The sequence below is a fragment of the Medicago sativa genome, chromosome 6 (assembly GCF_051527215.1).
Source record: "Medicago sativa cultivar Bolivia chromosome 6, Bolivia_mono, whole genome shotgun sequence".
In the NCBI taxonomy this organism is placed as follows: Eukaryota; Viridiplantae; Streptophyta; class Magnoliopsida; order Fabales; family Fabaceae; genus Medicago; species Medicago sativa.
In genome coordinates this window covers 52,465,366-52,526,313 of record NC_140754.1, presented here as the reverse complement: position 1 = coordinate 52,526,313, position 60,948 = coordinate 52,465,366, and the positions used below count along the sequence as shown (strand labels likewise).

Below are 60,948 nucleotides of genomic sequence, written 5' to 3'. Positions count from 1 at the left end.
TGTGATTTTCATGAATTCGTCGTGTTTGGTCGGTGAAACGCCAAAGTATCCTCTACTGCACCCACAAGTGGCCTAGAGGTATACTTAGTTGAGGCATTGGAACTTGTTTACTTGGTTTTGGCTTAAATGTTCAATTATTTCTAATGTTGTGATTTTTAGAGACGAACTTTGTTGAAAATTTTTAAGGGTCGATTGCCTTATGAATCCGTTGTGGATAGTTGATATAATTTATGTGGAGATGATTGATAATGTATATATGTGACAACTATATGTTGATTGAATCATGGATGTTGTTGGTGATTGCATATATGATGGTGAATTGTTGTCGATTGCGTATATACTAAATGTTGGTGATGGTGAGGTGATTTGTTTGTGTGAACATATGCATTGTAGTGGAGTCATATGTTCATGCATTCGTGACTGATGGTGGCGGATTTTATATCCAATTGAGGTGATTACGATGTTTTTTGCATCGAAGGTGACGAGCTTGAGGTGATTTGGTACCACATGCATGTATGTGTCAAGTTTAGGCATATCACATTGCATGAGTCTTGATTGTTGTATTGAATGGTGAAAGTTGTTGATGAGTGTGCTTATTGAATACATTCTTGCAAATGATTGAAGTTGTTATATGAATGTGGATGTGGAGGTTAAATGTTCATGATGATTAATTGAAAATTGAACTGTTTTATCTATATCAAGTTATTTGTATTGATTATGATTGATATAATACTAACCTCCAGTGGTTTTGACCGCCTACCTGTCTGTATGGATTTGCGGTGAGTGCTTGGATAGCTGGAGTTAGCCTCCGCTATCATTTTGGAGTTATAGTTAGGGCTCTGATTAGGTTGAGTCAGTGTCTTTTAGTTGTGTTGGGCTTATTTTATTTATTTGAGATGTACTGATTGTTGAGGTTGGAGAATTTTCTTATGATGATGTATTTGAACATGGCATATGTATTGATTTGATATGGAGATGTATGATTTATATGTCCGCTACAACTGTTGAGATTTATATATATATATATATATGCATGCAAGTTGTTGTTTAGTTGAGACGTAGCGTCTAATTCTTCAATATTTGCTATATTCGCATGTTTTATTGCTTTAGTAGAATTAGGGCGTTACAAGTTGGTATCAGAGCCGTGGTCAGTCCTTGTCCGAACTAGTATGCGTTGATTTTTCCTGTTTGTGCACAAATGGTAATGGATTAAATCGGTACTTGGTTGTTGTGCTATTGTTCTTATCTGTTGGTTGGTTTTGTGTAGAAGTGAGATGGCTTGTGGTAGAGATGATGCGGCAATTGCGCAGGCTTTGGCTTCGATGGCTCAGGTGTTGGCTCAGGCTAACGAGCAGGCGGCAGTTAGTCATCGTGATCCTGGAGAAGCTGAGGAGCGAAGGCTTGATCGTTTCTTGCGAAACAGTCCGCCGACGTTCAAGGGTAGGTATGACCCGGATGGAGCTCAGGCATGGATGCAAGCCATGGAGAGGATCTTTCGTGCTATGGTGACTAGTGAGGATCAGAAGGTCAGATTGGCTACTCATATGCTTGCTGAGGAGGCTGAGTATTGGTGGACCAATGCTAAGGGAAGGCTTGAGGCCGGTGGTGGAGTTGTGACTTGGGCTAGGTTTAAAACTGAGTTTTTGGGGTAATACTTTCCTGAGGATTTGGGGACTAAGAAGGAAGTGGAATACTTGAACTTAAAGCAAGAGAATCGTTCAGTGGCTGAGTATGCTGAAAAGTTTAAGGAGCTTTCAAGGTTTTCCCCATACATCAATGCGGAGGATGCGATGGTTTCCAAGTGTGTGAAGTTTGAAAGCGGTTTGAGGCCCGATATCTATCAGTACATGTGTATTCAGGAGATCCGTGACTTTGACACTTTGGTGCATAAGTGTCGTATGTTTGATGACGCTGGGAGGGCTAAGGCTAATCATTACAAGGCTCAGAATAAGAAGAAAGGAAAGGGTCATGGATTTGGGAAACCGTATAGCAAGGACAAAGGAAAGAAGAAAGAATCTGGTGGAGGCTCTAAGTCGAATGTTGCTGAGGTGAGATGCTACAAGTGTGGAATCTTGGGTCATTACTCTAATGATTGCAAGAAGGGAGAGAGTTGCTACAAGTGTGGGGAAGCAGGTCACAAGGCTTTTGAGTGCAAGAAGGAGATTACTTGCTACAATTGTGGTGAGAAGGGGCATATTTGTACTAAATATACCAAGCCAAAGAAGGCAGTGGGGAAGGTGTTTGCATTGAATGCGGAAGAGGTGGAGTATCCGGATAATCTCATCCAAGGTATGTGTTTTATCAATAGTACTCCTTTGATTGCAATTATTGATACTGGTGCTACTCATTCTTTTATCGCGGTTAGTAGTGTTGAGCGTTTGGGTTTGGTTGTGACTCCGTTGTCGAGAGGGATGATTATTGACACCCCGGCTAGTGGTTCAGTGACTACTTCCTTAGTGTGTGCTAAGTGTCTTGTTAGTTTTGGTAACGTTGATTTTGAGTTGGATCTTGTGTGTCTTCCGTTGAAGCTTATGGACGTGATTTTTGGTATGGATTGGATGTTGACTTTTGGTGTTAACACTAATTGTTTGACCAAGAGTATAACGTTTTCTAAGCCGGTAGCTAAGGAAGGTGGGAAGTTCTTGACCGCGCAGCAAGTGAAGAAGTCCTTGGATGGTGAAGCTAGTGTGTTCATGATGTTTGCTTCCTTGAAGGAAAGTAGTGAGAAAGGAGTTGGTGATTTGCCGATAGTGCAAGAATTTCCAGAAGTTTTTTCGGACGACATTACCGAGTTACCGCCGGATAGAAAAGTGGAGTTTGCAATTGATTTGGTACCAGGAACGAGTCCTATTTCGATTGCGCCGTATCGGATGTCTGCATCAGAGTTGGGTGAGCTGAAGAAGCAGTTGGAAGAGTTGCTTGAGAAGCAGTTTATCAGGCCGAGTGTGTAACAGCCCGATTTTTCGTTAGATTTATTTTATTATTTATTTATGTGTGTTATATGTGCTTTTATGTGATTATTTTCCTCTGTGTGTATTTTTGGTCGGGATTTGTAGAATTCGGTGTTAGAAGGGTATTTTAGTCATTTTGGACTTAGGGGCATTTTGGTCATTTTGACAGTAGGGGTAATTTTGTAATTTTGCTGAGAATTATTTTTAGTGCTTAGTGAGAGTGGTTATTTTACTAAGTGCTAGGGAGTGGTAGTGAATTGTTTTATTACCGGTAAGTGACCGTTAGTATTACATTTTACCGTTAAGTGAGTAGTAACATTTTGGAGTTAGATTAGTAATGGGTTAGGCCCATTAAGACTTTGTGAGTTGAGCCCATTTAGGTGGAACCTATATAAAATCTAGTTTGTAGAGAAAATAGGGTTTTACCAACATTTTCATTTTCATTGGAGAGAAGAGTTAGAGATAGAGAGAAGATAAGGGTTTGAAGAGAAGGATCTAGAGAAGGCTAGAGGGAGGTCAAGCTCCAAGGATTGGAGCTAGGATTGGAGCTAAAGTGAAGCCCTAGTGTTGATTTTGAAGAATTGAGGTAAGGGGGTTACGATTTAATCATAATCCTTTAGTTTAATTCTACCTTAATTCTTTGCATAATTGTGGTTAAGTGCTTAATTTGATTTGGTTGTAGAATTTCGTGCTTAATTTTGTTGACATGATTATGTGCATGATTTGAATGATAATTGTGTTCTTGTTGAATTTGTATGTTAAAATGGGTAGATATGAACATGATGAGTTTTTGTATGAAATTGATGATGAATAATGTTGTGGTTGTTAGATTGATGATGAATTCATGTTCAAAAGTTATGGTTATTGTTTTAACATGTGTTGTTGATGAATTGATGCGTTAGGTATCATGAATTGGTGAATTGGTGATGAGAATTGTTATTGTTGTTGAAAGTTGTGGGAGTTTGGTGATTTGATGAATTTGTTGATTTGATGTGGTAATCTCAAAACTTGTGTATGTTTAAGTGTTTTGAAGTGTTTTAGACCTATAAACATCTTTGGGATCAAGTTTTGGGGTTTGGAATGATCAAAATTGGGATTTTGGGGTGGAAAGGGGTTGTAACCCGAAACTTTTTGAACTGTTCAGGTGTAGGACGCTTAAGCGTGCTCCAAGCGTACACTCCCAGAAGCTACTGGAAGTTGGACGCTTAAGCGTGCAGAGGACGCTTAAGCGTGCAGCTCCCAGTTCAGCCATTTTGATTCTTTGTTTCGTGTACTTGGGGACCAATACGAGACTTCTAAAATGTTTCTTTTAACTTGTTTAACCTCTGTTTATGCACTTAATCCTACTGGAACATGGTTTGAATCGAATTGGACTTGAATTTGTGAAATTCGTTTAACTTTGGAAAAACAGTCCAAACGTCGATTTTTCCGAAAACTCGTTTTTCTCCGAAAATTGAAGTAGGATTAAAGTTGTATAATGTTTATATGATTTTTAAAAATGGTTGTGATTGGTTTCATTAAGTTTGAACTTGTTTTGCTTTGAAAATGGAAATTTTCTTGAAAAGTCATAAAGAGAGACGAACTTTTTTGATTTTGATGAATTCGTTGTATTTGGCCGGTGAAACGCCAAGCTATCCTCTACTGCACTCACATGTGGCCTAGAGGTATGCTTAGTTGAGGCATTGGAACTTGTTAACTTGGTTTTAGTTCAATTGCCCAATTATTTCTAAAGTTGTGATTTTGGGAGACGAACTTGATTGAAAATGATTTTGAGAGCCGATTGCCTTATGAGTCCTTTATGGATAGTTGATATAATTATGTGGAGATGATTGATGATGTATATATGTGACAACTATATGTTAATTGAATGGTGAATGTTGTTGATGATTGTATATATGTTAAGTGGTGGTGAATTGTTGTCGATTGCATATATACTAAATGTTGGTAATGATCATTTGATGAATGAATGGTGGTGAACATGTTTATGTTATATTGTTGTTGAACATGTTAAATGTTGGTTGTTGGTGGTGAATTCATACATGCTAATTTTTTATGGTGATTATTGTTGGTGAATGCATGTATGCAAAATGATGGTGATGATGTGGTGAATTGTTTGTGTGAACATATGCATTGTGTCAAGTCATATGTTCATGCATTCATGACTGATGGTGGCGGATTTTATATCCAATTGAGGCGAATTGTAAGAGGAGATGTACTCTTACATACGATGTTTTTGTTGCATCGAAGGTGACGACCTTGAGGTGATTTGGTACCGCATGCATCTAGAAGTGTCTAGAACATTGCATGAATTTGAATAGTTGATGAGTCGTGTCATAATTGAATATGTGACTTGGTGAAATTGTGCATTGGTGGAATTTGGGGAATGTTGTGATTGCGTTGATTAGTGTATATGTACATTGATGAATCTTGTTGATGGTTGTGAATAATTGAATTATGCTTTAATTGCATGTATTACTTGATTGTGCTTATACACTTGGTGAATCAATTGATGATAACTGTTTTGATAATAATGATGAGGTGAGAATTGTATATGTATATACCTATAATGTGGTGATTCCTTGATAATGATGATTGCTTGCTTATAACTTGTAATGATGGATTGTACTTGTTGAATTAAGCATGCTATATGAGTAATGAGGTGAGTAATATTTTCATTTGATGGATGTTGATAAATGACGAACTCTTGTCGATGACTTGATTAAAGATTAAATATGTCTGTTATGCTATGATAATAATGTGATAGCTTGAAGTGCAATTAATGGGGGATAATAATCATGTGATGCTAGTATTCTAGGAGGGATGGTTATGTATATGTGATATGTATGAATCCTTGAATGCTATGTTTATTATTTGTTGATTATGATTAATGTAATGCTTACCCCCAGTGGTCTGTGGTGGACCGCCTACCTGTTTGTATGAATGGGTAGATGGCGTGCAGGTTTAGTCGCTTGGTGTGTTGCTTGGTGGATGTCTGGATAACGGGAGCTTTCTCTGCTGTCGTGTCTTAGAGTCTAGGATAGGCTCTGATTAAGTTGTAGTGTCTTTTTGTTTTGTTGGACTCTGTTGTTATGTTGTTGATATTTTCCCCCATTTGTCGGGACTTGGAGGATTTTTACATGATGATGTTATTTGACCATGACATGTATTTATATCTGGAGATTTATGTTGTATCCGCTGCGACTGTTGAGAATTTTATATGCATGTCTGTTGGATTTTGTTTAGACGTGACGTCTAATTCTGGAATATTTGCTATATTCGCATGTTTTATTGCTTTAATAGAATTAGGGCGTTACAGAGTGTTTCTCCGTGGGGTGCTCCTGTGTTGTTGGTTAAGAAAAAGGATGGAAGTATGAGGTTGTGTGTGGATTATCAGCAGTTGAACAAGGTAACAATCAAGAATCGGTATCCGCTTCCAAGGATTGATGATTTGATGGATCAGTTGGTTCGTGCGGAAGTGTTCAACAAGATTGATTTGAGATCAGGATATCATCAGATTAGAGTGAAGGCGGAGGATATATCCAAAACTGCGTTCCGAACGAGTTATGGACACTATGAGTATTTTGTGATGTCATTTGGAGTATCTAATGCGCCAGGTGTCTTCATGGAATATATGAATAGAATATTTCATCCTTTTTTGGACCGTTTTGTGGTGGTGTTTATAGATGATATTTTGGTGTATTCGAAGTCGGAAGAAGAGCATGCCGAACATTTGAGGATTGTGTTGGGAGTCTTGAAGGATAAGAAGTTGTTCGCTAAGTTGTCTAAGTGTGAGTTTTGTTCGCTAAGTTGTCATGTGATTTCTAAGGGTGGTATTGTCGTGGATCCGTCGAAGGTTGATGCAGTGTTGTAATGGGAAGCACCGAAGTCTATTTTTGAAGTTAGAAGCTTTCTTGGATTGGTAGGTTATTATCGGAGGTTTATCGAGGGATTCTCTAAGTTGGCGTTGCCATTGACGCAGTTGACTCGGAAATGGCAAGATTATGTTTGGGATGCTAAGTGTGAGAAAAGTTTCCAAGAGTTGAAGAAGAGGTTGACTTCAACTCCAGTGTTGATTTTGCCGAATCCGAAGGAATCGTTTGTTGTGTATTGTGATGCTTCTAAGATGGGTCTTGGTGGTGTGCTTATGCAGAATCGTCAGGTTGTGGCTTATGCTTCGAGGCAGTTGAAAGTGCATGAGAAGAATTATCTGACTCATGACTTGGAAATGGCAGCAGTTGTGTATGTGTTGAAGATTTAGAGGCATTATCTGTGTGGTTCTAAGTTTGAAGTGTTCAGTGACCACAAGAGTTTGAAGTACTTGTTTGACCAGAAGGAGTTGAATATGAGGCATAGAAGATGGCTGGAATATCTTAAGGATTTTGATTTTCAGCTAAGTTATCACCCTGGGAAGGCGAATGTTGTTGTTGATGCTTTGAGTAGGAATTCGTTGCGTATGTCTTCTTTGATGGTTAAAGAGTTGGAGTTGATTGAGCAGTTTCAAGATTTGAGTTGGAGTTGATTTAAGAGACGGATTTTGGAGGAAGGTCACAGAAGTAGTTTGAGTATTCATCCAAGAGCGACTAAGATGTATCAGGATATGAAGAGGTTGTTTTGGTGGCCTGGAATGAAGAAGGAGATTGCAGAGTTTGTTTATGCTTGTTTGGTTTGTCAGAAGTCTAAGATTGAACATCAGAAACCATCGGGTTTGTTGCAACCGTTGTTTGTGCCAGAGTGGAAGTGGGATAGTATCTCTATGGATTTTTTTGGAGCTTTGCCGAAGACTGTTAAGGGTTTTGATTCGATTTGGGTGATTGTGGATCGGTTGACGAAGTCGGCACATTTTGTTCCTATTAAGACCGGTATGTCTGTGGCGAAGTTAGCTGAGATCTACATTAAACAGATTGTTAGATTGCATGGTATTCCTTCTAGTATTGTGTCGGATTGGGATCCGAAGTTTACCTCTAAGTTTTGGGAGAGTTTGCAAGTTGCTTTGGGAACTAAGTTGAGGTTAAGTTCTGCTTATCGACCCCAGACTGATGGTCAGACGGAGAGGACTATTCAGAGTTTGGAAGATTTGTTGAGAGCTTGTGTATTGGAGCAAGATGTCAGTTGGGTCGAATGCTTACCGTTGATTGAGTTTACTTACAACAGCAGTTTTCATTCTAGCATCGGAATGGCACCGTTTGAGGCTTTGTATGGTAGAGGGTGTAGGACTCCTTTGTGTTGATATAAGTCAGGTGAAAGTGCCTTGTTAGGACCAGAAGTGGTGCAAGAGACTACGGAAAAGGTTAAGATGATTCAAGAGAAGATGATAGCGTCTCAGAGTAGGCAGAAGAGTTATCATGATAAGAGGAGGAAGGACATTGAGTTTCAGGTTGGCAATCATGTGTTTTTGAGAGTGAATCCTGTAACTGGTGTTGGTCGTGCTTTGAAGTGTCGGAAGTTGACTCCTCATTTTGTTGGACCGTTTGAGATTGTTGAGAAGGTTGGGGTTGTAGCATATCGGATTGTGTTACCGTTATCTTTGTCGAATCTTCATGATGTGTTTCATGTGTCTCAATTGCGGAAGTATGTGTATGATGTGTCTCATGTGATTCAAGTGGATGATTTGGAAGTAAGAGATAATTTGACCGTTGAGACTTGGCCAGTTAGGATTGAGGATCGTGAGGTGAAGCGTTTGCGTGGCAAGGAGATCATTTTGGTTAAAGTGATTTGGGTTGGACCGACTGGTGAGAGTGCCACTTGGGAATCGGAGAGTAGGATGAGGGTTTCGTATCCAGAGTTGTTTCCGTCAGGTAATTTTCGAGGGCAAAAATTCTTTTTAGTGGGGGAGAGTTGTAACAACCCGATTTTTCGCTAGATTTATTTTATTAATTATTTATGTGTGTTATATGTGCTCTTATGTGATTATTGCCTCTGTGTGTATTTTTGGTCGGGATTTGTAGAATTCGGTGAGTAGTAACATTTTGGTGTTAGAATAGAAATGGGTTAGACCCATTAGGGCTTTGTGAGTTGAGCCCATTTAGGTGGAACCTATATAAGCTCTAGTTGGTAGAGAAAATAGGGTTTTACCAACATTTTCATTTTCAATTGAGAAGAGATAAAGATAGAGATAGAGAGAAGACAAGGGTTTGAAGAGAAGAATCTAGAGAAGGCAAGAGGGAGGTCAAGCTTCAAGGATTGGAGCTAGGATTGGAGCTAAAGTGAAGCCTTAGTGTTGATTTTGAAGAATTAAGGTAAGGGGGTTAGAATTCAAGCATAATCAATAGTTGTAGTTTATCCCTAATTCTTTGCTTAAGTTGTTAATTGGGATTTTGTTGTAGAAATTCATGCTTAATTATGATGATATGATTATATGCATGAATTGAATGATAATTGTGTTGTTGCTGTTGAATTTGTATGTTAAAATGGGTAGATATGAACATGATGAGTTTTTGTATGAACTTGATGATGAATAATGTTGTGGTTGTTAGATTGATGATGAATTCATGTTCAAATGTTGTTGTTGGTGTTTTAACATGTGTTGTTGATGAATTGATGCATTGGGTATCATGAATTGATGAATTGGTGATGAGAATTGTTGTTGTTGTTGAAAGTTGTGGAAGTTTGGTGAAGAGATGAATTTTGTTGTGTTGATGCCTTAATTTCAAAACCTGTGCATGTTTAAGTGTTTTGAAGTATATATGACCTATGAACATCTTTTGGATCAAGTTTGGGCATTTAGAAAATCAAATTTGCGAATTTTGGGGTGAAAAGGGTTGGAACCCGTAACTGGTTTTTGACAGTCTGAGGGGGGACGCTTAAGCGTGCTCACCACGTTTAAGCGAGCAGCTAGCGTGTTGCCAGCGTCCTCCAAGCGTGCACAACCCAGAAGCTACTGGAAGTTGGACGCTTAAGCGTGCAGAGGACGCTTAAGCGTGCAGCTCCCAGTTCAGCCATTTTATTTCTTCGCTTCGTGCACTTGGGGACCAATCAGAGGCTTCTAAAATGTTTCTTTTAACTTGTTAAACTTAATCCTACTGGAACATGGTTTGAGCCGAATTGGACTTGATTTTGTGAATTTTCACTTAACTTTGGAAAAACGGTCCAAACGTTGATTTTTCCGAAAACTTGTTTTTCTCTGGAAATTGAAGTGGGATTAAGGTTGTATAATGTCTATGCGATTTCTAAAAATGGTTGTGATCGGTTTCATCAAGTTTTAATTTGTTTTGCTTTGAAAATGAGAATTTTTATGAAAAGTGGTAAAGAGAGACGAACTTTGTGATTTTCATGAATTCGTCGTGTTTGGCCGGTGAAACGCCAAAGTATCCTCTATTGCACCCACAAGTGGCCTAGAGGTATACTTAGTTGAGGCATTGGAACTTGTTTACTTGGTTTTGGCTTAAATGCTCAATTATTTCTAATGTTGTGATTTTGAGAGACGAACTTTGTTGAAAATGTTTTTAAGGGCCGGTTGCCTTATGAATCCCTTGTGGATAGTTGATATAATTTATGTGGAGATGATTGATGATGTATATATGTGACAACTATATGTTGATTGAATCATGGATGTTGTTGGTGATTGCATATATGATGGTGAATTGTTGTCGATTGCATATATACTAAATGTTGGTGATGGTGAGGTGATTTGTTTGTGTGAATATATGCATTGTAGTCGAGTCATATGTTCATGCATTCATGACTGATGGTGGCGGATTTTATATCCAATTGAGGTGATTACGATGTTTTTGTTGCATCGAAGATGACGACCTTGAGGTGATTTGGTACCACATGCATCTATGTGTCAAGTTTAGGCATATCACATTGCATGAGTCCTGATTGTTGTATTGAATGGTGAAAGTTGTTGATGAGTGTGCTTATTGAATACATTCTTGCAAATGATTGAAGTTGTTATATGAATGTGGATGTGGAGGTTAAATGTTCATGATGATTAATTGAAAATTGAACTGTTTTATCTATATCAAGTTATTTATATTGATTATGATTGATGTAATACTAACCTCCAGTGGTTTTGACCGCCTACCTGTCTGTATGGATGGGTAGACGCTGTGCAGGAGTAGTCCGCTTGCGGTGATGCTTGGATAGCTGGAGTTAGCCTCCGCTATCATTTTGGAGTTATAGTTAGGGCTCTGATTAGGTTGAGTCAGTGTCTTTTAGTTGTGTTGGACTTATTTTATTTATTTGAGATGTACTGATTGTCGAGGTTGGGGAATTTTCTTATGATGATGTATTTGACCATGGCATATGTATTGATTTGATATGGAGATGTATGATTTATATGTCCGCTGCGACTGTTGTGATTTATATATATATGCATGCAAGTTGTTGTTTAGTTGAGACGTAGCGTCTAATTCTTGAATATTTGCTATATTCGCATGTTTTATTGCTTTAATAGAATTAGGGCGTTACATGGTGCATAGCCATAATTGTATGAAACTTGGGTTTTGGTAAAAAGGTAGAATAGACGAACTTAGGATTTTCTCAAATGAACTTTGGTGAAACTTTGAACTAAGACTTGATAATTTGTAAGTGGCCTATGTTCATGATTATATGATCAATTAGGATTGAATTGAAGGTTTTCATACTTGGAATAAGTTGTCTTGTTTTGAAAATGTCAAAACGGTCGTTTTTGTGACAGTGAGACGAACTTTGTGAATTTTAGGATTTGTCGTATTTGGCCAGTGAAATTCACATGTATACAGAACTGCACTCTTATGTGATTTACATGTGTACATAGTTGAGGCAATTGAGCTTATTTACTTGGTTTTTGAGATTTAATCGGAAGAGTGTGAGTTTTACCGAAATGATACGAACTTGGTGTGATTTTGTGACTTCTTGGAGTTGGCCTAGGATACTCATATGCCAAAGCTACTATGAACATATGTGAGTAGTGCATGTGTTTTGTTGAGGCAATGGAATGTATTTGCTTAGTCTTGGTTAAATTCTTTATATGTTGACTTTCTTTGTAAGTGTTGTCTTTTGATGATAATTTGACAGTGATGATGTTGTTGATGTTGTTTACGTGAATATGCTAAATGTCGATTGTTGATGGTGAATTTACACATTCTTAATGTTGATATTTGGATGTGTTGATTGCATGTATTGAATTTGGTTGTTGAATTCTTATATGCAATTTGATGATAATTGTGGTGCTTGCATGTATGAAAGGTGTTTGATTTTGGTGATGATTATTTGATGAATGATTGGTGATAAACATGTTAATGTTTTGATGTTGTTTATGATGATGATGAATTATGTTGTTGAATTATTACATGCAAATGATGATGATATTGATGGTGAATGCACATATGCAAAATGAAGGTGAAAATGTCGGTGGTTTGTTATTGAATATGTGAATAGTGTGTCATATGTTCATGCATCATAAGTCTTAGGATGTTTACATCCAGTGGAGGTGTTTTAGGATATTTATATCCAGTGGAGATGATTTGAATACTTTGTATTCAATGGTGATATGATGTTATGTTGGCATCATGAGGTGGCGATCTTTGTTGGTGATGGTACTACATGCATATGGGTAACGTGTCTAGGTGCATTGCATAATTTGTCATGAGTCATAATTGCTTATGTCCTTGGTGGATGTTGTGAATGGTGAATTATGTGATTTACTTGAATACGTGCATACATCTTTATGTGCATTGGTGAAATTGGTGAATTGTGTACTTAATGATGTTTTGTTATACTTGTACACATGGTGATTTTTAATTGACGATGTTTACTTTGGTGATAATAATGAAGTGTGATTTATATGAATGTGATTTAATGATCTTTTTGGTGACGATGACCTTCTTGCTTATACTTTCAAAATGATGATCAATTGTATTTCTTGAGTTAATTATGCTAAATAAGGAGTGAGGTGAGTAGTTCTTATATTGATTGATGTTGAACTGGGGATAATATATATGTGATGGTAGTATTCTAGGAATGTTTAGTATGTGTATGTGTTATGCACGAATCCTTGAATGTTTATGCTTGATTATATGCTTAATTATGATGATGTGAAGCTAACCCCCAGTGGTCGTTCGGTTGACCGCCTACCTATTTGTATGAATGGGTAGACGACATGCAGGATTAGCTTTGTTGCTTGCTTGGTGAGTGCTTGAGGATAGCGGGAGCTTCCTCCGTTATCTTTTTTTAGAGTCTTAGTTTAATGCTCTGATTTAGGATGTCAGTCTTTTATTTTATTTTTGGTGTTGACTATGTTGTTGAGACTTTACTCATATGTTGAGACTGGAGATTTATTTGATGATGTATATTTGATGTTTATGACATGACTATTTGGAGATGTATGCTATTTATCCGCTGCAACGTTTTTGAGAAATTTTAGTATGCATGTTTTGAGAACTATTGAAGAAGTCCATTTATTGAATATTTGTATTATTCACGTGTTTTATCTCTTCAATAGAAGTAGGGTGTTACAATTTACGTTCAATAATACGAATAGAAAATATAGGTTCAAAAACACCAAAAAATTATGCCAGAAATTTGCAACAACTTTTTCGGCTCTAAAAAGTTGTCTAAAAGATTTAAGAATTATGAACTTTTATATATAAGATTATTTAAGAGAGAATTAGTAAAAAAGAAATATTTCACATTTATTTCTTATAATAGTTTTTCTACTACAATTAAAATATGCTAAATTTCACAGTTGGTGTCAACCAATCAAAACTCTATTTGTTTGTAATTATAAGACCGTTTACAAATTTTTTTTATATGCTAAATATAAGACGATATACAAATTTTAGATTCATCTATTAATTTTCTTTTTTGAATGTACCCCTTATTAATATTATCGATCGTATTGGACTATGAAAAATAATATTAGATGCATCTATACACAAAGGATAATTTAGTAATAGTCATACATTTTCTCAAAAAAATTTATTACTCCAAGAATTTTTTTTAATATTCGGAATGTTTGTTAGATGCTCCTATATTAAGGGGCAGAGAAAATATATCATTTTAAAGATTTTATATTTTATATTTATTTTTGAATTTAGAGTGGTGGCGTGCCCCCAAATATTGTAGTAAGAAACGAACAACACTCTTCCACACATATATTTAAAACAACGTAGCGTTTCCAGCTTTCACGCACTCACTATTCATCTTTCTTTTCGTCAGAGGGGTTTTGTGCATCAACAATTTCATCAATGGCCTCGAATGCTAGAAGCTCGGCTTCTAGACTTCAAGTTTGTTTCTCTTTCCATCAATCTCATACTTTATTTGGTTTTACTCAATTTATTTTAGGGTTTTCATTTCATTGTTCGCATCTATATGACAACCTTTGTAGCACTGACACCGACACTTCTCATCAAATGTGTGTCTAATGTTTGGCCTGTATCTCAACATCGACATATAAGATTACTTTCAATTATGTTATTTTCTCAAATAATTATCGACATTGACGCATCTTCTTGTTTGATATCTCTATCGTCAATTCTTCATACATGGCAACAATTTTTTAGAATTTAACCTAGATAATCGTGCATTATTATTTTGTTCTTAATTGGATAGAAAAATGATGTAATAAACAATTCTCTGTTTTATTATTTCAAATAGGCATAGAAATTGGGAGGGAGAGGGATGAGTTTCAGATTCGCTGTCCCTAGATCTCATATACTTATCTGTTAATCTATTCAATCTATGACGAGGATGAGAAATTGAACCTCATCTCTGTATATAATGGGTTTGAGTATCCCTGCCTCTTCCCCATCTATTTAGTGATATAATTTTTTTAATAAAAAAAAAGTTTTTCAAACCCCAAACTCGAACCCACCCCAAACCTAGAATTTTCCCCAAACCTACTACCAGAAATTAATTTCCATCATTTATCTATTAATCTATTTCATTTGGGGTGGAAAAACACGAAACCATAATGTGTATTTGTCAATTGCAAGCCACGGGAAATATTCACAATGATTAAAAGTTAAAAAATATCCCAGAAGTAAGGACGACATTTAGAGGCCTTCATGTTGCATATCAATAATTTCTAAAGTAGGAACATGATTGAGTATGATACATATATCCCTGTTACCCATACCGTATCTATATTTTGAAATCGGAGAAAATTCAAACTCATACTCAACCCTAGTCAAAACAGAAAAACCCTTCAAATCAAGATGCATTCGGGCAGGTACTAGTTTTTATTATAAAATAAATAATTATTTATTTCCTCTTCATTTATATGAATATAAAGATATAGTAATTGATAAAAGAATACAAATGGGTAACATAGGGTAAGATTTTTCCCCTAATTTTTTTTATAAACCATAAGATTAAACTTTTAACAATTAAGTGATAACTTTTTTTAAGAAAAATAAAATAAATTAATACTATCCAGTCCACCAATAAACTAATGCTTAATGGCTTAAAAAGTGATGACTATTTCTTTTAACTCTATATTCGACAAAATACCGACTGATATAAAGAACCAATCTCACCGTCCTTCGGAAAATGCTACTTCTCAAGAAAAATAGCTTCAAGAATTTTTCAAGACACAGTTGGCAAATTTTAATTGGATGATTAATTTGTTCACTTCCTATTTTTCAGCCACACCTCCTTGAATTGTGGCAAATAGTGCATTGTGATTGGCTATTCTTTATTCTTGAAGAATTCTTGATCTTATTTTTCTAGAGATATAGCATTGCTCCCGTCCTTCTCTAAGGGCTGAATTGAAATTGGGGTAATGCCCAATTATAAAAGTCGTTGAAAGATTCAAACATGAGAGGGGAGCAAAACCCAAAAAAAGTGGTGACTAGTCTCAAACTACTCTCTTTTTGATACAACCTCCAACTTTGTTCTTTTTTCTATCCTTTTGTTTTTCTTTCACTTTCTTTAGTTTTTTTGTAAGAAGTTAAATTAACTCATCCAAATGAGCACAGAAGAGAATCGAATCTGAGACCTTGAGGAGTAGCACATTATCGGATCCCGAGTCAATACCAACCGGAAAACAACCAAATGGCACTTGGAATAAAAGAACCCGGATAGGTCTTTCATTTTGTTCTTTCTAAAAAATAAAATAAAATAAAATAAAGTAGTTGTCTATATTTTGTTTATGTTTTTCTTAGTGTTCTTTATTTTTTCATGGAAAAATTCATGTTTTAATGACATTTTTCGTTTCCTTAAATGGTGTGTTATTTGATTTCTGAAAAAACAAGGTGGTTGGTAACACGAGAATGGATGCTGCTTTGGATGCAATGAGACCATTTGGATTTAAGGAAAAACTTGTTAGAGAAACTATTAAGGAGCTTCTTGATGTTGGTCTTCTTTTCTTGGAAAAAACGTTTTGATTTTTCTAATGTTTTGTTTTACTCTTGAAAAAAGTTTTGATTTTTCATTGTTTTTGCAGGTTTATGAAGGAAATCAAGGATGGCCCTTTATTGAAGAGGGCTTTTACAAGTTGCTAATTGACACTATTCTTTCCAAACAAAAAACTTGTGTTGAAGACAAGGTCAACATTTATCCCTCAAAAAAAGAGGTCAGCATTTTATAATTGTGTTTATTTGTTGACAGTTATATTATTCTGTTTCAATGTGATCCCTACAGTAATAATAGTTACTCTTCTATTTAGTTCTTTAAACAATTCTCAATACATCTAATTAGTCACTCAATTATTATCATAATAGATGAGAGTGTGATAGTTTAGGTACCAACTTTATCGGTAGAGAATAGTTTAGTGGCTTTTTATATGTTTATACTCTCTCTGTCCCTAATCTTTAGTTCTTTTAGTATTGACTCTTCAATTAAGAAGCAATCAATATAAACAAACATGTATTAATTTAACTACGAGATATACTCAAATAATCAAGCTCTTTCCACAGTGAACCTTAGGGTTAATGACCGAAAATAAACTTGTACTAATACTCTTATTGTGTAATCCAACCTAGTGTGAATCACATGAGACACGACACTTACGTCTTACTTATACTTTCTTATTGAATAGATTAAACTAATCTCTTCACATTCTATCATACATAGGTTCTATGATGATGTTCTATGATGATATGTTCATCTCTACCCGAACATATTACATATTATATTATCAACAACCATTGTTAATGATTTGCCATATTATATTATCAACCCTTTAGATTTGCCATGTCTTTTATAGTTCAATAAAAGATTGCAAGAAACGGCCTCAAACGGCATTTCTGGTGGACATGAAAATTTTGTAAAAATGTTGTGTTGAGGTTGTAGGCTTAAGCGAACCTGTAAGCGAACCCTGAGCGAACTCTAAGCAAACAGCTCTGGTGGTTCTTCCATTCCTTCGCTTAAGCGAACGTACGTTCGTTTAAGCGAACATTCATCAGTCCAGAAGTGCAGAAATCGTATTTTTGACATAAAAACCTCAATTTCAAGTGTCCTAATGTATCCTAATCATCCAAAACATCATAAAAACAAACTATATCATATGTATGGCAACAATTAACAATATTTGATCATAAATGATACAAAGGGGTTCTATAATCCCTAATTTCTTAATTAACATAACATGACTTTCTCACATGGTAAATCACACAAAACCAAGGTAGGAAAGCTAACTAAGAACTCACCTTGCACGAAAAGAAGTGAAACTCAAGTCTTCCTATGCTCTACACCAAAATCCTAGTTAGAAGAATCAAGTTGGAGGAAGTTTGCTTCAAGTTTCCTATGTTGCTTCCATCAAAAGCTAATCAATCCTTACATATTTGCTTGCTTGAAGAAGAAATCACAAAGTGAAGATGGATTGGAGAGGGAATGAGGACCGATTTTCTAGTGAGGGAAGAGAGCAAATGTTTTAACAAAAACCTAGAGAGAGAAAGTTTGGGAACAAATGAATATTTTGGGACCTAAGACCCTTAAATACTCCTCTCGCTCCAATTCCAAAATTGCCCTTACTCTTAAACGTACACATTTAATCGTTAACAGGTATTACTTCGCAACATAGAAGAGCGGGATATTACACTCTACCCCCCCTAAAAAAATTTCATCCTCGAAATATTGAATATACCTAAAAACAAATGCGGATACTGGTTCAACATCTCCGATTCAAGTTCCCACGTAGCTTCACCATCCGGCGAACCTTTCCATACTACCTTCACTATGGGAATCTCTTTGCTTCTGAGAGACTTGACATCACGATCTACTATCCTTTCTGGTTCCGGCTGAAAAGTCAAGTCCGATTTCAACTCTATGGAGTCCAGTTCAACTGGCTGGAAAGGATCCGAAATATACTTCTTCAATTGAGATACATGAAACACATCGTGTAAACCTGACATAGCTGGAGGTAAAGCTAACTGATAAGCCACTGGTCCGATACGCCTGAGTATCAAAAACGGTCCCACATACCTTAGACACAGTTTCTTAGTTCTGAAGACACCTCTCAAACCCAATTTAGGAGTAACCTTTAGGAATACATGATCACCTTCGCTAAACTCCAAAGGTCTCCGCCACTTGTCTGCATAACTCTTCTGACGACTCTAAGCTGTTCTCATCTTTTCCTGAATTGATTTAATTTTCAGAGTTGTTTCTTGAATGATTTCCGGTCCAAGAATGCTCTTATCTCCAACTTCGGCCCAACATAAGGGAGTTCTACACTTCCTACCATAAAATGCTTCATAAGGTGCCATTCCGATACTCGAGTGATAGCTATTGTTGTAGGAAAATTCTATCAAAGGCAAATGATTATTCCAACTTCCACCATCTTCTAGAATACAAGTACGCAACATATCTTATAAGGTTTGAATAGTCCTCTCTAACTAACCATCGGTCTGTGGATGATGTGACGTGCTCAGCTTCAAACGAGTCCCTAAAGCTCTTAGAAAAGCCTTCCAAAAGTGTGAAGTGAAAATTGGATCTCTATCCGACACGATGCTCATCGGAACACCGTGTAGCTTGACGATCTCCTAGATGAACAATTCTGCATATTGCGATGTTTTGTAGGTAGATTTAACCAGTAAGAAATGAGCTGACTTGGTTAATCTATCCACAATCACCCAAATTGAGTCATGTCCCTTCTGAGTACGGGGTAAGCCTCCCACAAAATCCATAGATATCTGCTCCCACTTCCACTGAGGAATCTCTAACGGTCGAAGCAAACCCGCTGGTCTTTGATGTTCAATCTTGATTTGTTAGAATACAATGCACCTCGCCATAAACTCTGCAATATTTGTCTTCATACCAGGCCACCAATAATCTTTCTTTGGATCTTGATACATCTTGGTAGCACCAGGGTGAATCGAGAAACTACTCTTGTGAGCTTCTTCTAAGATCAACCTTTTAAGTTCTGAATCATCTGGAACACAAATCCTTCCTTCGAACAAAATCGCTCCATCCGAAGCCAAAGAAAATTCTGGATGACCAATTCTCTTCCGCAATTCATCATCTGCTTCCTGTGCTTGTACAATTCTTGACAGTAAATCACAGGAGACTTCTAGTTTGTGTAACCAATTACCATCGTCATCCTTTGACGCTTCAAGGTTAAGATCTCGGACCTTCTCATACAACTTACAAGTATGCATCATGACTTCAGCTTGAGCTAAAGTCTTCTAACTCAAAGCTTCTGCTACAACATTGGCCTTTCCTGGATGATATTTTAAATAAAAATCAAAATCCTTTAGATACTCCATCCAACTTCTTTGCCTCATATTCAGATCCCTCTGATCGAACAAGTATTTCAAACTCTGGTGATCACTGAATAGTTCAAATTGCGCTCCATACAAGTGATGCCTCCATATCTTCAGAACAAAAACTATGGCCGCCAATTTTAGATCATGAGTGGGATAGTTTTCCTCATGCGTCTTGAGCTGTCTGGATGCATAAGCTATCACATTGTTTTCTTGCATAAGTACTCCACCGAGTCCTTTAGACGATGCATCACAAAACACAATGTATTTCTTCTTCGGGTCTGGAATAGTTAAAACCGGTGCTTGAGTTAACTTCTTCTTTAGAGTCATGAAACTCTTCTCACAGTCTTCATCCCACACAAATGGTACATCTTTTCTTGTGAGTAGGGTTAAAGGTAAAGTGATCTGGGAAAACTTCATAATAAATCGGCGGTAGTAACCAGCTAATCCCAAAAAGCTTCGAACCTCTGAAACATTCTTCGGTCTAGTCCAATTCTGGACGGCCTCTACTTTCGACTGGTCGACTGCCACACCTCCCTGAGAAATAACATGACCCAGAAACTTGACTTCTGACAGCCAAAACTCACACTTACTGAATTTTGCATACAATTACTTCTCCCAAAGAATATCCAATATTATCCTCAAATGTTGAGCATGTTCCTGCGGGTTCTTGGAATAAACCAAAATGTCATCAATGAAGATAAATTGATCCAGATACGGCTGAAAAATCTGGTTCATATAGTCCATGAAAACTGCTGGAGCATTAGTCACACCGAAAGGCATAACTTAAAATTCGTAGTGTCCGTAACGCATTCTGAAAGCCGTCTTGGACACATCTGAAGATTTGATACGAATCTGATGATAACCCGATCTAAGATCAATTTTTGAAAACACAACCGCTCCCTTAAGTTGATCCAGTAGGTCATCAATTCTCGGAAAAGGATACTTGTTCTTAATAGTCACCTTATTAAGCTGGCGATAATCAATACACAATCTCATACTGCCATCTTTCTTCTTAACCAACAATACCGGTGCACCCCAAAGAGACACACTGTGCCTAATAAAATGCTTCTGAATAAGTTCTTCCAGTTGAGATTTCAATTCTTTGAGTTCTAAAGGTGACATTCTGTAAGGTGCTACAAACATTGGTTCCGCTCCCGGAATCAAATCAATTGAAAACTCAATTTCCCTTTCTGGAGGTAAACTCGTGATATAGGCCGGAAAAACATCTAGATACTCACTAACAGTTGGAATATCATTAGGACTTACATCTGACTCTGAAGTCACAGTGAGCATTATGTAGAAACCCTTATCTTGAGCAAAAATAAACTGAACCATCTGATAAGTATGCTTAAGTAATTCTAATAAAGCCACTCCTTCAACCGTATTACTAGTAGGCATGTAAATACTCTTCTCTGCACACCCTGTATACACATGATTTGCTGAAAGCCAGTCCATGCCTAATATCACATCAAGTTGTTTCGTGGGTAAACATACTAAGTCTATATAATATGTCTTGCTAGATACGGTGATAGGGCAGTTCTCACAAACATAATTCGCTACAATTCCTCCTTCGATTGCCGTAGTCACCAACATAGGGGGATTTAGTAATGAGACAGTTAATTGAAGAGCTTCAACACATTGGAAAGAAATGAAAGAACATGTTGCACCACAATCAAACAAAACTCTAATAGGATTCTGACCGAGAAAACACATACCGCCAATCAAATCCTCATTAGCTTGAGCTTTCTTCCCATCCAGTGAATACACTCTGCCCTTGCTCATGGTGGTATTTACGCCTTTGTCTTTGTTCCCTCTGTTTGGACAATTTGCCATGTAGTGTCCTGTCTGACCACAAGCATAACAAGAGTCGATACCTATCTTGCATTCCCTAGTATGAGCCCTTCCACATTTCATTACCTGCATACTCGTTGTGAGTAGAGTAATGAGACAACTCTTCGAACTTCCTAGTGAACTCCATCACTGACATATTTCCCTGTTTTAGTTGAAGGACTTCTCTAACATCACTTGCTTGAAATTATTCCAGTTCATCTCCATGTCACTGGTTCTCATACGGCGTTGAGCAGTCTCCCATCAGTCAACCGCTGCACCACGGAATTGATTGGTTGCAAAGATTACTTTTTCTTCCTCAATACAATCAGCTATACGAAAAATCTTCTCCATGTGTTTAATCCACCTCTTAGCCTCTTATGGTTCACCACGACCATTGAATTTCGGGGGATGATTCTGATTGTACTCTCAGAAAGCTGGATTCCCAACAACTGGAGGTAGTGGATACTGTTGATGAACTCCTTGTTGCATAGCTGCTGCCCACTTTTGTTGAGACTGAGCATTTTGCTGGATCTGTTGTTGCATCAACTGCATCATTTGTTGATTCTGCTGCATCATCTGTGCCCACATATTAGCATCAGGGTTGACATTCTCCTCAACATTCTGATTACCTCTTGGCCGGCCTCGTCCTCTTCGATCTCCGGACATTTTACTCTAACTGTCATATTCAAGTCAAAGTGATCAATTTCAATTAAATATAACAATAAGAATAAACATCCTAGACTCAAAGAGAACAACTACTTGGATTTTAATCTTAATGACCCAAGGCACGATCTGAAACGACCTGCTCTGATACCAAATTGTAACGTCCAAATTGAAAGTGACTAGAATATTCAATAAATGCGTTAAAACGAATATTGGATAACTCAATTATACAATACAGAAACGACATCAGTCGAGAGTTTAGATACATAGCCAACATGAGTCTTATGTTACATTATTTCTCAAGGATAGTCGAACGAAACTTAACTACAAAGTTCATTACAACACATCTCATAATATAACATAGGCATCAACTAGAAAGACACAAAGTTGGATCCACGAAAGCACGATCAATCCAAAGCTTTCTCTTTACCTTTGCCACGAGAGACCTGTGAACCTGAACAAAAAAGGAGAGGGATGAGACATAATGTCTCAGTGAATTCTACCTAATCCTAAGCTATAGGTAACCTTGGGGAAAAACCTACGGTTACCACGTGTCTACATTACAACTTGACGGTTGATTATACGTGTGTGGACATGCTTGCCTAGACGGTAGTGCATACTAGAACCGTCATTGCTACATCATATTGCCAAAGGTTTAACTATCAACTTACGTGTCAAGGCAATCAAGGGAACCTAAGATCGCTATACTGAGATACACTAATGCATCAAGGCCAAAACTTATCATATTCATGACACGTCTCTAAATCGGACGAATAGGAAAACCCTAAGATCGTCGTCGATAATCTTCATAACTAACTCAAGTCTAACATCATAACTTACATAGTCATATTCATTAAGTTGGGGGTTAACATTGAACAATAACATTATCTGAGTTCATTTTTACGGAGAGCCCCGGGGTGGAGTAATCCCGAGCACAATCCCTATCTAACCGATGGAAACCTATCTAAGGTAACATTGAAACTCACTCACTGTCGTACGGGCCCCTCATGCGAAGCTTATCCCGTTTCACCTAATGGAAACCCCTTGAGATCCAACCCACTGTGAATCACAAGAGACACGACACCTACGTCTTACTTATACTTTCTTAGTGAATAGATTAAACTAATCGCTTCACATTCTATCATACATAAGTTTTATGATGATGTTCTATTCTTGACAAGCTATGCCGATGCTTTATGTTCCTTCCCTTGCTTAATTCATCTCTATCCGGACATACTACATATTAGGGTTAATATGTGTTTACCCCCCTGTAATATAGGTCATTTCCGGTTTTCCCCCCTGTAAAATATTTTTTTTTGAATTTCATCCTTGAAATTTGAAAATATTTTGGTTTTAGACCTTCATTGAATATTTCACCCCCTGTAATTTGAGCAAATTTAGGTTTACCCCTCTTGTAATTTGAAAAAAATTTGGTTTACCCCCCCTGTTCATTTGAGCAAATTTCGGTTTACCCCCTGCCATATCTTTGATTTTGTACTGTCAAAACTCATGAAGGTCCAAAACCAAAAATCTTCAAATTACGAGGACGAAATCCAAAAAAAATATTTTACAGGGGGTAAAACCGGAAATGGCCTATATTACAGGGGGGTAAACACATATTAACCCCTACATATTATATCACTCTTGCGTATCATTTATCAACAACCATTGTTAATGATTTGCCATGCCTTTCCCTTGTTTAGAATTGTACTTTAGTCACTTGGAATTGAGGGGATTATAATTCAATAAAAGATTGCAAGAAACGGCCTCAAACGACATTTCTGGTCCACATGAAAATTTTGTAAAAATGCGGTGCTGAGGCTATAGGCTTAAGCGAACCTGTAAGCAAACCCTGAGCGAACTCTAGGCGAACAACTCTGGTGCTTCTGCCATTCCTTCGCTTAAGCGAACGTACATTCGCTTAAGCGAACATTCATCAGTCCAGAAGTGCAGAAATCGTATTTTTGACATAAAAACCTCAATTTCAAGTGTCCTAATGTATCCTAATCATCCAGAACATCATAAAAACAAACTATATCATATGCATGTCAACAATTAACAATATTTGATCATAAATGATACAAAGGGGTTCTATAATCCCTAATTTCTTAATTAACATAACATGACTTTCTCACATGGTAAATCACACAAAACCAAGGTAGGAAAGCTAACTAAGAACTCACCTTGCACAAAAAGAAGTGAAACTCAAGTGTTCCTAAGCTCTACACCAAAACTCTATTTAGAAGAATCAAGTTGGAGGAAGTTTGCTTCAAGTTTTCTATGTTGCTTCCATCAAAAGCTAATCAATCCTTACATATTTGCTTGCTTGAAGAAGAAATCACAAAGTGAAGATGGATTGGAGAGGGAATGAGGACCGATTTTCTAGTGAGGGAAGAGAGCAAATGTTTTAACAAAAACCTAGAGAGAGAAAGTTTGGGAACAAATGAATATTTTGGGACCTAAGACCCTTAAATACTCCTCTCGCTCCAATTCCAAAATTGCCCTTACTCTTAAACGTACACATTTAATCGTTAACAGGTATTACTTTGCAACATAGAAGCGCGGGATATTACAATAATTTAGGGACCAACTTAGTGCAAGTTTGGATTGGTGATGGGATTGTCAAAATCATGGTAAGCCACCACGATTTTTTCAAAAACTACACTTTCTAATTTCAATTTCATCCCCATGATTTTGACAATTAGTTTATACATTGATCTTCTTATAAAGATTTGGTTAGTGACTTCATTATGCTTGCTCCTTTGTAATGTGTGGCCATGTTTTGGTCACTATCGTCAAGAAACTATGAATAAAATTAAATATTATGGGTTTTTTGAGATTCTTGGGTTTAGGCAACACCGCAACAAACTACTAAAAATTACTAGCATTAAACAATCAGAATGGAAACTTTGTTTAAAGCTTTCACATGAACAATGCACTACTAGACACCTCCGTTTAAGGCAGTGGCATTTTTTTGGTTACTTCTTCTTGATCGCATCCCCACGCGTATAAATTTTGAGATACGTAATGTGTTGGGTCTGGAAAATGTTACTACCTGTGTGTTGTGTGGCTGTCGTGCTGAGACATCGAACCATTTATTCCTCCACCGTGAGGTGGTTTCGATGGTGTGGTCAAAGATCAAAAGATGGCTTGAGCTGAATTTTCTTACTCCTCCCAATCTTTTTATTCATTTGGGATGCTGCGGTGTCGACGAGAAATCAAAGAAATTCAAGAAAGGGCTCCAGTTGATTTGGGATGCGGGGTGATTTGGAGAGAACGTAGCGATAGGATCTTTAACTGAAAAACTTCTGATGTGGACGACATGGTGGAAGCTATTAAAGTTGTGTCGTGGCATTGGAGTATGAGTTGTTTGATGATTGCTTCATGTCTTTTTTATGAGTGGTGTTGGACTTCAAGAGATTGCGTTTTACGGTAAGATCTAGGCTTCGAGGGTGTTGTGTTTTGGGGTTGGAGAGGGGGCAGCAACAGTGTTTGGAGTACGTGGTATGTGATGTGTCTGCTGATATTGTTTTTATTTTGAGTGATGCTACACAGTACGAAAAACTAGAAACGAAATTCGACGAATCTAATAGTAACACTAACAATACAAGGATGTAGTGGTAAATAGACAAATAATTGAAATATAAAAACGTAATTATCATTCAAGTGCAGTTCAATTCTTCGCTCTCGCGTGCTTGCTTCTCGTAACATGCAGCATTAGTCTTTTTATTTTCTGTGACTGCATGGGTGTTGTGCTGTGGTCTTTTCAGTTGTTGTTTTGTTGGCCTAGATGCTGTTTTTCTATGTTGTTTTGCTGCCTCATTCCCAGCCTGCTATAATCGGCTGTTGTATTGATATTGGCCTACGTTTGTACGGCTTGTACAGGGTGTGCGGTTAATATATTGTGCCGTTTCAAAAAAAAAAAATGACACCTAGGTCATGTCATTTATCATTGATATTTTATGGTTATATTCAATCACTTTCATTTTTCAACTTTTTAGTGGTGCCTACACCCCACGCTAGTGTCATATTGTTGTTTGCATCTATGCCGGTGTTTCATATTTAGATATTGAGTCAACATAGAGTGTTACAAATATTAGATATTGAGCAACATAGATTGTTATGCAGATGGTACGTTTTATAATTTGAACTAATGACAAGAAAAATGATAATTCTTTGTAGGATGATAGAAGAAGGGATGGTGTTGGTGAGACATCATCAGCTGCTATACCCACAGCTGCTATACAAGAAAGCAATGGTGAAACATTTGAGAGTAATGTTGAATCCACAAAACCAAGTGGCAAAAGTGAATATAGACCTTGCTATGGATGGATTAGTGATGATGACAACGTGGACCTTATTCATTTTCCGGTTCCACAATTACCTAGACATATAGAGAAGATGATTGGAAAGAGTGTAGCTCCCAAAAGACCAAGGCGCAGGGACGAAAAACCAGACGATATGTGAATGATATGCACCCTCCGTCCTAAAATAAGGGAGTCATTTGTTAATTTCACATAAAATAATATATATATATATATATATATATATATATATATATATATATATGATTTTGCTAGAAGACACCTTTCATGAAGGTGTCTTTTAGCAAAGTTATAACTAAAAAGTTGAAATCACACCTTGAGGTGTGGCTTGCTAAAAGACACCTTCATGGGTGGCTTCAAAAGTTGTTACTTACAAATCCACAATTCAAGCAAGCATCCGTGGATGCGATAATTAAAAATATTTTGATTCCCTCTATAACCTATCAATAATGTTGTTGCTTGAGACTGGCACAATATTTGAACATTGCATTGATTTTTATTGTTCTAAGTGTTTTTTAAAAATTATTTTTAGTTTGTGTATTTATAATTCAATCTATTTCCTTTTTTACCGACGAATTAGTATAGTTTGTTGATTTTTTGTTTATACGAGATAAGAATCTGACCGATCAACATTTTTTCATTTTGAGAGCAATTAGACGAAAGTGGGCTCATGGACTATTTTAAAGAACAAACAATTACTCAAATACACACAAGCATACACTATATATGTCTTTGTATAAAGACAAGAAAATTAAAAGTAAATTAAACATTGAGATGCAATTATAAAACTTCACACGGACAACTCTTTATTGAAGATCCAAGAGAATTTGTGATTGATCTTGTTTGTTCTCCCATCAAGACGCTCTTCCAGTTTTCTTAATCTAGGTGCAAGTCCACACACAAACTCTTGTGCATGTTGTCCTTCGCTTGTCAAACCCTCAATCTTCTCCAATCTCCATCGTCTAATCAAGAACTCTAAGATATCAACGTAATCATTGATCGTGTACGCGCCAATACGTTGTGCCACTGCAGAAAAATGATCGAAGAGGCGTGGGTCTTGTCCATCATGCATCAAGTGAGCGGGCATTGTAATCTTGCGATGCATCATTTTGGCTATGGCCACCATAGCCTCGGTGGGATCAACTTCTAGAAGCATTTCCACAATCCTCACATATGCATTCTCGTGACGCTTCTCATCAGCGGCAATTGTCCCGCATATGCGTGCAAGTGAGAGGTCACCTCTCTCTTTAGCCAACCTACCTAGGTTGCCGTGTGACACAAATGTGGCTCGCTCTTGAAAGGATGTGTACACAAAACCCATGTATGGGTTGTTTTCGGTACCCACATCCTACACCATGAACAATCAATTAATTTATGAAAAATGTTATTTGGACATATGCATACACCTCGAAAGAAAAAGAAATAGAAATAAGATGTGATAGATAGAATATGTTGTTGATGTAATTAAAAAAGAAATAGAGAGAAAAATAAAGTGTTGAACGACTATTAAAAAATAGTGGTGTCTTTTTTTTGCGGTGGTCGGGATTTGAATCCCGGACCTTTGCATATATTATGCATTGTCTCTACCAACTGAGTTAAGCTCACAAAGATAAAATAGAGGTGTCTAATGATATATGCATAATTTTGAATTTATTTTTTCACATAAAATTTTATTAATCAAAAATAGATGTAATAAATCGTATTTGTGTATGGTATCATACCTGCACTCGTAACACGTATGTGGGCTTCATAATTTTTAAATTATAACACACTATAAAATATTATGTCATTTGTTATTCTCGTTAGTTTGGCAAATGTATGGGCAGCTAAAGAATATAACATATTTAGAAAATAAGAGAAGTTTTGTACATTCACTTTCTTAGTGTGTTTAAATAAACGAGTGAAATGATTAGTTTCACTTTTTAAAAATAACCATATTGTGTGCATGTATATGTATAGATGACAGTGACGGATATATATAAATTACCATGCCAGCTCCAATCAAATATTGGATAGTCTTCTCAATCATGCACATATCAACTCGACCGGAGAGATATAGATAAGTTTTGAGTAAATCTCCATGTCTATTTTCTTCAGCGGTCCAAGAGCGTGACCATATAGCCCATGGTGTGAGACTTGAACCAGTCTCGTCGCCAACTCCATCCAACTTGTTTATCCATGTTTGGTACGTAGGCAATGCTTCCTCGGTGATCATGCCACCGACCAAAACCACAAGATAATCATCTGGAAGCTCAGCCGTTCGATCTCTCAGGGCCTGCACTTGATGGATGAACTCATCGGAAGGTAGTGATGAGTCTGGCAACAAATTATGTGGCTGCCAGCATTCCTCCACAGGTTTGACCAATGGCAACACACTTTGTGAAACCCATTTCTCTAGTGATTTGAACACTTCTTTCTTTTCAGGAGACATTGAGTGTGTCTTTTGGGGTTTTAGGAATGTTTTGGATGGGGCCTTTAGATAACATTGTAGTGGAGTCCATGCATGGGTGCATATTGTTGCCATCGTCATTGTTAATTTGATATATTCTCTTGCTGCTTAGCTTAGATAAACAACTTTATAAAACGTAGAAAACCAAGCCAGATACATATAGTAACAAAAATATGTGTAAATACTTTACAAAGATTGTTGCTAAGACTTCTATTAAAGCGAGGTTGTTGGGTGTAGGTATGGCAATGGGGCGGGGTGGGGACGGGTTTTCCCTCCCCCATCCCCATCCCCTACTCCCATATACTTACCCGTTACCCTACCCATACCCAACGGGGATGAGAAATTGAATCTCATCCCCGTCCCAAATGGGGTTGGGTATTCCATCCCCATCCCCGCAGTGAATCAATTGTTTTTATTGAAAAAAGAGTTTTTTTTTAAGCTTCAATGGTAATATTGTAATGCATTATCCAATAATTTGCGCTTATTTTAACATTTTCTTACCGAATAATTCGGTTGCTTCTTTAACCATCAATGAAAGTTCTTATATCATGGTAGTTATCAAACCAAATAACATGACATATCATTATCAACCCCCTCAACAAAAACAAAAACATGACCTTTCTACATTCGGGTAGGGTTTGGGTATGGGTTCGAGGTGGGTACAAATATCCCCGTTACCTGTCACATACCCGTATTATGAAATCGGGGAAAACCCAAACCCAGTCAAATCGGGGTTGGTTTGGGTGGGTACCCATGGACACGGATTTTATTGCCATGCCTAGTTGGGTGTGCATCTACCTTCGTAAAATAATATGTCAGTATTAAATTTCATGTTTCTTTTTCGTACAAAATTTCATATTTTTAAAGTTCTGAGACATAGGGAAAATTAACTAGTACAATGCCAGTATTAAATTTCATGTTTTTTTTGGTCCAAAATTTCATATTTTTAAAGTTGTGAGATATAGGGAAAATTAACTAGTACAATATCTTGTTTAAAAATATATCATTATGTTTTTTTTTTCTAAATAGACTCTATTTTAATTTTTTTTTTTAACAAATCTATTTTAAAATAATTGTCACGTTATAAAAAAATTGTTTCAAAAGAGTGTCGATTTCAATTTTTTTTTTGTCGATTTCAATTTCTAATATAGTTTTAATTGATTTTGCTTAATTGGGTCATCTAATTAATATTATTTGTATCACTTCTAACTCATTGATTTTTCTTGTTTAATTGATTTTAAAGAAAAATGATCGTAAATTCCAAGGTTCAACCAAGTTGAAAAAAGCGATGAGGATGATATCAACAGAGACATCTGATAATTCTTCGTCTTTTAATTCAGTTACTACTGACTGGAAACATTGGGTGGTGTTGCATGGGAGTGAGAAGGTGGTGAGGGAGGATGTGAGGAATATAGGTGATATTATAGGTGTCCCGTTGTCTGAGACTCAGAATATGTTTGGAGTGTTGGCTAGGAAGGAGAAGGGGAAGAAGAAGAGCGTGGTTGAGGGGATTGGTGGGTCTGTGGGTTCGGTGGAGGGTGTGTAGGTGGTGAGAAGGGAGTGGTGTGAGGGGTTAGGGTGTGGAAGATGAAGTTATTATCTTGGAATGTTAGGGGTTTGGGTAGTATGGATAAGCGTAAGGAAGTTCGTTCTTTGGTGAAGGAGAAGCGATCGTCTATTTTATGTATCCAAGAGACTAAATTGCAAAGGTGTGATGATGGTGTGTGTATGTCGGTGTGGGATGGACAGCAGGTTGCATTTTCCTTCCGTCCCTCCATTGGGGCATCTGAAGGTTTGTTGACTTTATGGGATCCGACGGAAATTGAAGTATGGTCTTCTGGTAGTTTTGATCATGTGCTTACCATTCATGGTCGGTTTATTGTTTCTAATGAGGAGTTTTATCTGTTTAATGTGTATGCCCCCTGCGAAGGGTGTGCGAGACAAGTGTTATGGGATTCTTTGTCGGTGCGTATTCAGTTCCTACGGGCAAAGAAGGTGTGTATATGTGGTGATTTTAATGCGGTTAGATGTAGGGAGGAAAGATGTGCAGTGACATCTGCTGGTGGGGTGATGGTTTTTGAGTCGTTTAATCAGTTTATAGAGGAAAATGTGTTGATTGATTTACCGTTGTGTGGACGTATGTTTACTTGGTACAAAGGTGATGGAAAGTCTATGAGTCGCCTTGATCGATTTTTATTGTCGAAGGACTGGTGCTTAGTGTGGCCTAATTGTTTACAAATTGCTCAGTTAAGAGGATTATCAGATCATTGCCCGTTGCTTCTTTCGGTGGATGAAGAAAATTGGGGTCCTCGACCTTCCCGCTTCTTGAAATGTTGGTCAGATGCTCCTGGTTATAAACAATTTGTGAGTAACACGTGGAAGTCATTGCATGTTGAAGGTTGGGAAGGTTTTGTTCTCAAAGAAAAATTCAAATTAATCAAATCGGCGTTGAAATCTTAGCATGCAGAGCTTTTTCAAAATTTGAATGCAAAAATTAATACTTTGAAAGTTAGGCAATCGGTGTTAGATGGTAAAGGAGAAGTTGAGGTTTTGTCTGAGGATGACTGTGATGAGCTTCATGAAGTTTCATCAAATATTCACTCCTTGTCTCGGTTAAATAATAGTATTTGTTGGCAACAATCGAGAAATCATTGGCTCCGTGAAGGTGACGCGAACACTAAATATTTTCATTTGATCTTGTATACGCGGCGTCGTCGCAATGCATTCTGTTCTATCTTGGTTGATGGTGTGCGGATTGATGGGGTTCATCCTATTAGACGGGCGGTTTTCACTCACTTTGCCACTCATTTTAGATCGCAAGCTGATGGGAGACCGAGTGTGTCTAATCTTCGGTTTCGCATGTTGCCCGTGGCGGAGGGTGCGAGCCTTACCATGCCTTTTTCAGTGGAGGAAGTTAAGGCAGCTATTTGGGATTGTGATAGTTTTAAAAGTCCAGGTCCAGATGGGGTCAACTTCGGGTTTATTAAAGACTTTTGGTTAGATTTGAAAGATGATGTTATGAGGTTTGTATCAGAGTTTCATCGCAATGGCAAATTGGCTAAAGGTATAAACTCTACTTTCATTGTTCTAATTCCGAAGGTGGACAACCCACAGAGACTTAATGATTTTCGTCCAATCTCTTTGGTGGGAAGTATGTATAAAATTATAGCAAAACTCTTAGCAAATAGATTGAGGAAAGTGATTAGTAGTGTGGTATCTGAGATTCAGTCTGCTTTTGTTCAAAATCGTCAAATTCTTGATGGCATTCTTATAGCTAATGAGGTTGTTGATGAGGCTCGGAAACTTAAGAAGGAGCTTCTGATGTTTAAAGTGGACTTTGAAAAAGCCTACGATTCCGTTGATTGGGGCTATTTAGATGAGGTCATGAAGGGTATGTCTTTTCCGGTTTTGTGGAGGAAGTGGATTAGAGAATGCGTGGGCACTGCAACCGCTTCAGTTCTTGTTAATGGGTGCCCGACTGATGAGTTTAAGCTACACAGAGGCCTCCGACAGGGGGATCCCCTATCCCTTTTTTTTTTCTTATTTCGGCTGAAGGGTTAAATATTTTAATGAAGACTATGGTTGATAGTAATTTATTCACAGGTTATACGGTTGGTCCGGTAAATAATGTGATGGTTTCACATCTCCAATTTGCTGATGATACGCTGTTAATAGGGAACAAAAGCTGGGCAAATGTGCAGGCTCTTCGAGCGGCTCTTATTATTTTTGAATCCTTGTCGGGTTTGAAGGTAAATTTTCACAAAAGCTTGTTGGTGGGTGTTAATATTCCTGATTCTTGGATGTCTGAAGCAGCGGCGGTTTTGAGTTGTAAGGTGGGAAAAATTCCTTTTATGTACTTAGGCTTGCCTATTGGTGGTAATCCGCGGAGACTAGCGTTTTGGGATCCTATTGTGAATCGCATTAAATCTAGACTGTCGTGTTGGAATAGCAGGTTTCTATCTTTGTAAATACTTTTGGTGGCCGCTTCATTCTTCAAAGCTCCATCAGGTACAATCTCTTCCATTGAATCTTTATTGAATAAAATTTTTTTTTTTTTTGGGGGGGGGGGGGGGGGGGGGGGGAGTGAGGATTGTCGCAAAATTACTTGGATAGGTTGGAACACCTTGTGTTCTAAAAAGGAGCATGGAGGTTTGGGGGTTCGGAAACTGAAGGAGTTTAATATGGCTTTATTAGGTAAATGGTGTTGGAGGATGTTAGTTGATAGAGAAGGGTTGTGGTACCATGTTCTAGTCGCCCGTTATGGCGAAGTAGGTGGGAGGTTGGAGGTGGGGGGCAGGAGTATTTCTTCTTGGTGGCGTGATATAGGTAGGATTCATGATGGAGATGGTGAGACTGGTGTTGGGTGGTTCGGCCATAGTGTTATGCGGAGGGTGGGTGATGGGGCTGAAACTTTGTTTTGGTTACATAGGTGGATTGGTGATACTCCGCTTTGTGTTTGGTTTCGCCGTTTGTTTGACTTGGCTGAGAACAAAACCATTTCGGTGGCAAACTTGTTTTCATCGGGTCTGGCGCAGGAGGGGGGGGGGGGGTTGGAGTTGGCGGCGTACATTGTGGGCATGGGAGGAGGATTTGTTAGAGGAGTGTAGGGCGTTACTATTTGATGTTGTGTTGTTTCCAAATGTTTCGGATAAATGGGTTTGGCTTCCAGACATTCCTAATGGATATTCGGTGCGAGGTGCCTATGACTTGTTACTTAATTGTGATAATTCTCATATGGACACGTCTCTGGATTTTGTGTGGCATAAACAGGTTCCGCTGAAGGTTTCGGTATTTGCTTGGAGACTCATTAAAGACCGCTTACCAACAAAAGCTAACCTGGCGATGCGTGGTGCTATTGTAACATAAGACATTGTGTGTGTGTGTGTCAGGATGCGGGCAAGTGGAGACAGCAGAACACCTTTTTCTTTCCTGCTCAGTGAGCGCATCTTTATGGCAGCAGGTACGTGAGTGGATTGGATTCGATGTGGTGGATTCTAATAATATTTCCGATCATTTGGTGCAGTTTATGCATATGGCAGGTGGCGGTAGATCTATACGCTCGTTCATGCAACTTATTTGGTTATTGTCTACGTGGGTTGTGTGGAATGATCGTAACAACCGTCTGTTTAATAACATTGTAACACCTGCTCCCCGTCTGTTAGACAAGGTCAAATTGTTATCTTTAGGGTGGCTGAAGGCTAAAAATGCTTTGTTTGTGTATGGCACCCAGATGTGGTGGTCTAGCCCTTTGGCTTGTCTGGGCATAGGCTAATGTTTTGGTTTTTATTTTCTGTTTTTGTACGGACTCTGTATCTTTGTAGTGGTTACTAGGCACACCTTGTGCTTGGAAACTGCTTTTTGGTTGGTTATATAATATCATTTTAGCTTCTCCAAAAAAAAAAAAAAACTCATTATTTTCTATTTTGCATTTATGATTATAAAAATGAATAGTGCTAAACAAAGCGACGTGTTTTAACGCGAATGGATCACGAACATAAACATACCAATTAGAAATCAGAGAATGGCATAAATCACGGAAGGTTAATAACATAATGGAAGTCAATAAATAAAGGGGCAAGTCAAATGTGGGTAAAGATCCTCTCCATTTATAAAAAAAAAAATAAATGGAAGATACAATTTGGAAAGAGATAAAGATATAAAATAGGTAGTGGATCCTACCATTAATTGGGTCCCACCATTATTAATTACTTTTTACTTTTGTGTGTGTCTATATTGCTCCAAATGGTAGAAATGAAGAGGAAGATAAATGGAGAGGATCTTAACTAGTCAAATGTACGGTCGGGATAAATTCGCGATAACAGTTCTCGCGATAAACAACATTACACTATAAAAATATATCAATGATTAATAAAGATAATTTAGTAAAATTATCATTTTCTTCTTTCATTTATTTTTTTATTCGTGTAAAATAGTATAATGTGACTATTATTATGGGACAGAGAGAGTATATAATGTTGCTGTCGTTATATTATTATTATTATTATTATTATTATTATTATTATTATTATTATTATTATTATTATTATTATTATTATTATTATTATTATTATTATTTTATTATATTTGAACAAGTATTATTATTTATTATTATTATTAGTTTGTTACTTTTATTTTTGTGACCGGGGTTTGAACCTGGACCTTGCATATATTATGCATTGTTTCTACCAACTGACTTAAACTCACGAGGACATTATTAGTTTACTAGACTTTTGACCCGTGCGACGCACGGGTCTTGTCGACTATAATAGAGACCAATGAATAATCTTTAACCCGTAAGATCATGGGTCGATCAATAAATGCAAATTATATTATTAGAGATACAATATTACAATCAAATTTGTCTTACTATGTCCTTCATTGACACTTGAATCTTATCAAATTTTACATTTTAGTTTTGAAAAACTAATCAATTAAAGACTATTATTTTATTTTATTACAATATATTATTTGGGGCATTATCTTCTCATTTTTTTAAAAATTATATAGAAAAAAGGTAAAAAGAATACAATATTATATTGTTGCACATGTCAATTTTATTTATTACTTTTATAGTTAAACATAAAAAATTGACTTGTAATAATTGTTTTAAATTTCTACTAACATGAAAAACAAAGTCACTTCAATTAATAGAATTTCTAAATTACACGTACAACTCTAAAAAGAATAATTACACTTTGATATTTATTAAAAGTAATAATATATTTTTCCAACCAAATACATATCATATCTGCATGAGTAGTGCTAGCAACACTCTCTTTTCAACACTCTCGCCAACACTCCTTTTTTATTGGCTTAAATCATGTTGGGTCTCATATTTTGGAAATCGGTACCACTTAAAGTGCTGGGTCATACATTTGTTTCATCCAATAAGAGAATGAGTGTTGAAGAGAGTGTTCAAAAGAGAGTGTCCTTAGCATTCCCTATCTGCATATCATAGAATTTAATAATAGAAAAAGATCTTATACAATGTATTAATTATTTTGAAGATGTGTGCTTGGTTGAAGAGTTGTGTATTTTCCAAGGGGTATAGCAATAGATGTAATTTAATGCAGTTTATAGTTCCTAAATTTTTTTTTTGAATTTTAAATGAAAGAAGTGTTGGAAGGAAATACATAATTAGGGTTAGCACTTAGCAATTAATGCGGATCATTTGAAGGAAATTTTTTAGGCTTAGTTGTTGCACACCTAATAAGATTAAAGAGTAAGAGGTTATTAGGTTAAGTTGATGCAGACCTAATAAAATTAATAATTTTGGGGTTTTAGGAATGTTTTGGATGGGGCCTTTAGATAACATTGTAGTGGAGTCCACGCATGGGTGCCTATTGTTGCCACTTGCCATCGTCATGGTTATGGTTAATTTGATATATTCTCTTGCTGCTTAGCTTAGATAAACAACTTTATAAAACGTAGAAAACCAAGCCAGATACATAGTAACAAAAATATGTGTAAATACTTTACAAAGATTGTTGCTAAGAATTCTATTAAAGTGAGGTTGTTGGGTGCATCTATGAAGCTCGGATACGAGATACGATACGGATACGATACTGTATCGATACGCTGATACGGAAAAATTTCAAAAATCAAGATACGATACGGCTGAGATACGTTAATAAAAAAATTATATAATTAAATGTTCAATATAATTATAACCATTTTTTTAATATGCAAATATATTAACAAACAAAAGAAACCAGTCATAGGCTCATAGCACGTCAACATAAATTAAATAATATTGACGATTAAGAGAGTGATGGTTAGTCAATTACATACACAATATATCCCAACAAGAGCACCATTAGTGCTATACTATATCCAGAAGGAACGTTGTTAGTGCTATACTATATCGATCCAAAAAAGAAGCACTATATCCAAAAAGAACACATCAGTACACAAGAGTTAAGTTATTTTAGTTAACATTAATTGGAAGTATCGGATAATTATTTTTTTTTAAAAAAAATTTAATCTTCGGATACTTTCCTGATACGTATCGGGAAGTATCGGGCAGGTATCGGTGCAGGATACGCAGGGGATACGATACGTCATCCATTTTAAAGTATCGAGGCTTCGCAGGTGTGCATCTACCTTCGTAAAATAATGCTAGTATTAAATTTCATGTTTTTTTCTGGTACAAAATTTCATATTTTTAAAGTTGTCAGACATAGGGAAAATTAACTAGTACAATAGGTTTTTTTTTTTTTTAAGGCTAGTACAATAGGTTTAAAAGTCTGTCTAATAAATATCATTGTGTTTTTTCTTTAAAAAAAATATCATTGTATTTTTTTTTTCAAACAGACTCTATTTTAAAATAATTGTCACATGGTAAAAAATTGTTTTACAAAGAGTGTCGATTTCAATTTCTAATATAGTTTTAATTAATTTTCGTTAATTTGGTCATCTAACTAATATTATTTGTATCACTTTTAACTTATTATTTTCTACTTTGCATTTATGATCATAAAAATATATCAATGATTAACCAAGTTGCTTGGGCTCCAGTGACAATGAGCTCCTTCCAAGGACGTACCTGGGGAATACCGGGTTCGATTCCCAAGGGAAACAAAGCTTGACTAGTGCGCATGCCTCTACGCACGAGCCGGATTAGTCGCCCACCTTTGGTGGGTCGGTAACCGGTGCGAAAGCTATAAAAAAAATGTCAATGATTAGTAAAGAAAATTTAGTAAAATTATCATTTTCTTTCTTTCATTTAATTTTTTTTATCCGTGTACACTACAAGAAAATGCGCTGGATGCTACCAAATTTTTTATACGGATTGTATCTGTAGCTAACTACAGGTTTTTTGGCTGCCAATAACTACGGATTGTATCATCTTATCTTTTGTTTTAAATAATATAATAAATATTTTTTTTTTGAAGAAAGAAACAAATATTTATTTATTTTCTTTTTTCTTTAAAAGATTATAATAATTTTTTATATACAATTTTCACGATCTCGTGTTTCTTCCACCATCTCTTCCTCCGTTCAACCTCTTCTTCCTCCGTTCAACCTCTTCTCCCTCCATCTCCGATCGAACGTATCCTCCTCTGTCTCTAGCTCCGGTGGATCTCTACCTCCTCCGTCTTCGATTGAACGCATCATCATCTATCTCCGATCAATCCCACCATCCATCCTTCTCCGGTGGATCTCTGATTAATTGCATCCTTCTCTGGTGGATCTCCGATCGATCTTCACCGGTGGATCTCCTATCGATCAGATCCTCTTCCTATCCTTCCCAGTCACCGAACAATCCCATCCTCCGTCGTCTTCGATCGCATCCTCCGCCGTCTTCAATCGCATCCTCCTGAGCCTTCAATTGCAATTCAATCAACGATATGTAGTTTTCTTTTCTCTTATCTTATGCTTTAATTTCTGATTTCAACTTTGGTTTTCTCATTTTATTTCTGCTTTGTAAAATCTAGCATAACTAGGTTATTGCATTTATGTAACTTTTTTCAAATTCATATTCTAGAGTAATCATGGCCTTTAATCTTTTTGTTAATTATGTTTTTGTTCATCGTTTTGATCTATAGGAAGTTGAATTGGTATATTCAACAATGAAGTTTCTATTAGATAATTATTATTCAGCAATGGAGTAATTAAATATTCTTGTTATTTGGTCTCTGGCTATAACATGCAGTAACTCTGTTAATGGTGAGAAAAATATCTTGCTGCTATGTAACATTCTTGTGCATTTTCCAATGATATCATTGTTTGAAGTAGATCTAATGTCAATTTCATTTGAAGGGATTCAATAGAGTTTTGTGCATTTTCCAACGATATCATTGTTTGAAGTAGTTCTAATGTCTATTTCATTTGAAGGGATTCAATAGAGTTGGAAACAATGTGTAAGTTAAACGAACGTACACATTGATTGTTGTTGTAAGCATAAGTAGCTAGTTTATTTGCATTGGTACCATTGTTTTCCTGGTGTAAGTTATTGCTTTTAATTGCTCTGCCATTTTCTGATCATAGGCAGTAGCATAACTCTTTGGTTGCATACATGGGGACTTGACTTACGGAGGCCGAATGTGATACAACTACAGGGAATATGTGCGCTTCAGATGATTGTGTCGTCTCCACATGTCTGAGCACAACAATGGAGAGGAACTCTATCGAGGAGAGAAGATTCCGGCCTCTGCACAATAGAACTGTTGGAATCGCAAACGAGATTGGTAATATTTGTCTCTCTTTCTCGTGTAGGTACAATTATGGTTAAATTTGAATATAGGTACCTTTGCTAATGAAACGAAGTAGTAAGCTATGGGTCATGATCCAATTGAATGTGAAAATGGGGTTTTGGTACAAAGCTTTAGTAATTTTTTGGTATATGATTTCATTTGTTAATCAGTACTTTTTTACAGGCATATCATTGGTAATTAATACCCTCACTTCATAAATTTGAACTAGAAACCCAATAAGATTTGATCAGTTTAGAAATCAGTCTGATTATAAGCGATTTTATAGAGAAATTCTGCAGATGTTGTATTCTTGTTTACATGTCTTATAGTAAATTGAGATGTTGTAACTAGTAAATTGCTCTGTATTTTTGTATTGTTGAGATCTGGCAATAGCCAAAGTTACATAATCTGTTTAGATATGCTCATTAAAGTTGAGATCTGGCATTTTTTAAAGTAGTAGTTGGGAGTGGTTTTCATTGTGTTATATATGCTCATATATTTTGCTTCTTTTTTTCTTTTTCCTAGCAATTATGTATGTATTATATTATCTTTGTCCTGTTTCATTTGGATTTCAATTTCTCATTTGAATTATATCCCACTTGCAGGAGGATATTAATTCCGCAAATTGTGACCAGTGATATTATACCTTGGGTGATCATGAAGATTCCTACTCCAATCGAGAAGTGGAATATTATCCGGTTGATATGAAACTAAAAGGAGTGCTATTCATTTTCACTGATCTATGCTAATGGTGAGAACTCACTTGTTCTAGTAATGGTTCTAGTTGATTATGTTGAATCTCAACGGCTTAGTAACTGAGATATTTGCTAGTTGCAACAGGACAAGTCGATCCTTATTTAATTTTGAGCATTTGGTATATTTGAGTTTACATCAAGTTGATTACAAAAATCTAGACATAGGCTGAATTTTCATTCCTACTGTTACATATTCCTCATCTGTAGATGTTACTGGTGCTAATAATGGTATCTTTTACAGATTGAAGAGTTTAAAAAATTTACGGCTGATCATGATTTATACAAAATATATGCTCCTAAATTGCTCCGTCTATATTTGTTTTTATAAGCTTATAGGTTTTGAAGATGAGTTAATTGAGAGAGTTTATGAAAAATTAAAAAGTAGAAACTAAGTTTAATCTCTAGTAGAAGGAACTTTTTTACACAACTCTAGATGACTTTTTTTCTTTTATGTTCTTTAGTCTGTAATTTTGGTAGATGTAAGCAATTTGGTGTTGCTAGTTAATCTCAATTAAAAATACCCCTATTTTCCCGATCTACACAAGATAGACTTTGTTTTGTAAGTGTCGTTGGCTTACGTTTTTTTAGCTTTTTTTGCATTGGATACTAAATGTTTGTCATCACTACTCAACATTGAGATATGATCATAAACTAGTCCTTCACGTATCTTGATTGAGAATCTCTGATTGTTATTCTTTGCATTTTCAGCGCGAGTTTTATCTTGAAGGAGGAACCATGGTCTTGGCAGATGGAGGTGTTGTCTGCATTGATGAGTTTGATAAGATGAGACCAGAAGATAGGTGTGTGTAAGATGAGACCAGAAGATAGGTGTGTAAACCATTTGTTGTTACTCTTTGGTAATTTATCACTGTTTGTTTTTATTGAACTTATGAAAATAAGCTGAAAAAAGCTTATGAGAGCTGTCAATATTTTTACTTGGTGGAGATAATTGAAAGTTAATATTTTCCCTATCTTTCGGAAGGAAGCTTACAATTACATCCTTGTTGGCTATAATTCTAATGTAAGTCTAGGCAGAAGCCTCAACAACAGGCTCAACAACGGATGAGGGTCTTGACGGATGTAACTCTCTTTGATTTATATTGAGTAATGAAATGTCATATGATTGTCACTTCGCTGAATATTATTTGCTGATTTATAGGCCTAAAAAACAAGCGACTATGGCTCTGAACCCATGCTACGTAACTGTGGAATTTCATTAACCTCTTTTTTTTTTCTTTTTCTAACGAGGGATTGTGTTTAGCCTCTCTTGATGTTGAATTACTTGTACGAGACCTAATTTGTTATCAATACAATTTTGCATTTCTTGTGGTGTTCAACTTAAGTTTCGTAGTAATTTATTGGTAGTGATTTAAATGTTTTTTTTTTAAAAGGTCCTAATTGCTAGGATCCAATAAAGAATTTTTTTTTTTTAAACTTCTGCTGTAGATTTGCTATGGATTCGCTACGACAAGTCATAGTTATGTTGCTGTAGATTTGTTGCGAAAGGGCTATGATAAGTCATGGTTATTTAGTTGCGGAAATTTCATTTTGAATGCTTTTTTGCTGCGGACTGACTATGTTTTTGCTAGTATTTGAGTTTACCTAGCTGCGGATTTACTAAGAACTAATTCCCTAGCAAATTTGTCTCTCATTCCATGCTACGGCCGAGTCAATAGGTATTCCCTAGCATATCTCTAGCTAAACTCGTTTGCTAGGGATTAGCTGCGAATTAGCTGCGAAATTGGGCATAGCAAATCACATATTTTCTTGTAGTGGTAAAATAGTCTAATGTGACGGTGCAAAAGCTATAAAAAAAAATGTCAATGATTAGTAAAGAAAATTTAGTAAAATTATCATTTTCTTTCTTTCATTTAATTTTTTTTATCCGTGTAAAATAGTCTAATGTGACTATTATTATGAGATAAAGGCAGTATATGATATTGTTGTGTTACATCATCATCATCATTAGTAGCTCCCCACATGATCTTTTTCAAGCATTGTAGCTACGTACTCGATTTGATTACTGTAATGGTAGCCCCTGCATGTTTGTTTTTACCGAATCAAGTTCTATATTGATTACAATCTCATAATTTCAACCAAACATTTTTAATTTATTCAGAAAATATGTACGCATAGCTGTTAGAATATTGATTGTAAAAAAAAAAAAAAAAATCTAGTTATGATATATTGATTACAATCTCATAATTTCAACCAAACATTTTTAATTTATTCAGAAAATATGTACGCATAGCTGTTAGAATATTGATTGTAAAAAAAAAAAAAAATCTAGTTATGATATATTGATTACAATCTCATAATTTCAACCAAACATTTTTAATTTATTCAGAAAATATGTACGCATAGCTGTTAGAATATTGATTGTAAAAAAAAAAAAAAGCTGGTAGAATATTGAATTTGGACTTCAACTATCTACAGCGCCGCACAGTTCCATCACTATAGAGAATTCCACATCCATGATTTATGTTGGTCCTTTCCAGCACTTCACACGATGCATCTGGTTGAACTAAGTGTTAACAAGTTCACTGGAATATCAAAGCACCAATCACTTATTATATGGGGAGTGTGTTTGGATGAGGGAATGTTTTGAGGGAATGTAATGTTATGAGGGAATTCAAATATTTTGAGGTGAATTCCATTGTTTGGATGAAGGAATGTAATGTAATGTTGATGATATGTAATGTTATGAACGAATTCAAATACTTTGAGGTAAATTGCCTAGAATTTTAAATTCTTTAAAATTTCCAAATTACCTCATCCAAACACACTCTAAAGGGATTTAGAGTTAAATGCTTAGGGTTTGAGTTGTGACAAAAGAAAAAGTACTTACATAAAGATTAACATATTAATATTTGTCATTAAAAAAACCATACTTATTGCATAATAGGTGTTGTAATGTGTTTTAAAATCAGCATGTTCGATCTAACTCATCCGCAAGGCGTATGAGTGTAACTCCAAGGCAGCTTAAACAGGAGGGTGGTGTTCCGTGTTGCTTTTGACTGTGAGACGATTGGGATAACCGCAAGGTGGTTTCACGCAGATCTGATATGTAAAAATCGCTTTATTTGGTATACTTAAAGAGATCAACTTGAGATCAAAAGAGGGTTGAGTGCTTTTAGATGAGATTTGTAATATCCCGCTCATCAGCTAATGGGAATTTCATCTGTTAAATGTATCAGAGGACTAAGATTTATGGAAAGTGATTATGACAACGAAAGTTAAGCACGACGGAAGATATTTATAAGTAATATTAGTCAAGCAGGGGTTTATGTGTCAGTGTCAGGTAAACACGACTAAGGCGAAGGGTAAAGTGGTAAAACGTCGCAAGTGACTATATAAGGCCACAAGGGCCATTTTTCCTCATTTCCCACTTCACTTTCTCTCTCTAGGTTTTGGGCAAAACATTTCTCTCCTCCTTCTCTCTAGACTTGCGCCCTCCCTCTCCCTTTAGATCATCCAAACTTCTTCCAAATCATGATCAAGCATGGATTAAGGCAGCTTAGCAAGCAAGAAACACATAAAGGAAAGGATTAAAGCATGGTTTGGTGAAAAGGGTGAAGATCAAGAATGGATCAAAGCTAGGGTTGATGCTTGGAAATTGCAAGGAACATGTTAGGTGAGTTCCATAGATAGATTACCTACCTTTGGGTTTGTATAATCTTGTGAAGAAAACATGAATTATGTTAGTTTATAAAACTAGGGTTTTGGTACCCCTTTGTATCATTTATGATCAAATATTGTTAATTGATGCCATGCACATGATATAAGTTGTTTTTATGATGTTATGGATGATTAGGATGAATTAGAACACTTGAATTGAGGTTTTTATGCAAAATCACGTTTTCTGCAGAATTCTGGACTGCTACAGTTCGCCTGGCGGAATTTAGCTCGCCATGGCGAGCTGGGGATCAGTGCTCTCTGGAGTAGCTCGCCATTTATTTCGCCATGATTTCGCCTGGCGAAAAATTTCGCCTGGCGGAGAAATATTTGGCCTGGCGAAATTGACTGCACAGCATGTGTTGTCAATTCGTTTCGTGGCCAACAAGGGCTATCTGAGGCTTGATCTTGCAGTATCCTTTTAAACTATGAAACCCCTCAATTCAAAGTGTTTAAAGTACAATTTCAAGCAAGCTTTTAAACAAGGGAAAGGCATGGTAAATCATTAACAATGATTGTTGATAGATGATATGCAAGAGCTATGTTATGCAATATGTTCGGGTAGCGATCAACTAAGGAAGGGAATGAAAATAGAGCCTTGACATAGCTTGTCAAGAACTAGAATAGTTAGTAAAGAATAGAATGCTAGGCATGAGTAGTATGCTTGAATAGATACGAAGTGATATAGAGTATTCCCTTCGTATAAAAACCTAGAATGCCAAACAATTATGGCACGACGTGAATTGATTAGACATCTTTTCACATAGCAAGTTAAGCAAGCATATAGTTTACCTCTAGTTGGATCGTATAGGCATCCGAGGTAAAAGAGATAGCTAGCATAGATTTAATACTCATGCATATATAGACCAAGACTTCAAAGTTAAGGTGCCATGTCTCTTGTGTCCACACTAGGTTGGCTCAAGGGGTTTCCATTAGGTGAAACGGGGTTAGCCGTAAGGAACCCGCATGTCACTTAGTAAGAAAGATGTAGTGGTCGTGTCTCTTGTGTCCACACTAGGTTGGTGCAAGGGGTTTCCATTAGGTGAAACGGGGTTAGCCGTAAGGATCCCGCACGTCACTGCAGGAGTGCCGTTGGTTATACCTTAGATAGGTTTCCATCGGATAGATAGGGATTGCGCTCGGGGTTACTCCACTCGGGGCTTTCCGTAAAATGAACTCAGATAAGGTTTGATTGTTAAACGCTAACTTCATGAATGAATCTGACTATGCATATTATTAGATATATTTATGTTATGTCATAGAGCCTTGACGTAGATCGTCAAGAATTAGTAGAGCCTTGACGTAGATCGTCAAGAATAGTAGAACATAGACGTAGATCGTCAAAACTAGCATGATAGCAAGATAAAATATGTTGTTAGATACAACATAGTTATGCATAGAGCAAGAATAGAGAAAGATACACCGATGACGATCTTAGGTCTCCCCTAATCGTCCGGTTTAGAATCGTGTCATGATTATAGTATGTTTAGGCCTCGATACGTAGAGCGTATTCTTGGCATTGCGGTTTTAGATTCCCCTCGACCGCCATGACACGTATAGGAAGTGAAGCCTATAACAAGTGAGATAAAACTATGACGGCCCTAGTATGCACGACCGTCTAAGTATGCAAGTCCCCACACGTATAATCAACCGGCAGGTTGTATTTTTGACACGTAGTGACCGTAGGTTTCCCCTGAGGTTGCCTATAGCCTAGGATTTATGGGAACTCACTGAGACCTTATGTCTCATCCCAATCCTTATTTGTTTCAGATAAACAGGTTGGTTTAGCAAGCTAGTAGCCGAATGGATGTGACGACAAGTGTTCGTTCGTACCGCTGCAGGACGATATGGATATTCAAGGAAGCATCTACTATACTTTAGAAAAGTTGAGTTGTATTATTATGTACAAACGCATTTGGTTGTATATATATATTCATTCATAGTTTAGTTGTTGTATATTTTAATGTATCCAGTACTAAACTAACGCACATGCTAGACTTTCTAGACACGTCTAGTATGGGTGTTACATTTGGTATCAGAGCAGGTCGATTCAGATCGTGCCTTGGGTCATTAAATTACAACAAAGGTAGTGGGACCATTGGGTTCCGGGTAAATGTTCTAGTTGTTGTTGTTAGTTGAGCCTGATCAACTCAATTTATCATTCGACGATTAGAATGGATGCCTGAGAGCTGAATAGGACCCTGGATGAACGAAGTAGGTGATGAAGATGCACTGGAAAGTGTGAACTCAGAAGTAAGAACTCGAAATGAGTACTAGTAAGAAGTTGATCGTGCCAGTAGGTGGTCGGTGAACTAAGCAAGTAGAAGTATGAATCCTCCGGGAATGTAAGGCAATGATAAGAAGGGACGCTTAGACAGCGTTGGGTAAGTTGTTGATGATACTTCGTATACCCATAAGTGAAGGATATGAAAATATCTTAGCAGGACCTGCAGCTTCAGTAAGGGTCGTAGTTAGAACGGAATTGTATTCCGAAAAGTAAGCGCAAGGCTACAAGATAGAGAGCAGACGACGTATGTTGGCAGAATTAGTAGACCCTCAGGATTAGCGATATGTTATTGAAGTTATGGACTTGAATGTTCAAAGTGAACAAGGTTCTAGTGTTCGGGAAGCTACGTTAAGCGATAACGCAGAGAAGTATGCTACTCGTAGTAGAAAAGGATTCAGTGAAAGTTTTATGTTGTCTTATGAAGCATTAATTTCTAAAGTGCCGAGAATTGTATCGAATTAGGTTGATGCTTGCCATGCATATGTAGTAGAATATTTTAGATGTTGGGAATGACTGATGTGCATTGATTTATTGAGAAATAAAAAAAAATTTATGCAAGGTATGTTTTGAAAAATTGAGCTGAAGAAACTCGTCAATAGCGAACCTGGAGCGAAATTTTCAGTTTTTCCGAAAACTTTCAATTCGTCTCTAAGGAATGTAGTGACTATTGGAGAGTTGTCTTCACCATCTTTTATGCAATGAGAAATTGTTTTTTTTGATATCGAGTGACGAATGCATATCACCCCCTAAAGTTTTCAAAAGGGAAAAAGGCATGGGCAACCATCAACGAAAATCGATTCGGTTTAACGTGACCTTGGAAGTTAATGTGACAAGAGATAAGAATGAGTTTAGACCAAGGGTTTAGAGGCACCAGTATCTAGAATGGAAGTCACAGATGTGAAATCATAAAGTAAGGAGTTAATGTGACGCAGAGTCATACGAAATCACAAGGATGTTGGATTTCGCAGAGTTAAGAGTACCCAACGAATCTATGTTTTGCTTGATGAACTTGCGAAGGCTCGTTAGGATGCTAAGTTGTAAAGTTTACATGATTTTAGAAAGACATACGCATATGGGTGATTGAAGTTGACATTTTTGAAATTCAAAATGAAATTTTGTAGGTACCGGTCTGTTACGACTCGCGTAGTTTGGGCTAAACTCACTAGAACTAAGACTTGATGGCACGAATGTGTTGTCAACTCGTTCTGTGAATTTAGAGTAACAACTGGGACCTAGATTCAGTATATGTTTTTATATAGTTGAGAATCATCAACGTCAATGACCCGTGTGCTAATTTACGAAATTTTCTTAGAAAGAAAAATAAACGAGCACGCATAGGAAGGATTGAGCAAAACATAGTATGCGAGATGCGAAGCTACAATGTTAGATGCATAAGGAAGTATGTCCGAATGCAAGATTAGTCTACCATGGGAGGTTGTAAGAGCATTTCATGGAATAGTAGTTATGTAATAGCAAAGATGTGCTCCTTGAATTAAGTTGCTCAGGAATAAGAGTAAGTATGACATTGATATGTCCAGAGGTAAGTTTCCTTGAGATTCAATCTTACCAGCAAAGAGTAGAACGAGGTTGCAGAGTAGCATGCAACATAGAAGTATCGAGCAGAGTTCAAGCAGATATTAATGTAGGGATAGAAGAAGAATAAATTTCACTCGTCTCAACGGATCAGAGTATTGGTTGAAGCCAACCGGTGAGAATCAGAGTAGCGCAACGGAAGTTAATTAATAAAGTTGCGAACAGTAGCCATGGAACATGGAATTTTGTAGTAAGAAACTTCGTGAAGAAGTTCAGGATAGCAATGCAGCTTTAGTGAGAAGTATTATGTGGAAAGCGAGGAGTTCTCGTTATGTAAGTAAGTATAGATGCTTACGCAGCCAGTAATGATTAAAGTAAAAGTTTAAAGAAAGCATCTTCACTCAGGTAAGATGAGAAAGACTAGAGTTACCACAGATGAAGGAATCGGGTTGCCTATTTGGTAATGCCGGATGGATAGAAGAGCTATTGGTTAGTCAGAAAGAGTATGTGCTATGTTAATGGAGTACGATTTATGAGTTATGCCTGACGAAGTACATACCCTTTTATATTATACTTGTTAAATGATAACAATACCTTCCAGAATGGTGTCAAGCCACGATTTTCTAACTTTTAAATATAAGATTGGTATTGAGGAACTTGGGAATGATGTTTATTTTAAAAAACATGAAATTTCACATTGTTAAAACTGATGAGATACGTCGTAAGCGGGTAAGCTCACTTAAGACGTACAGACTTCAGGACCAACTTGTTAGGGACAAGTGTGAAGGAGAGTCGTAAAACCTTTTTCAGATATAGAGACTCGTCCTGTGGTTCTGCAGTACTAGTATAGACTCAGTTTTAAAATGATATTTTTCTAGTCATGTATATATTCGTTCCAAGAACCTATGTACCAAAGTTTAGAAACTCTTAGAAACAAAAGCTAGAATGAGTATCGTTATTAAGTAACAAGCAATGGCGCTAGAAAGTATGCCAATACTAGAAGATAAAGTTTTATGAATGATAATGCCCATGTGATACTCATGTTGTACGGGACGCACAGATTTGTGCTTAGAGTGTCCAATGCAAGTGCAAATGGACTTACTAGAAAATTCCAAGAGTTTGTGAACCGCCAGACAGGTTAATAGATTGTCAGATGAATCAGTGTAGTTGATTTCATTTCTTCATGCCAAGCTAGACAAGTTACCCATGAAGAATTGCAGTACAGGGAGATTATGAAAGATAGAAAGATTTCTTAAGACTCCGGAAAGAGATGATAGATTTGCCGAATCGTCAAGGTGAGTAACAAAGTAAGAGGCAAAAGTCGCAAAGTGCGGCAAGAAAGATTATCTATGTGTGATAAGATGTATGCATGATAAGATGTGTTAGATACACGTAAGCACTGCAGGGCAAACCTGGATATCAGTAGAACTCCAGTTTAAAGGCAAATCCTGAGTGATTCAGATAGAGAAAAGTTACCTAGACGCAGGGTTCATGCTAAGCAGAGAAGGAATAGATCCGAGACAAACAATTCTCCTATAACAAAAGTTAGATTTAATCACTATGTTCTCGGATAGTTCTGTGATTTGAGGAAGATAGTAACATGGAAGAGACCATGTTCAATTTTATCCAGGATAAGAAAGAGGAAGAATTACATGCCTTGTTGAGAAAAGTATTCTTCAACCTTCCTAGAGTGGTTTTGATCAGATATTGTATAGCTAAAACCAAAGGAGGCAGATTTTAGTTGCGATGGGTGTAGATGATTTCTAAATTTCGAGGACGGAATTTTTTAAGGGGGGTAGAGTGTAATATCCCGCTCATCAGCTAATGGGAATTTCATCTGTTAAATGTATCAAAGGACTAAGATTTATGGAAAGTGATTATGACAACGAAAGTTAAGCACGACGGAAGATATTTATAAGTAATATTAGTCAAGCAGGGGTTTATGTGTCAGTGTCAGGTAAACACGACTAAGGCGAAGGGTAAAGTGGTAAAACGTCGCAAGTGACTATATAAGGCCACAAGGGCCATTTTTCCTCATTTCCCACTTCACTTTCTCTCTCTAGGTTTTGGGCAAAACATTTCTCTCCTCCTTCTCTCTAGACTTGCGCCCTCCCTCTCCCTTTAGATCATCCAAACTTCTTCCAAATCATGATCAAGCATGGATTAAGGCAGCTTAGCAAGCAAGAAACACATAAAGGAAAGGATTAAAGCATGGTTTGGTGAAAAGGGTGAAGATCAAGAATGGATCAAAGCTAGGGTTGATGCTTGGAAATTGCAAGGAACATGTTAGGTGAGTTCCATAGATAGATTACCTACCTTTGGGTTTGTATAATCTTGTGAAGAAAACATGAATTATGTTAGTTTATAAAACTAGGGTTTTGGTACCCCTTTGTATCATTTATGATCAAATATTGTTAATTGATGTCATGCACATGATATAAGTTGTTTTTATGATGTTATGGATGATTAGGATGAATTAGAACACTTGAATTGAGGTTTTTATGCAAAATCACGTTTTCTGCAGAATTCTGGACTGCTACAGTTCGCCTGGCGGAATTTAGCTCGCCATGGCGAGCTGGGGATCAGTGCTCTCTGGAGTAGCTCGCCATTTATCTCGCCATGATTTTTCCTGGCGAAAAATTGCGCCTGGCGGAGAAATATTTGGCCTGGCGAAATTGACTGCACAGCATGTGTTGTCAATTCGTTTCGTGGCCAGCAATGGCTATCTGAGGCTTGATCTTGCAGTATCCTTTTAAACTATGAAACCCCTCAATTCAAAGTGTTTAAAGTACAATTTCAAGCAAGCTTTTAAACAAGGGAAAGGCATGGTAAATCATTAACAATGATTGTTGATAGATGATATGCACGAGCTATGTTATGCAATATGTTCGGGTAGCGATCAACTAAGGAAGGGAATGAAAATAGAGCCTTAACATAGCTTGTCAAGAACTAGAATAGTTAGTTAAGAATAGAATGCTAGGCATGAGTAGTATGCTTGAATAGATACGAAGTGATATAGAGTATTCCCTTCGTATAGAACCTAGAATGCCAAACAATTATGGCACGACGTGAATTGATTAGACATCTTTTCACATAGCAAGTTAAGCAAGCATATAGTTTACCTCTAGTTGGATCGTATAGGCATTCGAGGTAAAAGAGATAGCTAGCATAGATTTAATACTCATGCATATATAGACCAAGAATTCAAAGTTAAGGTGCCATGTCTCTTGTGTCCACACTAGGTTGGCTCAAGGGGTTTCCATTAGGTGAAACGGGGTTAGCCGTAAGGAACCCGCATGTCACTTAGTAAGAAAGATGTAGTGGTCGTGTCTCTTGTGTCCACACTAGGTTGGTGCAAGGGGTTTCCATTAGGTGAAACGGGGTTAGCCGTAAGGATCCCGCACATCACTGCAGGAGTGCCGTTGGTTATACCTTAGATAGGTTTCCATCGGATAGATAGGGATTGCGCTAGGGGTTACTCCACTCGGGGCTTTCCGTAAAATGAACTCAGATAAGGTTTGATTGTTAAATGCTAACTTCATGAATGAATCTGACTATGCATATTATTAGATATATTTATGTTATGTCATAGAGCCTTGACGTAGATCGTCAAGAATTAGTAGAGCCTTGACGTAGATCGTCAAGAATAGTAGAACATAGACGTAGATCGTCAAAACTAGCATGATAGCAAGATAAAATATGTTGTTAGATACAACATAGTTATGCATAGAGCAAGAATAGAGAAAGATACACCGATGACGATCTTAGGTCTCCCTTAATCGTCCGGTTTAGAATCGTGTCATGATTATAGTATGTTTAGGCCTCGATACGTAGAGCGTATTCTTGGCATTGCGGTTCTAGATTCCCCTCGACCGCCATGACACGTATAGGAAGTGAAGCCTATAACAAGTGAGATAAGACTATGACGGCCCTAGTATGCACGACCGTCTAAGTATGCAAGTCCCCACACGTATAATCAACCGGCAGGTTGTATTTTTGACACGTGGTGACCGTAGGTTTCCCCTGAGGTTGCCTATAGCCTAGGATTTAGGGGAACTCACTGAGACCTTATGTCTCATCCCAATCCTTATTTGTTTCAGATAAACAGGTTGGATTAGCAAGCTAGTAGCCGAATGGATGTGGCGACAAGTGTTCGTTCGTACCGCTGCAGGACGATATGGATATTCAAGGAAGCATCTACTATACTTTAGAAAAGTTGAGTTGTATTATTATGCACGAACGCATTTGGTTGTATATATAGATTCATTCATAGTTTAGTTGTTGTATATTTTAATGTATCCAGTATTAAACTAACGCACATGCTAGACTTTCTAGATACGTCTAGTATGGGTGTTACAAGATTCTAGGACTAAGAAACACATTCGAAACATTGAGTAATAAGGTTTCATTGGAGCAAGGATTTAAGGTTTATCTCTTGTTTCAGTCCTCTATTTTAAAAATCTGTTTTTTTTTCAATTTTTTTTTTTAAAGGAGAAACTATATCCGATTGAATTGTGTAGGCATATTGAATTCATGTTTTAAAGCTAACATGTCATATTAAATTGAGCAATAGTTCAAAATAATAATGTTTTTTTTAAAATAAAGGGTAAAAATGGAATAAAATAGTTATAGCTCATTTCGTTCAATTTTTTACTGTTTGTATGGGGCTGGTCGTTTCGGTTCTTTTGTCTCATGGGTGTTTTGTATGTGCAGCATGTGTTTAGTGCATTTGCTGTTTTTGTACTGTTTGTCCGCGAGCTTGTTAGTGCATCTTGCACGAGCATGTCATCAATAATTTTGCAGTTTCAAAAAAAAAAAATAATAAATCATTCCGTTCCGTAAATTTTTAAAACAATGAAGTGAAAAATCAGTTTCGCTCCATCGTAAAATATTCAAACAATGGAATGAAATATATGTTTCATCATTCTCCATTTCACTCCATTTCCTGACATCAACCCAAACTGAGTCTTAATTAGATTTTTTACAAGCACATCTATCTATATATAAAAGTTAACCAGTAAGCTAATGTTAGCCCTAATTTTAACCTAAAAACATATGCTAACTTTACTGTATTACCCCTGACCTATTTAATTAATTAATAGATAAACTTCAAAATCCTATTGTTGCTCATGAAGCTGATAACAAAACAACACAACACACGCGTTCACAACACACGTGTTTTCTCTTTCCCAAAACAAACACGCGTTTCTTCTTCTTCCTCTTTATCATCATCACCACTGCCAACCCTCTCCCTCTCTCTCTTTCCTTTGTTTCTTTTTTTTCATTATCTTTTCACAGACTTGGCCCTTCACAGCTGCAGAGGTCAATATGTTTCACACCATCTATCCTCTTAGTTTCAATTCCAGTGCTTATGAAACAATAAGCTAATTAGCCGTAATTTTAACCTAAAAACGTATGCTAACTTTACTGTATTACCCCTGACCTATTTAATTAATCTATCTATATATTAAAGTTAACCAGTAAGCTAATGTTAGCCCTAATTTTAACCTAAAAACGTATGCTAACTTTACTGTATTACCCCTGACCTATTTAATTAATTAATAGATAAACTTCAAAATCCTATTGTTGCTCATGAAGCTGATAACAAAACAACACAACACACGCGTTCACAACACACACGTTTTCTCTTTCCCAAAACAAACGCGCGTTTCTTCTTCTTCCTCTTTATCATCATCACCACCGCCAACCCTCTCCCTCTCTCTCTTTCCTTTGTTTCTTTTTTTTCATTATTTTTCACAGACTTGGCCCTTCACAGTTGCAAAGGTCAATATGTTTCACACCATCTATCCTCCTAGTTTCAATTCCAGTGCTTATGAAATTTTTAACCGTGTGTAAATCTTTCTATATTACAGATGTTGTACAATAGGAATATGCACGATCCGATCCAGCCTATACTCAACTTTTGAGACTTAAGTGGCGCACTTATCATGTGGAGTACCATCCTGAAGAGGTATTATAGGACATGTTTATATTTATTTCTGTTTTGTTTCACTTAATCCCTGTCATATTTTGGTTTGATATTTTCTTGCACGATTTTTACACGTAAATAACAATTTGTACAAGAGTCGGAATACTTTTTGACAGCATTTCGGTATAGTTATTTGACTTTAAATTGTTATTCCTGGCTTTACTTATCAGAATAGTGGTTTTCGGTGTTATCTTGCTGCCATATACATATACAAAGAAGTAATTTTCGATTATAATGGGATGGATACGCTCGAGCAAATGCATTGAAATTACAAAGAACTTATTTCCTCATTGATTTGGCTTATATCCTTAACACTAATATTTAACTCTCTCTCTGATTCAAAAAAAAAAAAAAACTCAATTTTCACTCTGAACTTTGTTCGTCCTCTCTCTCTCTCTCTCTCTCTCTCTCTCTCTCTCTCTATTATCTTCTTCTTTACCGTTCTAATCACTTTCCCTCAAAATCTCCTCCACCATTTATTTCATCTTATTTGTTCTCTCTTTAAGTTTTATGAATTTTGTTTTTTTCCTTAATTTATGGATAGTGCTACTGCTTGGTTTTAGTTCAAACATTGAAGATGATGGAGAATGATGCTTTGATGAGAAGGTGATACTTATGACATGTTTATTTCTCCTTCAGCTATTTCACATTTTCCTCTTTCCTTTTTGTTGTTTTGATTTAGTTTTTTTTATAGCTTTTATCTCATTATGTTGTGTATTTTTTGTTGGGGATTTTATTTTCAGAATTTGAGGCAGAGAAAGTGAACATGCAAAATGAGTAAGAGTATCTTTATGGTAATGGGTTTTAAGTTTTGAATTGAAAAATTGTGCATTTTGTTTGCTTCTTTAATTCATCTTCTTGATTGTTCCATCTATCTTGATTTTTATTCTTTCCATTCTGAAATGAATTTTCTAAAAAATCCTTATTGTTGGCAGAAAACTCGCTGTGATAGCTTAGACACTGGTGATTTACTGCTTTGGCTCAATGTCTTCTTCAAAATCTGACAGCCCTTTCATGTTTAGTGACTTCATCTATGGTGAGAGGTAACTTCTTGAGACATCACTGTTAGCGCTGGATCTTTAAGCTAGGGTTTCGATTTCAAAAATCATTGCAAAATTTACACGAGACTCTGTGAGGATCGAGTTCTGAGTTCTTATTTAGTTAAAATTTCAATCTCTTTTGACACGTAGATTTGGAATTGCAACATGATATTGGGACTGAAAGTTTTACTTTGTGTGACTTTTGTTGTGTGAAGTTAATTTCATCATTTTTCTACTGGTGATTTGGTTTTTTTAGTTTAATATAGGATGTTTGACAGGTCACACATTAACGAAGATGAATGACAAGGTTTGTCCAAAAACTGCTTGACAAACGAAATAGTGAACGCTAATAATTTGTTCTATATTCCGCTATTAGTTTATTCAACTTTGGTGTTAATACTCCGTGTTTCTTGACAAACGAAGTGTGATAACAATTAAAGTATGGGGTCTCTTTTTAATATTAATATTCGGTGTATCGCACTCTTCCATATACATAACATGTATCTTGAACGTGTTTAATTGCAAGTCATTCAACATCTTTTTTGTTGATTTTTTTAGGATTATGACTCATCATTTTTCGTCGTTCAACATCTTGAAATTTAGTTTTCTTTGTTCAGGTACAATCTTTGGTTCCTGCATTTGTAAATTCTACTAATAATTGCAAGTGGGAGGTTTGAAATGATGGTATGTCTTATTTTATTTTTTATTCATCATGTCTATGTTTCTCTGTTAAATGCAAAGGCTTGGCCCTTCAAAGCCACATTATCATTTAAACAACATAGGCAACAACTACATTCATTTTTTGTAGCGGCACACGGTGACGGTTTTGGTGGTGGTGATTTCCTGTAATCAAATATCGAAGCCTCCGAATCAGAATCAGCGCCGATCTTCTCCTTTTATATTGGCGAACGTTTTCCATGGTTCTCTTTTTATATTGTCCCTCATAGTTTATATAGTTTTTTTGGTTGCGATTGAGTGTACATCGGCAGAAATCAAGACTTTGTGTCTTTTGACAATTCTATTACATATCTGTTCATCTAAAATAGACACTTTATTAATTATCTATTTCTGTCGGTTGAATGGTTTTGCGGTAGCTAAATTCAACACTATGAAGCTTGAATGAAGACTGATTATTATGCAGCTTGAAAAAAAGCTACAATTAGAAGATATATTTAAGGCTTTGTGATCCTATTGGTTAAGTTATGTGGTTCACATATTCAATTTTACAACAAACGGGAAGGAGTTTGGCGCTCAAAATATGATATTACAAAATATGTGGTAGGCCATTAACACTATTGTTTTATTTTCAATCTTATGAAGTCCTAATATGCTCATTTTTTGTCAAAATTGTTTCTCCAGTCCTATGCTCCTGCAGAAGAGGCAGTTCTTTCATTCACACAGAGTTCATGTAATTAACTGTCTTAGATCTCATTGATTTTTTATTCACCTAAAGTACTTCCTAACATGCTTGGTGTATGGACTGTTTTATGTACAAGTTAATTTCTATAAGTGAATTGAAGATTCTTTTGATTTGATAACCATAGAGATCCCTTGCCTTTTCGGTTCAACAATTATCTGGCATCTCCATAAATGGATTTAATACTAAACTTTTAATCCTCATTTTGTAATTACCATTAGCTTTTAGAAATTTTATTTTATTTTATCTCTAACAAACAAGAGTGCATGAGGTCAATATTAACTGAAGTGCTACTGGTTTTCATGTCTTCAGAATTAACTAGATAATATATGGATTAAATCCATATAATTTGCATATTGTCTTAGCTTTAGCACTTGATATGGATTAGTAAGATAATGTATTTGATTTGTTTCTGAGTCCATTGCTCATTTTGTTGTGGGTTGATGAAGCCCATGACATTGGAACAAGTGTTATCAGACCGTGATAGCGAAGACAAAGTTTATGATGGAGTTGCTAACCTGGAAGATAGAAGGGTAAGATTAAAATATATTTCAAATTCTGTTTTTCTTCTTTGGCTTATTTCAAAATAATGCATTTATATTTTTGATTGTTACTTCTAGGCATGTTTTGTAGAATGAACATGGACATGTGGGTATGACATACTTTGTAAACAACCTTGAATAGTAGATAGGTATTTTAGCCCCTCTTTAATCGTAGTGGTAGGCACAAATTGGTCGAATTTTGTAATAAATAATGTTTGTTCTCTGTTTGCGTTTTTCATGCCTTTTTTACTTTTACATCAGGGCTGCTGATCTAACTAACACAACATGATCACATATAGTATAGCTATCTGGCTCTTGATTACAATGTTGAAATTATGCTGTTTCTTTTAAATTCTTAAAAGACCCTGTTCATTTTGATCTTTTTCTGTTCTAGATTTGTAGAAATTATCATTTTAAAAGTTGAATCACGACATCTACAAATAGAAAGAGGTAATTTGGATTTTCAGTAGGAATTGGCGAAAGTTTTCTAGGGTTCTCTTTTTATATTGTCCCTCATAGTTTCTATAGTTTTTTTGGTTGTGATTGAGTGTACGTCGGCAGAAATCACGACTATGTTTCTTTTGACAATTCTATGACATATCTGTTCATCTAAATTACACGTTATTCATTATCTATTTTTGCAGGTTGAATGGTTTTGCGGTAGTCAAATTTAACATTGTGAAGCTTGAATGAAGACTGATTATTAAGGCTTTGTGATCCTATTGGTTAAGGTATGTGGTTCACAAATTCAATTTGGTTTTAGGATTTTCTGTTCAAACTTTTTGTTTCCAATTTATGCCTCTGATATTTACCAAGAAAACAAGCATTTCTTCATGAATTTGATTTAGGTGATTTAAAATGTCAGCTGAATTTGATTAGCATAACATATGTTATAAAAATTTGATTGGAATACGAATTGTTGTTTTATTTCATTCTTGAGAAATGTAGTGTTCCTACTTCATATGTGCTACTGATTCGATTTGCAGGTATGATTGGCTATTCATAATTTGCAGGTTTGATTGGTAGAGGAGTATCCCACATAAAAGATTGCCATCTCATACCTATGATGAATGTTCAAAATGACCAACTTTTGAACCTTTATGTTTGTTGTATTTGATGAACATTTTATTTGGCTTCTTTTTCAATATTTTTTTTTTGCTCATTTGTGTTGCTTTAGGAGGTTCTTTCATCCTTTTATCTTTAGTTGAATTTTTGGATTTTCTACTTTAGTATTTTTATCGTCTTATAGATTTTTTTTGTTCTCCATCTTATATTAGCATAAGACATTCTTAGGCAATTTAAAGAAATTGTCTTGAAATCACTTGATTTGAATGGGAATTTTCTCTCAATTGGAAAACATTGAAATCATATATGACTGTATTAGGAAGTTAAAAGTTATAATTGTCTCTATGAATTGGAGAGCCGACCTGCAATACATGGTCCTCAAAGTGTTACTTTCTTTGTTAAATTTATTGTATATTGTGGTTGTTTGTGCAAAATTTAACCTGCCAATTTTGTAATTAACTTGAGTTCATGCTTTCAAGGAGTTAAGAGTAGTCCCTAATACGTTACTTTGAGAATAAATGATCTTTTTGTTATGTTACTGATTTTACTTTATGCTTTGTTGTAACAGATTCAAATGGACTTAGGATAATATTAAAAGAAAAAGTCAACAGGGTAGCTGATCAAGTGAACACATCTGTTCCATTGATGTCTAAAGTGATATTTTTTAGTCAAGAGCAATCTCTTAAACATGTTTGAATGTATCTGCCAACGTCTTTGTTTTCACGAGTGCGGTTATACGCTGCAATTTCAAGAGTTACTCCAAGAGAAAAGTTGAAGATTAGGATAACTAATGTGGTCTATGGACAAATATTTTGCAATTTATGATAACCAATGTTGTCTATAACTCATTCCCAAAAAATATGAATGTTTATTGCACTATGTTGAATGATAATACAATTTTGGGTTAATTATGTTTCTAGTCCCTGTAAAATAGCGACCTTGTAAGTTTAGTCCTTACTTAATTTTAATAGCATTTTTAGTACCTAATTTTGTTTTTTTGCCCTGAGTATTAGTCCCTACTCAATTCCAATTTGTTTAATTTATGCTTAAACTCTTAAATTTTTGAACAATTTTTTGCAGATATGTCTAGAACATTACTAAAAGTTCCTCCGCAAAAAATTATCGCAAAATTTGATTTCTACATCCAGATTTTATTACTTTTTATCTTTAACTTTTGTCGTTTTAAAAAATTCATATTTAATTCATTTCATGTCTGAAAATTCTAAATTTTAGTAAACGAACCTTTCATAGTGTTCTAATCTTGGCTCAAAAAAATCGTTCAAAAATTTAAGAGTTTAAGGATAATTAATCAAACTTTGTTTTAGCAGGGACTAAAATTATAAGTAATTTTTTTTTATAGGGACTAAAAATATTAATGCTATTAAAATTAAGTAAGGACTAAACTTATAAGGTCGCTATTTTATAGGGACTAGAAACATAATTAACCCTACAATTTTTTCCACATGACTTATCTAACATCAATGGGTATATATAATTTATTGGTGTCTATTGCAGTCCAAAAAACCCGTGCGTCGCACGACTCAAATGTGTGCTATAGATTTTGGCTTTGAAATTGTTTCCACTCAGACATTCTTCAATGATTTTTTTATTTTCTTTTGCGATTTAGGCTTTGTTTTAATATACCAATTGTAAGTTTGACCCAATGACTCAAAAAATGAATGTTGAATTGCAGGCATGAAAAAACAAAATGAATGTTTGCACTAAAAAATGATGGCATTAAAATTATAAGTTGTAATTGAGCTATTAAACTTTATTTTGGCCTACTACATTTGCAATTTATAGGACCCGTGCGGTAGCACGGGTGGATTGTCTAGTGTTTTTCTAAAGATGTGGGAGCAGGCGACATGCTCTTCCTTCGGAAGTGTATAACCTAATTACTCACGCTAGACCAATAATGGCTTCTACTTGCTTAACAAAGTGGAGCAACTTTATCCACTTCACATTATTAAATAATTACATACGATTCTGAAAGTATATGTCTGGACGATATAAAAACTCTTGATTTAATCGAAAACACACATCTTGACATCACAAAAATTAGGGTTTTATGTGTACATCCGAAGTGATTTGGAATTGGAGTGAAGGAAAAAAATGCATCTATATATATGGGGGCTGCTAACATACTCCCTCCCAAAAACATGAACGAGTAAGTTAGCAAGTCTACTCCCACTTGTTTTTTTACCAAAACACCCACTTGTTACTTGTTTAAAATAGTTTTAAGGTAAGGATAATTGAGTAATTTAGTTTTTAAACAAAAAAAAAAAGTCAATAACCGTTTCCGAGATTTTAGTATGTGTGTGTTTCGTTGGATTTATTTTTTTCCTCATAATAAAGCCACAGCTTGTTTTGTACAAAAAAAAAAAAAAAGCCACAACTTGTTTGCTTTGATCAATAAATAAGTCGACTGAGGCTTGTAATTATTATATTTTTTTGAAGAAATTGAGGTTTGTATTTTTAATAAGCTTGTGTTCTTTATATGACAAAAAATTGCAAAGTAATTTAACACCCCAAATTGGAGTGAATTTGTTTCATACTTCTTCGATTCATGTGTGTTTGGTAAAAATAAGCTATAAGCTAGCTGATAGCTGATAAGTTAGCTGATAGCTGAAAAGTTAGCTTATAGCTGATGACTGATAGCTGATAGCTTATAGCTGAAAAAGCTCGCTTATTAAAATTAATGTGTTTGGTAAAATTGGTTGTTGAAGTAGCTGATAAATATAAAAAGACATAAAAGTACATATCTATTTTATTTTGTTTATAAACAATTTTACTTAATATATTTATTTTGAAATAAAATATTTTAATTAATTTCATCTTTAAAATGGTAAATGTGGTATTAAATTAAATTGTGATTTTTGTGTAATTAAACTTTTTAACTTTGATATAATATATCTTTTTTAAAAGAACTTTCATATAATATATCTTTTTAATTTTTTGCAAATTATATTGTTTTATTTGAAATTATAAATAGTATGTAAATAATAGATTGCAAGAGGGTCTTTATGTATAAATGGAAAAAAGAAAGTGCATGACTGTTAAGCAAACCGAAAAAGTAAAAAGAAAAAAAAAGTGGCAGTTACTTTGATTACGTGGGTTTAGTGGTCACTTATTTTTTAAAATAAATAAGGTTAAAAATGGAAGAAAGTATAAAAAGCTAAAAGTTATAAGCTAAAAAGCTACTTGAATTAGCTTCTTAAAAAACGTATAAGCTAGTGAAAAAAGCTTTTTACCAAACACATCTCATTTTATCAAAACAAGCTTATAAGCTAGTCCAACAAGCTATAAGCTAGCTTTTTTTACGTTATCAAACACTATCTGAAAAGTCGTTATTCTACGGGTGTGTTTGGTAAAATTAAGCTATAAGCTAGCTGATAGCTGAAAAGCTTACTGATTAAATTAAAGTGTTTGGTAAAATTAGCTTTTGAAGTTAGTAATAAATATAAAATGACTTAAAAGTACATATATGTTTAAAGTATTATAAATTTAATTTATAAAAAAATTTAACTTTTTTTTACTCATAAATAATTTAACTAAGAATTTATCTTAATAATTTTAATTTATTTCAAAATATTTTTATGGAAAATT

At 35.9% G+C, this 60,948-nt stretch overlaps 2 protein-coding genes and 2 long non-coding RNA genes across 17 annotated transcripts; 3 read left to right on the top strand and 1 right to left on the bottom strand.

Moving 5' to 3' along the window:
• Positions 1-1,274: 1,274 nt before the first annotated feature.
• LOC146915585 (uncharacterized) lies at positions 1,275-26,579 on the top strand. Its single transcript, XM_085721386.1, has 4 exons — positions 1,275-1,361; positions 16,127-16,225; positions 16,318-16,419; positions 26,252-26,579. The coding sequence occupies exons 1-4, from the start codon at positions 1,275-1,277 to the stop codon at positions 26,534-26,536; spliced, it is 573 nt and encodes a 190-aa protein (XP_085577512.1). The 3' UTR covers positions 26,537-26,579.
• A 467-nt stretch (positions 26,580-27,046) lies between these two features.
• LOC146915584 (stearoyl-[acyl-carrier-protein] 9-desaturase 6, chloroplastic-like) lies at positions 27,047-28,982 on the bottom strand. Its single transcript, XM_085717995.1, has 2 exons — positions 28,382-28,982; positions 27,047-27,742 (listed from the first exon to the last, which is right to left on the bottom strand). The coding sequence occupies exons 1-2, from the start codon at positions 28,922-28,924 to the stop codon at positions 27,185-27,187; spliced, it is 1,101 nt and encodes a 366-aa protein (XP_085574121.1). The 5' UTR covers positions 28,925-28,982; the 3' UTR covers positions 27,047-27,184.
• An 8,613-nt stretch (positions 28,983-37,595) lies between these two features.
• LOC146915583 (uncharacterized) lies at positions 37,596-41,131 on the top strand. The gene is made up of 4 exons (XR_015014667.1): positions 37,596-38,195; positions 38,834-39,033; positions 39,645-39,790; positions 40,503-41,131. It is a non-coding gene; the product is annotated as an uncharacterized LOC146915583 (long non-coding RNA).
• Positions 41,132-52,473: 11,342 nt separating this feature from the next.
• Positions 52,474-58,324, top strand: LOC146915582 (uncharacterized). Of its 14 annotated transcripts, none has more exons than XR_015014655.1 (11): positions 52,475-52,611; positions 53,163-53,260; positions 53,823-53,884; positions 54,022-54,072; positions 54,214-54,321; positions 54,936-55,002; positions 55,127-55,596; positions 55,678-55,726; positions 56,185-56,268; positions 56,922-57,008; positions 57,264-57,543. It is a non-coding gene; the product is annotated as an uncharacterized LOC146915582 (long non-coding RNA). The 14 variants fall into 14 exon arrangements; XR_015014657.1 differs by lacking the exon at positions 52,475-52,611 and adding an exon at positions 52,872-53,073 and having other exon boundaries at positions 53,842-53,884; XR_015014654.1 differs by lacking the exon at positions 52,475-52,611 and adding an exon at positions 52,876-53,073.
• The last annotated feature ends 2,624 nt before the right edge of the window (positions 58,325-60,948 follow it).

What these genes read in the sequence shown, in the direction of transcription:
- LOC146915584 (XM_085717995.1), bottom strand. Translation starts at nt 28,924, where the DNA reads ATGACGATGGCAACAATATGCACCCATGCATGGACTCCACTACAATGT. An exon ending in ATTTGATTGGAGCTGGCATG is followed by an intron (nt 27,743 to 28,381) that starts GTAATTTATATA and finishes TTCATGGTGTAG; the next exon opens with GATGTGGGTACCGAAAACAA.
- LOC146915585 (XM_085721386.1), top strand. Translation starts at nt 1,275, where the DNA reads ATGGCTTGTGGTAGAGATGATGCGGCAATTGCGCAGGCTTTGGCTTCG. An exon ending in AGGCTAACGAGCAGGCGGCA is followed by an intron (nt 1,362 to 16,126) that starts GTTAGTCATCGT and finishes TGAAAAAACAAG; the next exon opens with GTGGTTGGTAACACGAGAAT. An exon ending in AAACTTGTGTTGAAGACAAG is followed by an intron (nt 16,420 to 26,251) that starts GTCAACATTTAT and finishes AATTCTTTGTAG; the next exon opens with GATGATAGAAGAAGGGATGG.